This window comes from Macaca nemestrina, chromosome 1 (genome assembly GCF_043159975.1).
Source record: "Macaca nemestrina isolate mMacNem1 chromosome 1, mMacNem.hap1, whole genome shotgun sequence".
Classification (NCBI taxonomy): domain Eukaryota; kingdom Metazoa; phylum Chordata; class Mammalia; order Primates; family Cercopithecidae; genus Macaca; species Macaca nemestrina.
The window spans coordinates 200,763,269-200,826,982 of record NC_092125.1 but is presented as its reverse complement, the minus strand read 5'-3'; the positions used below and the strand labels follow the sequence as shown (position 1 = coordinate 200,826,982).

Below are 63,714 nucleotides of genomic sequence, written 5' to 3'. Positions count from 1 at the left end.
GCAGACTCAAGGTTGGTCAAAGAAAACAGCCACTGTGGTCTGGGGAAGAAATAATGCAGAAAAATGGAATCAAGGAAGAGCTGGAGGGAATGCTTTTTCCTTAGTTTGATTTACTTGTCAAAGTGTATGGTATGCCATTCTCCTCTTCATCTAGCCATTCTCTCCACAAATATTTACTAAGTGCTTTCTCTGTGCTAGGCACTGGGGACACACAAGTAAACACACAAGTCCCTGCCTTCATAGTGTTCCTAACTTGGTTGCAGAGAAACAGTAAGATTGAGGCTAGGACATTTTAGCCACTCCTGCAGGGCTCTGAGGGTCTAAATCTGTGCTGTCTGTTATAGCCACCGGCCTTCTGTGGCTATGAGACACTTGAAATGTGGCTGGTCCAAATTGAATGTGCTGTAAGTGTAAAATACACCCTAGCTTTCAAATATGTAGTTCAAAAGAAAAGATTGTAAATGATTTCAATAATTTTTAAATATTGAGTATTGATTTTAGTATTATCACTGGATAACATTTTGTATGTTTAAAATAAATAAAATAATTAAAATATATTATTTAAATTAATTTCACGTTTCTTTTTAAATTAGTGAAATTAATTTAAATAATATATTTTACTTATTTTGGCTATTAGAAAATTTAATAGCCAAAATACGGCTATTAGAAAATTCAAAATTAAAATTATATATTAAATATATCTCACATTATATTTATGTTGGACCTCACTGACTAAACCTGTATTCCCTACCAGCTTTATCTCTCAGTGACTTTAAGTTTAGTTAATGAAAGGTTTTTTTTGGTTTTTGTTTTTTTTCGTTGAAAGTAACAGAAACTTTGAGGGGGAATGAAAATTAAAAGTTAGGGGAATTGATTGCAAGTGTCTTCTGAATCAAAGGGATGGTTGATTGAGCAGTCTGGGCAAGGAGCGGGCTTGAGGGGCCTCCGCAGCAGAGCTTCACAGGCGTTAATGTGACCGAACTCCATTTTTGAATTTGACATCCCACATTCCAATTTCTGAGAAGACAGACTCTGACCAGCTCAGTTTAAATCAGGTGTATCCACTCCAGATCCAGCTGCTATGGCTACGGGAAGAATGCACTGTGAGCTGCCTACTGCTTTTTTCCCACCCTTACCCTCCAGCCACTATGTTCCCTAAAAGGCAGCATGAGCTCTCAAATCTCTAGGGGTCAGCAAACCTTTTCTGTCAAGGGCCAGATAGTCAATACTTCTTTCGTTTTGTAATTCATAGGGTTTCTTTTGCAACCACTTCATTTTGCCCTGCAGCGCAAAAGCTGCCAGAGACAATACATAAGTGATTGGACATGGCTGTGTTTCAGTGAAACTTCATTCCCAAAACCAAGAGGTGGGCCATAGTTTTTCAACCCCTAAACTGTACTTCCTGTTCCCTCTGCCTGGACTGTCCTTTCACTCCTTCCTTCCAGAAAGTGCCTAGTCATCCTTCCGGTCACAGTTCAGATGCCACTTCTTGGAGGTTTCCGCAAACCTTCCTCTCCTGACTGGTTAGTTGCTCCTTCTCTATGCTCCCACAGACCCCTGTATCCTATGCATGCACTTCTCGTATTCTGTTGTCATTGTTCTTTTCTAACCACTAGCTTACTAGTTCTGGGTCTCATTTGTTGTAAATGTACCACCTGGCATTCCTGGCACATGGCACACACTTGAGTGTCATTGGATGAGTGGAAGAAACCACGAACCTTGTGGTTGACACATAGTCAGACTAGATGTCCTGAGATCTTGGGTAGTGGTGAGAATTCTGGGCTTTTAAAATTAGCGGCATGAGAGGCACCTCCTGTAACTCCAATACTTTAGAAAAGCATGGGTGAATGTTTTAAGACAGGAGAAGTGGAAAATTCTAAGGGCTGCAAGCCCTGGATAATGTGATAAGCCACACGTCAGCTGGGGTGAAACCAGGAGTGCACCCCTTGGAGGAGGCTTTGTGCTCCTTGGTAAGGTTCCCTGTGGAGGCCCCATCAGGCCCAGTGGGTCATTAGAGAGACAGTGTTGGGTCGAGGACAGCCTTGGCCCACAGTCACTTACAGTCACAGTTACAGGGCAGCAGAATGGACCTTCCTTGACCCAAGGGCTTGGTGAGTAACATCCAACAGATCCTGGACAAGGGCAAGAGAGGCTGTGAGGCCAAAGACAGTGCTCATGGCCTCTGCAAGGCTTTATCCAGCTAAGCACATTGTCCCTGTTGCCTCAAGAGAGGAAGGAGAGTTTCTCCTTTTAATGTCACACTTAAGTGAGACACCTTTGGGCAATACAGACCTGATAGGGCCTTTCCTGGGTGTTTTGCAAAAGAAAACCAAGAGTAAAAGAGCAATGGATCTTCTATGTCATTGTGGACCTTGAATGGCTTCCCTGGGCCCCTTATGGGGATGGTGGGCTGGGGCAGGTGACCCGGGACCACTGGCGGCATGTTTTCCATATGATAGAGCTGATGACCAGCAGAGTGGATGAGGAGAGCAGGGCCGGGATGGTGATCATTGCAGCTTGCAAGCCACCCATACCTGGCCAAAGGGATGGGGCATCAGGGCACCGCAGCTTGTAAGCCACCCACGACTGGACAAAGAGATGGGGTGTCAGGGCAGGGGCAGTGGACTTCTCCCCCAGGGCAGGCTGTGCTCCTAGTCAGCAGCCTTGGCCCACACAACATTGGGCTCCCACGACATGGAGGAGGCATGGTGCAGAGCAAACGCAGGCTGGGAGGCAAAGATTGAGTGACCTTGAGCAAGTGGCCAATTGTTCTTCCCCTAGTGTTTGGCACTTAGAAAGTGCTGGGGACCTGCTTATGGACCCAAAGGGAGAGATGTGATCCTAATACCACCAGATGCTTTACATGCCTTATCTTACTCAACCTGGCAAGCTACCTCTACTGCTACCGCTTACCAGCTGGTGAAACTGTGATGCAGAGGCTGGCTTCTCTGAGGCTAAAATGTTTATAAGGGGCAGAGGCAGGATTTGAACCCAGGTCTGCATGTTGCCAGGCCTTCATGCTATCCATGTGCTTCCCCACAAGCATGCTGTGAACACTTACCACGAGCCATGCTGTTCCTCCTTCCTGGACCACTTTGCCCAGCGCTTACTTGGTGTGCACGTCTCAGCTTCAGCAGAACCTCCTCCAGGATGAACCTCTTCTCTGAGTTCCTGAGAGCCCCTCTTATTCTCCTGAGTCCTCAGCCTATGTGCTATGTTTGCCTGGTCACCATCAGTTCTTCGAGATAGACCTGGGATGCGGCTGTTGTTGCCTATCTTAGTGCCTAGCAAGCTGTAGGAATTGCTGGGTAAGCGACTGAACGAAGGAGTGAAGAGCACAGTGAGGCTCCCCAGGCCCAGCCCTTCCTCCCCACCCTGCAGGTAATGTGTTTCTTTCTTTGGGACTTGCCCAAAACCAATACTTGTCTGGACTGAGCTGGGGAAGGTGGACCTGAGCTAGGCTGAACAAACACAGCCCTCTCTTTCTGGCTGCCCCCATCCCTGTTCAGTTCTGGGCATTTGACTCCAGCCCAGGGGCCAATCCCTTCCTCCCTCCCTCCCTTCCTTCCTTTCTTTTTCGAGACAGTGCCTCGCTGTGTCACCCAGGCTGGAGTGCAGTGACACGATCTTGGCTCACTGCAATCTCTGCCTCCCAGGCTCAAGCAATTCTCATGCCTCAGCCTACCGAGTAGCTGGGACTACAGGTGCACGCCACCACACCCAGCTAATTTTTTGTATTTTTAGTAGAGACAGGGTTTCACTGTGTTGGGCAGGTTGGTCTTGAACTCCTGGCCTCAAGTGATCTGCCTGCTTCGGCCTCCCAAAGTGCTGGGATTACAGGCCAGAGCCACTGTGCCTGGCCCCAGGGGCTGTTTCTGGTTCCCCAACATCTGCCTATGAAAATCAGCCAGGCCGGGCACAGTGGCTCACGCCTGTAATCCCAACACTTTGGGAGGCCGAGGCAGGTGGATCACAAGGTCAGGAGTTCGAGACCAGCCTGGCCAATATGGTGAAACCCTGTCTTTACTACAAATACAAAAATTAGCTGGGCATGGTGGTGCACACTTGTAGTCCCAGTTGCTTAGGAGGCTGAGGCAGGATAATTGCTTGAACCCAGGAGACAGAGGTTGCAGTGAGCTGAGATCATGTCACTACACTCCAGCCTGGGCAACAGAGCAAGACTCGGTCTCAAAAAAAAAAAAAAAAAGAAATCAGCCAGTGCTTGTGCTTGGTTTGGTGGGAGTGGGGGAGTGACGGTTGGCCGGGAGGCACAGAGCCAGGCTTCACAGAGCTGTGCCATGAACTTGCTGTGTGACCCTGAGGAAAACATCTCCTCTCTCTGGCCTCAGTTTCCTCAACTGTAGCAAGGGAAGAATGATCCCTACACCCATCTCAGGGTAGTATGGGGACTAGAGGATAATAAGGAGCACGGGTTTGGGAGTCACACAGCCCTGGGTTCAAATCTGAGCTCTGCCACATAAGTGGAAAGTCATCCTAACTCTCTGGACCTTGTGTTCTCATCAGTAAAAAGGGGATAAAAATGGCATCTCCTCTTAGGCTTGTCGTGAGGATTAAATGAGACGACAGCCCATAATAATTATTATGTTAATGATATTTCAAACCAGACCTGGTCTATAATTGGATTCATCTAATCATAAGGTGTACAGGGACTTTGAGAGAAAAAACAGAGCATTTGAAAACATGGATTCCAATTGGGTTTTAGAGTTTCAGAGCTGGGAAGGTGCCTTAGAAACCACCTGGCTATATTTCCCCTTTTATAATTGGTAAGAAGACTGAGATCCCCAGAGTGGGGATCTTGCCCAACACCACACTTAACCACACTATTTGGCTAGTAAATTCCTTGGGCAGAGTATGGGCTTGGGCTGGGAAGCTGGGTATTTGCTTTGGGAACCAGAAAACTTTCAAGTGGCTCAGCAGCCTCCTTGGCCCACCTCTGGTATCTTACCTGCCCCTGTCCCTTCCTCAGTCCCATCATTCTGAGGGAAAGCTGGCCACGGAACAAGGGCAAGTGGCACTGTCCCTTGCCCAGCTTGAGTCCAGAGGCCTTCCCTTGCCTCACAGTCAGGACCACCCAGGCCCCCACCTCCATCCTCCCCACTCTGGGTCTTGGGTTGGCAGCAGAGCTGAGGAGCCCAGGGTCCAGGGAGGTGGCGGGGGAAAGGGGCGGGCTTCTACTTACTGCACCGATGGGCGGTGCTGGAGAAGTTGCAGGGGGACTGCATAACCATCAGTGGGGTGTGGGGTGCTGGGATTTCAGCTCAGGGGAGGTGGAGGAGGCAGGTGCTCAAAGACTTCTCAGGGCATTTTATTCCTGAAAGGGAGCCAGCAGGTTACACCCTGGAGCAAGAGCATTCTGGTCATCTGCTATGGTGGGTTCCCTACTCAGAATGGGGGTCAGGAAAAGTGGGCTTCTAAGGGACCCTGAGTTCACACAGCATACTAAACTGATGCTGTAGACTAATATGGAATAACAATCTTTTATTAAGTGGAAAAAAACAGGTTATGGAACAATAGGTAAAGTGTTTTGATTTATATAGAATATGCTCACATAGAAAAAAGGCTGGGCTAAGTGCAGTGGTTCATGCCTGTAATCCCAACACTTTGAGAAGCCAAGTGGGGAGGTCGCTTGAGACCAGGAGTTCAAGATGAGCCCAGGCAACATAGCGAGACCCTGTCTGTGCAAAATTTGTTTTAAAATTAGCATGCCCAATTATAGTCCTAGCTACTTGGGAGGCTGAGGCACTGTGATCGTGCCATTGCACTCTAATCTGGGTGACAGAGTGAGATCCTGTCTCAATTAAAAAAAAAAAAAGTAAACCTTATCAAAATGCTAGCAGCAGTTATCTCTGGACAGTGGCTGATGGATGATTTTTTTTACTTTGTGTCTTGACTGTATTTTCCAACTTTTCTATAATGAGCATGTTACAAGAAAATAAAACGACCCAGGAAAGCAACACATTTTAAATGAGAAAATCTTTTGACCAACAATTTCATTTGTAGGAGCCTGAGGAGCCTGGGGTCCAGGGAGGTAGCAGGGGAAAGGGATGGGTTTCTACTTAACACCACAGAATACATAGAAAGATGAACAGTATGTGAAGGATGATCATATTTTTTGTAAAAGAAAATGACATTTGTTTATATGTAAGCAAAAATGCCTGCAGGACTGGCACTGACTGTTAATAACTGCTGACTTCTGGGACTGGGGAAGGAGAATGAGGAGAATTTCTACTTTCTACTCTGTTTATTTTAAATTTTTAAAATGAGCACAAGTTATATTATGATTTGTTTAAAAAGCAAACACATAACTTTCCTAGTCTCTGCCTCTTTTCCCTGGCTCTCCCTGCACAAAATCTAGGTGTAGGGGGTGGTCAGTGAGGGTCGCTCTGGGGGCTCAGCATCATCAGGGAGGGGTTATCTCTGGTCTGTAAGTTCCCTCCCATCTTGGAGATGGGGTCGTTTCACAATTACAGCTTGACATTAGGCAGTGTCAACCAGAAAACATTTTCTGGCATTCTCTCTGCACTCAGCATGCAGAACCATAGGACAGGATCCCCACTTTGAGATGCTCATGCCTGGTGGCGGTGGGAGACCCAGAGTCCTTCTTGGAAAGCCCAGGATCAGTGAATCTCCTGGACCTGAATGACTCACACAGCCTGCCTTGAGTGGGACATGAAGGATGAGTAAGATTTCAACAGTAAGGAAAAGGAGGGCATTAGGCAGGGGGAAGAGGATTCCAAAAGCAGATTCATTAAGGCCAAAAATATGCTTATCTAACATTATATGCATAGGTTGTTTTCCTCCTGCAGAGGAAGCCCCTGCAAACAGAAAGGCTGTAGTGCATGGCCATTAGCCTGTATTGGGCTGCTGGTGGGGAGGGCTGAGTGCTGAGGACTGGGGCAGGAGTGGGACAGATCAGCTGGAAAGACAGGAGCCACCAGCAGCTGCCGTAGTGCTGCCATATGGTGTCATAGGAAGTCCCCTGTCTCTTTCTGTCCTCCCCATAATCTTTCCCCTGCTGCTTGTCAGGGTGTCTGAGATCCCACCATCAGCTACTCTTCTGCTGGGAGGGTTCCTATTATAAATGTGCATAGGTCGTATCAGGGAGACATCTTAAACATAAGCCAGTTATGCTGAGGAACACAGGAGGGTAAATTCTGATGGAGGAATGAAAGAAGTGGGGAAGGACTTTCCAGAGTGTGGCAGAGGGGGGTCCCTAAGAGGAAAGGGGGGTAAGAGGGGTACCACTGGACAAACTCCAGGAAGCTGCCTCAGGCTAGAACTTTTGCCTTGTCCCTCTTGTTGAGCCAATGAGGAACAGGGATGCTTAAGGTGGCGATGAAGGAGCTGTCCAGGGTCATCAGTGAGTCAGAGACAGAGCTGGGGTTTACCCAGGTCTCAACCCACAGCCCCACCCTGGTGAGAGGCACACACCTCCAGCCTGTCTGCTTTTATTGGTGACCTCTTGGGTCTGCTTCTCCCTTCTCCCAATGACAAGAACAGAGCTGCTGGGCCCCAGGACCTCGCTTCCGGTTGGCAGATCTGGCAGCTTGGTCAGGGAGGGCCTTGGCCTGGGGTATGCGGTGAGCAGAGGAAGCAGGCACACGGGCTCAGCCTGCAGGGAGTGAGGGGACAAGAGCCCCTTTTCTGGGGAAAAAGATGTAAAAACATTCAAACCACTTGATATATCCCAGGGCTTTCTCTAGTGCCATGAAATTAGTGAACCCCCTTGGACCATCAGTCCCAATGCTCTCACTTACCTGGGACTCCCTGCAGCTCCAGCAGCTGCCTGGGCTGGGCTTTGTCCTTGCTGTGGCTGGTGCTAGCTCTGAACTCTGTTGCCAGCAAGGGAGGACCAGGTGTGGGCAGGTATGAAGTGGCTCTGCCCTGGAGGTCCACGCCAGCTGTCTCTTCTCCTTGGAGAGGATGACAGAGGAAGGCACCCAGCTCCTGGTGCCTGGGGTTGTTGGAACCCTCCTCTCTCCTTCTCCTTCTGCTCAGGTTCCAGGTTCCCAGGGGGTAGGAAGAGGCACCAGAATCCACAAGAGGGAGACTGAAGTTTGCATGAAAAGAGCTGATGGCTGGGAGTCAGGAGACCTGGATCTGGCCCTGACTGTGCCCTGCAGGCTTTGCATGTATGTCCCAGTTTTCTTCTCTGTACATGGCAGGGTTGAGATCAGGGGTCTCTCCTCAGCCATGCTGGGGCCCGTGATACTGACTGGCATGCTCACCCCAGGGAGGACTTCCTGATTCGATCACCCTTTTGCTCCCTCCTTCTCCTCTTGGAGGAGCTGCAGTCCCCAATTCTGATAGGCACTTTTGTACCTCCACAGACCTTCTTAGATGTGGGACCCTTCATCTCTGAGCACCTCCCTCCTAAGCCCTGGCCCTGCCCCTTCCAGCCTGGCCTGTGTTCCTTTTCTTTGCCTGGGCTCGGGCCCTCTCAGCTGGTTAATCTCCCTCCCCTGTGTGCTGACTGGGAACCAGGACACCTGAGTTCTGATCTCAGCTCTGCTGTATGCTGTGTGATATGGAGCTAGAAACTAACCTTCTCTGGGCTTCAGGTTGGACTGGAGGATCACTCAGACCCTTCCAGCATTCAGATTTGATCACAGTTTTGGGAAGCTCACCAGGACCTGAGGTTTTGTGCCTCTGATGCCAGCTTCCTGAAAGCCCTTCCCCAGTCCTTGTCATGACATCAGGGTAGGAAGTCCCTGGGTCTCTGGTCCACAGTGTCAGCCCTTCCCCCACTTCATCTAATTTCAAGGAGGGGGGAGCATTTTGTAATAGAAATATGATAGAACTGTGGAAATTTTGGAAGCAGATAGAAAACTGTTTGTTCTGATAGGCTGATAGGTGCAGCAAACCACCATAGCACACATTTACCTATGTAACGAATCTGCACGTCCTGCACATGTATCCTGGAACTTAAAAAAAGAGAAAACTGTGCTATTTTGAATTTAGCGTTAAAAATACATTCTTTTCATTAAGATATCAAATAAAAACAAAGGAAAATGAACACATTTCAAAATAAAAGTACTTCCCCCTCCTCCCCTCTCCTACTTTTTTTTGGAGGCTGTGCTTCCCTTTTGTGGTTCAGGATTACAGGAAGATTGTGTAGAATCTTCGGTGTCCCAGAGTAAGGGGAAATAACCGTGTCCTGATGGGCAGTGATAATTCAGCACCTTGGTTAGTACTCTCCCTTCCTCTCCCACCTCCCACCTCCTTCCTAGCCCTCTGTAGTTAAGCCTGTGATACGGGACCTTTGCAATTGACCTTGTGATGCTGTGCTTGGGGGTGGTGAAACAGAGCTGAGACCCAGGCAGGAGGGGAGGAGACAGAGAGTGCTGCCCAGGTGTCAGCAGTCAGCCTCTCGAGATGGCCTCCCTGGCAGGAGGGAAGGCCCCATCCCCAGAGCCCCTGAGCCGAGTTCTGTGCTGCCAAGAGGAGTTATCTCTGTTGTTTTCTGTTCCTGCTGCCACCCCAGAGAGAAGGAGCCAGAGCTAATGGCCTTGTTAGATGCTGAGCAGTGCAAGCCGTGGGACCTCACATGAGACTTACAGAATCCTGGACCATCAGAGCTCAGGCCCTGGCAATTAATCAACTAGAATAGATACCTAACCCTTCCCCAATACAGATGGGGAAACTGAGGTCTAGGGAAGGAGAGAGACTTGCTCAGGGTCCCATGGGGCCTTTCTAACTCCACTCCTGACCCTGGGAGACACATGAAGCTTGGCTCACAATTGAGACTTGACTTACAATTGCACAATTCCACGGTGGCGTGGAGCCTGGTTTAACCTCCCACTTTAAATCCCAGGGGGATCACAGTCCTGGTGGCTGCTGCCCGTCACTGAAGCCATCGTCAGAGTTGAGAAACATTTCCAGAGAGGTCCAGTAAAGGGACTTCTGGCTTTAGCTTTGGATGGACCTGGTCTGATTTCCAGCTCTGCTGAGTACTGGCCGTGGGTCCTCTGGGAAGTGATGTTTCCCTGCTCAAACACTGAGATGATGATACCAGCCTCAGGGGCATGTCTCGATGGTTAGATAAGGTGTGAAAGGTACCAGTACTTTGCTTGCTGACTACAAATGGGGACTCTGAATGGGGTTACTGCCATTCTACCGTTTTTATCTGTCCTGGATAAGGCCTTTGTTGATCCCTCCTTCCTTCCCAAGCCTGGCCTTGGTCCCCTCTCTTAATGTGTTAAATGTGGGGTTCATGATATCAGCCTGACAACCCCAGATTCTTTCATTCAGGAATTCTCTGGATGTGTATCAAATATATCTCTTGGAGACACCCTCATTTCCAGGAGTCCCCAGCTGATGTAAATTAGGCCTCTAGAGTTACTTCCAGACACTTGGAAACTGTGAGTAAAGCCTGGGAAGTGGCCAGCATTTCTTGGAGCTGCTGCTGAGGCTGAGTGGGGGGAAGGTGGAATGCGCCATGGAGCGGGTGCTCCGACCCCAGAGGGAGAAGGCTGAGCAAAGACAGATCCACTGAACCAAAATGAGAGGGCATGGTTTGAGGGCAGTCACAGGGATCTGAGAGGATGGGGGAGGGCTTGGGATACTCTAGTTTCAGAATCACCCCAGTCACTTCCCTGTCAACTGGGCTGCTCTCCATCAGCCAGTCAGAGACCCCTCCACCCACCCGTGCCAACAGCCCCTCCCCCATCCTTGTTCTCATCCCTCTTCCTAGAAACCCAGGCAAGTCAATGACTGAGGTGGTTCCCTCTCCCCTCACCCCAGCTCCAGGCTGTAGATGAAGATCCACCTGTGGTCTGCAGTCTAACCTCCCTCATTCTGCAGGTGAGGAAGCCGAGGATGTCTTAGGGTGTAAATAACAGAAAGCCAACACCAGTCCAGGGCTCCCAGGGGTGCTGGGCTCCCTGCACACTGCAGAGAGCGCCCAGTGGCCTGGGAGACACAGTAGCAAATGGAAGAAGCTGCTTCCCTCATTTCTGCTTGCCAGCATAATTTCACAAGCCTCTGACTCTGTGACCATGTGCAGCTCTCTGGAGGGATGCTTTGGAGACAAGACAGAGTAGTGGGCATGGCCCCCTACGTCTCTTGCCTGAGTCACTATATTCCTTAAAAGATAATTGAACCTAGTCCTTGCCTTTTCCTGTACAGAAGATAGCGTCTGATGGTTTTCATGATTATGCCTCTGTAATCTATAGCCCAGACACACTCTTACATGCAAACGTTGATGTGACTCTGCTTTAATGTTACTTCTGAGCAAATGAGATGTGGTTTTGCATGTACTAAACCTCCACCACCTGTATATAAGCAGTGGGCTAAAATACTGTCCTGAGGCTGACTGATAGAACCGCTCTAAAGGGCCGCTGCTGGGCTCTAGGCCTATCTATAGTACTCAGTAAGACTTCTAAGTAAAGTGAACCTGAATTCTTTAAAAGCTTGATATTTCTTCTTTAGTCGACAGTCTTTTCCACTTAAGTGTGCACAGCCCATGTGTCCACAGGCAGAGCCTGTCCTACCTCCCAGCCAGGATGCTTCCCCATCAGTCACAGGTGGGATAGACCTCAGGACTGTCCTGGCCTAGGCGGTCCCTTACCCGTCATAGACCATAAGGAGAAAGACTACTTAGGTCAGAGCCAGTCCAGAGGTTCAGGAAACCCACACAGCTCCAGCCACTGACTCTGGGAGGCAGCTGGGGGCATAGGGTAGGGCCTCCTTAAGTGCACTGCACTTTATAGCTTACCAATAAATCATGTGAAATCGGTGTTATTATCCTCATCTTCCATGTGGGAAAACAGTCCCAGAGAGGGTGGTCCTTTTTCTAAAGTCACACAGTGATGGAGCCTGGACTTGAGCTGAGGTCTGTGTGGTTCCCGAGACCAGGCTCTTGCCACTGCCCCATGCGCTGCCCACTGCCTGCTCCCAAGACTACCACCACCTGTCCTCCAGGTAAGGACTGACAGCCCTCCCTGGCTGGTAAGTTTTTGGACAGGTTTGCGGTGTGGCGCTTGCCAGCATGGGATATGGGACTCCAGGTAAGTCATGGCTTCTCTCTGAACCCCATTTTTCCTCCTCTGTAAAATGAGCATAATACCATTTACCCAGCCGGGCTGCTTTGTGGATTAGCTCTGCTCGTGTGTGTGCACTGCCTGGGACAGAGCTGGGTGGGCCTGTGTGTTTGTCAGAATGAGTGGAACTGGCTACTGACATCTGTAACTTTAATACAAATTGATCATAACTCATAAAACGGGCAACATTTTAAATAAAAATACTTCTGGGGTGGCCCAGATTCTGGTAGTTGAAGGGGTGGGGTAGGGCTGACAATTCCTCTTGCCCAAGGGAGGCCCCGGCAGGTGGGGGGCTGCCACTGTAAGAACCCCCTATGTTTAGCTCTTCTGGCTACCTTGGGATGGTGTGTTCAGAGACCCCAAGTGCAGAATCGAGGCCCCAGAACTAGAAAGAAAAGTCAAGGCCGGGGAGTTTTAGGCTGAGTCTTGCAGCCCACTCCTCCAGTTCCCACCTCTGGGCAGGGACAGAACCAAGGGGCAGGACAACCCTAGATGTGGACTCCACCCTCTCCCGAGTTCTTCACAATTGGATGCTGTGGCAAAAAAACACAGGTGGGGCTTGCTCAGCCCACCTGAACTTCCTTCTAGTGAGCCTTTTTGTATGACTGAAGTTGGAAAGAGGAAAACAACATTTCCCAGACTCCCTTGCAGCCAAGGTTCTGGATCTGACTTAAGTTCCCCCAAACAGAATCTCTTGTAAAAATTTAGATTTGGGAACTGAGTGAAGTGGGAGAGGGGCAGGCCTCAGGACATCCATTGGCTGGCACGGACCGTGGCAGAGGGAGCCTAGTTCTGCAGTCAGCAGCTTTCTGGCGCAGTGGCTTCCTGCGGATGGGGTCAGCTTTCCTGGTCACAACAGACATGATGAATCTGGCGCTGGGAGTCGTTCCTGGAAATTCAGCAGAGTCTGCTTCTCCAGCTCTTCCAACAATGTTGCAAGCCACCAGGGGCCAGGTAATAAATCCTTGCCTAATTAAACCAGCTACAAGTGGCTCTTGTTTTCTGCAGCAGGATCCTAACTGAGATAGATGCCAAGTCTGACGAGAGGTCCCAGCCAACAGCCCCTCCCAGTGCTTGGGTCCTAATTACAACAACAGCTTCTGGAAGCCTCCTGCACCCTAGCAGGTCACAGAGGCTTGGCTGAAGAGGGTTGGCTGGACTCTTGTTCAGAGCTGCTGGGGACCTCGATCATCCAGGGAGGCTTGTCCTGCAGTTGCTTTTAGGCTAATGGGCTCTGCATCAGCTTTGGGTATACTCTCACCCTGACCTTGGGCCTGTGCGCAGGAAGGTGGTGGCACATGACTGTAATGTGTGGACTTAACTACCAGGTGCCTTCCACAGGCCACAGCAGCATCATTGACCAGCAGATCGGTGGGAAAAGTAGGAACCATATAGTTCTTGGTGTGGGGGTGGCAGGAGAGGTTGGTTCTCAGGCAACCCTAGGACACTACCTGTGTCCACTGTGGACTGGGGTCAAGGGTAAATGGCCCATCACTAGCTTGGTCAGGGGCAAGTCTTAGGCCATGGGACATAAGAGGGTGCTGTGTGTCTTTCGGGCTGCCAACTACTGGCCATGCTCTGACACTTCCTGAGGCCAGGGCTGGGCAGGAGGGAGACACTGGAAGGTAGTCCCCTGCCCCTGAGAGGATGGGGCTGAGGGTTGGGCAGGGGTTGCCCTGAGGAGAAGCCATGTCACATCCTTGGATCAAAGCTGTATCCCCATCAAGGTCAGAGCTACAGAACATCGATGCTGGAAGAGAGTTTAGGAAGTAGGGAATGCAACCTCCATTTTACAGACAGGGACATGGAGACTGGAGGGTAAACAACTGGCCTGAGGTCTCCAGTGGCCACTGTGGGCCGTAGTCCAGGTCTTCCATCTCCTGGGCAGGGCTCTTGCAGGTGGCAGTGGCCCTAGGAGGCTGTGGTCTGCTTCGGCCTGGACTAGATGCGGACGGTGTTGATCCGCAGCGGCTGAACGTTCTTGCCATTGGCGTGGCTCTGGCCAGGGCTGAAGTAAGAGCAGAGCTTGCCAGGGAACTTCTCGCGGAAGGTGTAGAGCCAGGACATGTCATCAGCATTGTAGAAGATGAGCAAGCCTTGATCGTAGTCCAGGAAGACGCCCACCTTGTCAAGCTTGTCCCGGACGTTGAGCCGCGTCCAGGGCTCTGTGCAGGCGCTGTACTGGTTGCCATCGTGCATCACGATGCAGTAGAAGCCGCGGCTGGGCTGGATCTGGATGCTGCCCTTGCGGCTTGCAGCTTCGTGCGCCAGCCCGATCACCCACTGGGTCTTCTCTGCCACCACCACCTCCCAGTAGTGGACGCCACTACTGAAGGCTTCAGAACCCAGCACCGACACCTCCACATCGAAGCGCTTTGGTGAGTCCTGCAGCGGCTGTGGGTGCAGGTTGCCGTAAGCCACAATGGTGCAGTCGTCCGACAGGATCAGGCGCTGGTGGGCTGTGCCTGGGTCCAGGGTTAGGGCGGCTGGCACTGTGGGGGGTGGAGGAGGGAGAGAAGATGAGTGGGGAGAAGGCTGTGGACCTACCATGCAGTGCCTTCCTGAGGGCAGAGTTCTGGTTGGTACGTAGGAGGCCTCTGACCTGCTGTGTGACCTCAAATACAAGGGTGCCCTCTCTGGGCCTCATCTTCCTCCTCTGTAAAATGGAAGGGTGGTGGTTAAGGTCCTTCCAGATATTATCTGCAGGGGAGCAGGGGCTACAGCTGCTTGTTCACTGCCGGATGCCCAGGGCGAAGCACATAGTGGGCACTGGCAAATGTTTGTTGAATTAACCAGAATGAGGCCTAGAATTGGGGAATTTTAGAGCTGGGAGGGAGCTTCCAGATGATCCAGTTGCTACTGCTCCCCTAGGGGGAATGGGGAAATTTGTGAGTGTGTTCAGGTCGTCTTAACGACAGCTGGGATCCAGGGATGCTAAAGACCACGAAATGGACAGGACAGTTCTGCAAAGGGAATTTCTGCCCCACACCTTCCCTGACTCCCAGTGATTTCCACATGTCCCAGCAGACATTCATGTGGATGAAAAATCTTTTTTATAAGGATCAGAAACTATAACCTAGTTCCATTTCATGTATAAACATGAAATAATTTTTTGCAGTTTTAATATACCCTGAATATTTCAGAATGCAACCACCGTGTAAATGAAGGGAAGGCTGCATCTGTTTTGTTTGGAACTTCCCTAAGAAATGTTTGTTTTGTTGGAAAATACATCCCTAAGGACAGCACCACTGACCGAGACAACCTACCTGTATAGGCATTTGAGGCAGGATGGTGTTTTACCTATGACGAGAGGACCTGGCTACTTTGCTATGTTTTCTAGTGTGATTGTGGGTGAGCATCTACATGTTGACATACAAAATATTTGATTATTAATAATTTCCTTCTATTTTCCTTTATATTAATAGTCAGAGTATGTATATATGTACATATACACACACAACACTTGAAACTGTGAAAAGGTTACACTTGAAATTGTAAAAAGGTTATATTATCTTTGAGATATTACAAATGATTTGTTAGGAAAAGTAGACAATGGGTCTGAAAAGATTGAAAACCATGAATTCTAGGCCACCTCTTCCATTTGACAGATGAGGAAACGGAGACCCAGAGGGGAGACATGACAAACTTAGATCATCCTGCAAATATTGGCAGAGCCAGGACTAACCAAGGCCGTCTGCAGTCTAGCTCCAGTCCTTTCTCCCAGCCAGCCTCTCACTTCTGCCCCTACCCGACTCAGGTCCGAAGCTTCTGCTCACATGGTTCCCTCCACCTCCTCCTCTCTGCTTGTTGTAACCATCCCCAGAGGCTCAATTCAAAAGGCCCACCCTGTGGGAAGCCTTCCTGGTCGCCCAGCAGATGTGCTCATTCTGTCCTCTGAAATTCCTTTTTCTTCTTCTTTGTGTTATTTATTTATTTATTTATTTATTTTGGAGACAGAGTCTTGCTGTATCCCCCAGGCTGGAATGCAGTGGCGTGATCTTGGCTCACTGCAACCTTCACCTCCCAGGTTCAAGTGATTCTCCTGCCTCAGTCTCCTGAGTAGCTAGGATTATAGGCACCCGCCACCACGCCCGGCTAATTTTTTGTATTTTTAGTAGAGATAGGGTTTCGCCATGTTGGCCAGGCTGGTCTTGAACTCCTGACCTCAGGTGATCTGCCCACTTCGGCCTCCCAAAGTGCTGGGATTACAGGTATGAGCCACCGTGCTGGCTTCTTCTTTTTTAAAAAAATAGAAGACAGGGTCTCACTCTGTCACCCATGCTGGAGTGCAGTAGTATCATCATAGCTCATTGGAGCCTCCAACTCCTAGGCTTAAGTGATCCTCCTGCCTCAGCCTCTTGAGTAGCTGAGACTATAGGCATGCATCACTATGCAGAGCTAATTTTTAAATTTTTCATAGAGATGAGGTTTCGCTACGTTGGCCAGGCTGGTCTCGAACTCCTGGCCTCAAGTGATCCTGCTGCCTCAGCCTCTCACAGTGCTGGGATTATAGGTGTGAGCCACCGTACCTGGCCTGAAATTCTTTAGCTTTATTTGTGCCCTGCTACTGGCATGCGGTATTATCTTCTGTGATCACATTTTGCCCTATTTCCCCAATTGCACCAAAGGACTGTGTACTATCTAACTGGGCTCTCCCTTGTATGTCCAGAGCCCAGCCCAGGGCCTGGCATGTGGCAGGTTTCCGGAAAGACTCACCAAATTAAACCGGCTGTGTTTGTGTTGGGCAGGTGGCATGGGCTGCATCACCTGGTTCTGGGCTGGCCACACCGGCTTAGCAGGTCTGACTCTAAAAATTTCATGAACTCTTGTTAAGACCTCTGTTTACTCTCTGCTCCCTGAGGGAGCTGATAACCAGCCAGAGGAGAAGGAGGAACCTGGGATTGGCTTTCCTTAGCCTGAGTGACTGTTTCCAGGCAAGAGCAAGACAGAGGTGAGGAAAAGTGGGAAGAAGGAATGTTGCCTCCGTTCCTTGGGGGTCTTGGACATCCAGCTCTCTGGCTCTTTTCTTATCTGGCAAAGTGGGGACGTGGTTATGCTTGGCGGGAGCATTCCCCCTACTTCAGTTGCCTCTGTTGGCTGCATTCACGCACAGAAATAAGATGCCTCAATGATGGGGACTGTCTCCAACAGGGAGCCACATCCAGTCCCTGAACTGTGCCTCTGTTCATATACCCACTGGACCGCTGACCTGTATCAAGTTCCTTCCATGGTCTTTGCCAGGAGTAAGTTTAGTTTTGCATTTTACCCTCTTTGTTTCTGTCCTTTGGACTTAGAGGGCTGTATGGAAGTAATTAGCCCTGTGAATAGAGGGGTCAATGGAAACACAATCCTCTGTCCAGGGACATAGAAGACGGGGAGCCAAGAGAAGACGGACACTGATGTTTCATCCTGTGGTCTGACTGGCCACAGGCAGCTTGTCAAAACCAGGGGGCCCCTGCCCGGTGGAATGTGGGGAATTCCCACAGTGGGGTTGGGAAGTGGGAGTGGGAAGGAGCTGTAGGAGGAGTGTGTGGTAGGGGGAAGAGCTAGGGCGAGAAGAGGAATGTAATCAGACGTAGGTGGGCCATCCCTATGACAGTGGTGTGGATTTCACTCAGGTGTGGCGGCGGAGGGGCAGAAGAGCGATGCACCGTGCCCAGGCATGAAGAGCAGCAGTTCAGAGTGCTGGGGGAATCCAGGCATAATATCTAAGGCGCCCGGGTGATTTGAGACCAGCTACAGGCAGCAACCAAGGCTCAGGGCAGAAGGACTGGTGAGGAGCAGGCATGAGGGCTCAGCCTCAGACTTGTAGCTTATGTAGGGCAAGGTGGGCCACTTGTGGTGCCACTGATGAGTGGGAGGGTATCCTAGGAGGGAGATAAGGGAGCTCTCAGTGGGTCTGAGACCAGCAGACAAAGATGAGCCTGCAGATTGGAGGAAATCCTGACCCACCGAATGCCAGCCCTGGCGAGTGGACCTGCCCTGCTTGAAGCCCAGGGGACAGGATGGGTACAGGGCCTGCCACTCACTGGGCTGGCCTAGGGGCAGGGCATACCACTCTGTTAGGCAGGGGGTGTGGCCTGACTCTTAGGAGGCTTCTATACCCCAAGGCTGGGCAGGGCCTGGCACCCTGCCTGGAGCCACCTCCAAGGCCTTGCATGCATCATTAACACAGGGTCTTGGCTCCTGGGGCTCCCTCCCTGAGGCTAGGGCTAACAGGAATAACAACCTTCAGACCAGAGAGGGACCTGGAAGGGGCATGGCAATACCTCTTCCCCCTCTGAGAAGTCAGTCCCTCCATCTGTCCCTCATCCCCAGGAGGTGACAGGCCCTGCGAAACAAGTGTAGTCCCCGGGGGCTCACTATTCTACAGGTCAGAGCTCATTTCTAAGTCCTGGGACACCAAGATTTATAAAAACAAAAAGCCAGACACTGAGGCAGCCCATCTGGTCTCCAGGTGTGTTCTCCATTTATTTAAGCCTCTCTGAGACCTTGAGGTCAAAGGCATTCAGGAAGGATCATGAACTGTGGAGGTCCCAGGAGATGTTTCCCGGCCACCACCGAGCAATCACATTCTGCCCAAGCAGCGGAGAAAGCCCTCCCGGGGCACAGCCCAGCACAGCTGCTTGGCAGTGAGTGGATTGTGTTTCTTTGTTCTCAAGAACAGAGGCTCCGAGCATGCAGAGGCCTGACAGAACATGAAAGGCTGGCTGTCAGCGTTTTCCTCTGGCCAGGCCTTTAAAAAACCTGGTTTCTTAGTCCCTCAGATGTACAGGGAAGGCATGTGCAAAAACATTCTCACACTTACTAGCTCATTGGAGCACCACGACAGTCCCAGGGGCACAAATTGTTCTAGCCATTTTTCAGAGGAGGAGACTGAGGCTCCAAGGAGACGACTCTGAGGTAAGTGGCTTGCTCGAGCTGCCACTTGGGGAGGAAGCAGAGTTGGAACTTGAGCTGAGGTCTTTTCGCATCATGCTCTTTCCAGCATGTGGCCCCAGAAAGCCTGTTCAGCAAGATGGGAAGCCGGGTGCGGCGGCTCATGCCTGTAATCCCAGCACTTTGGGAGGCCGAGGCAGGTGGATCACCTGAGGTTGGGAGTTCGAGATCAGGCTGACCAACATGTAGAAACCCTGTCTCTACTAAAAATACAAAAAATTAGCTGGGCATGGTGGAACATGCTTGTAATCCCAGCTACTTGGGAGGCTGAGGCCAGAGAATTGCTAGAACCCAGGAGGCGGAGGTTGTGGTGAGCCGAGATCGCACCACTGTACTTCCAGCCTGGGCAACAAGAGCGAAAAGAAAAAGAAAAAAAAAAGACTGGGGAACCATCTGTCGATTCGTGACAATAATAATAAACAGACAGGAATCAAGTACTTACTAAGTGTTACAGGATCATTATTACAAACAAATACTTTAATCTGCACAGCTACCCTGGGAGAGAAATGCAACTACCCTTGTTTTACAGATGAGGAAACTGGGGCTCAGAGAGGGGAGAGAATTGCCCTGGGTCACACAGCTAGGCAGGGAATGCGCTGCGACTCAAAATGACTGGATTCAGATTAGCAAGGGAAGGGGAGCGAGCAGCCCAGGAAGGGGAGGAGGCAGGAGCAAGGCAGGCTGCTCCTGGTGTCCTTGGGACAATGGGCTGCCTGGCTTGGCTGGGGAGGCAGTTTGTGCCTGGGAGTTGGGAGATTTAGACCAGGTAGGTAGGAAGGTCACAGTTGGAGGAGAGCTTCCTAATGTTAGGCTGGGGGTGGGACAGGGGGGTGGGAGGTGGGGGAGAGTGGAAGTGCCAGAGCAGGGGAGTGACAGGTGCTGGATGGGGTTCGCAGGTGACCCAATAGGAAGCCTGAGCCGGAGGGGAGGGGCAGGCAGGAAGCTGCTAGAATCCATGGGCTAGGTCCCTGGAGGCACCCCTCCCATCTGGACATAAAGAGCTTTGGTGCTGGCAGAGGAGCCAGAGTGACTTCACAGGCCCCACAGACAAAGGAAGGGGCCCAGCCAACCAGGCAGCTGCTCTTTGAACTCCGCAGGGGCCTCTGCTCTGGGCAGGATGTTGGAGCACAGGCTGTTCCTCCCTCAGCCCCTCTCTGGCAGGCAGCTTTCTGTGGGGCAGTGGTTCTCAGCTGGGCCAATTTTGCTTCCCAGGGACATTTGGCAAAGTCCGGAGACATTTTTGGTTGTTACAACTGAGTGGGGTGGCTACTGGCATCTAGTGGGTAGAGGCCAGGGATGCCACTAAACATCCTGCAGTGCACAAGGCGGGGCCCTGCAACAAGGAATGGTCCAGCCTCCGGTATCAATGGGGCTGAGGTTGAGAAACCCTGCACTGGGGTGACGGCAAGTTCCACATCCCTTTGCTCACTTGTGAGGGAGTTGAGAAGGGAACGCTAGCATCCCTGTTTCACAGAGGAAGAAGCTAAAGCTCAGAGGAGGCAGTGATTTGTCCCAGGCTGTGCAGCAGGTTTCTTCAGTCAACAAATATTTACTAAGCACCTACTTTATGCGAGGCACTATTCTAGAAACAGAACTGGGACTAGGACCCATTCATTTTTTAGGCATTCATTGACAAACATTTGCTGTGCTGGCTGCTGGGAGTGAATCAGACCTGGCCCCTGACCCTCAGAGTTCACAGTCTAGAGAGTGAGACAGCCACACAGACAATGACAAGACAGTGAGACTAGGTAAGACCAGGTTGCCTTTGAGAAATCTGGGAAGGCTTCTCAGAGGAAGTGTTTATAAACTAAGATGCCAAGGAGAGTAAGAGTTGGCCACCAAAGGCTAAGGATTGTGTGGAGGGCTTTAGCCAAAGGGAACGGCATGTGCAAACGTGTAGATGAGGGAGAGTATGGCTCATTTAAGATCTGAAGATGGGCAGGGTGTGGTGGCTCACGCCTGTAATACCAGCACTTTGGGAGGCTGAGACTAAGTTCTAGGAGGCAAAAGCACATCCAAGGCTCCGATTCCCTCCCCAGTCACTGACCCAGGAGAGCTCTGGAGCGCCTGGGGAGCCTTCTAGCCTCAGCTGCCACCTGCTCCACGTCTGTCACAGCTTGGAGAGGCAGTCCAGGTACCTCAGCCTGGCATTCAAGGCTGTATAGGATCTGGGGCCTGCCAGCTTCTCATTCTCTCTTCCATTATCTTGCTCAGCTATAGGAACCATCTTTAGATCTTTTTTTTTTTAATTAAACTAAAAAAAAATTTTTTTTTTGAGGCCAGGTGCAGTGGCTCACGCCTGTAATCCCAACACTTTGGGAGGCCAAGGTGGGCAGATCACAAGGTCAGGAGTTCAAGACCACCCTGGCCAACATGGTGAAACCCCGTCTCTACAAAAAATACAAAAATTAACTGGGCGTGGTGGTAGGTGCCTGTAGTCCCAGCTACAGTGGGGCTTTGGTGCCCACTTATTCTACTTTCTCTGGGCTCTTGGAGATGAACTGTCTGGGTTCCCAGCAGAAGCTGGCTCTCAGCCATGCAGCAGATCGCAGTCAAGGCTGGGTAGCAGTCAAGGCTGTCACTCCTGCAACTCCCTCTCCTACATCCTTAATTCTGTCCCCTCTACTGGATCTTTCTAATAATCTCACCGATATGCTGTATTTCTTCTATCATAAAAAACAGCACTACTGCATTCTCTCTCTTTCGCTTGAGTAAAACTCCTTTAAAGCATTGCCTCCACCTCTCTTGGACCAGCTCCAACCAGGCTTTGGCCCCTATTGCTCCACCCAGCCAGCTCTCATCAAGGCCACCAATGACTTCCTTGTTGCTAAACCTGGAGAATAGTCTGTTCTGAGTTCTCCCACGCTTGGCTCAGCAGCCTTTGTCACCATTAGCCACTCTCTCCTGGAAACGCTTCCTCCAGGCTTTGAGGACATACCTGGGTTGCCCTCCTATCCCTCCGACTACTCCTTCTAGGTCTCCTTGGCTGGGTGCCCCTCCTGTCCCTGACTTCTAGGAGTGTCCCGGGGCTCCTGACGTTAGGGCAGCACTCTGTCTTTTCTATCTACCCCCACTTCCTAGGTGATCTTGTCCAGGCTCATTAAATGCTGTCCATATGCTAATGATGCCAGTGCTGACCTTCCTCTTGTATTGCTGGCTTGTCATCCCTACTGCATTTTCAACATCAGCACTGAGATATCTAATTGGCATCACCAACCTTACAGGCTTACAACTTCATCCTTTTAGTCACTTTGGCTGAAATAATTGCTATCTCCCTTGTCTTCTTTCTTTCACGCCTGGATTTGCTAATCCACTAGCAAATCCTGTTGGTTGTCCCTACAAAATATGTCCTAAATCCTACCCCTTACCACCTCCTCCACTACAATCACCCTGCTTCACACCCACATCACCTCTTGCCTGGATTACCCAGTGGTCTCCTAACCCATTTCCCAGCCCCCATCCTTCACCCGCTTCAGTCTATTCTCAACCCACTAGCCAGAGGGATCCTTAAAAAACTTAAAGCAGCTCACGTCACTTCACTGCTCCAAGCCCTCCACTGGCTCTCATCTCACTCAGCATAAAATCCAAAGTTCTCACAATGACCTACAGACCCTCGTGGTCTGGCCACTGCTACCTTCTCAATCTCTTCACCTCCACCCTCCTTCTCACTCTTCTCCCTCCAGCCACATTAGCCTCCTTGCTCTTCCTGCCTTGGAAACAGAGTGAGACTGGTGAGAGTGAGATGTGCTCCTGCCTCAGGGCCTTTGCACTTGCTGTTCCCAGGCCAGAAACACTCTTCCTCCAGATACCTACGTGGCTCACTCTCCTTCAGCCCTTGACTCTAATGCCGCCTTCTCGGTGCACGCTGGTTCCTGGACCACCTGTCTAAAATCTGCATCCTGTCTCACCTTTCCCAGCCCCCTTCCTTATTTATTTGTCAGTATCTAATTGCTCTGTATTTTCCTGAATTACTTTTGTCTACTTTCTCTCTCACACCCTAGGATGTAAGATGTGTGAGGGCAGGGATTTTTACCTGTTTTGCTCACTGTGGTGTCTCCAGCACCTAGAACAGTTCCTGGTGTGAACTGTTATATACCCCACTGTATAGAAGAGCCTATGAAGTGTCCAGGCCTCAGTCATTTCATCTGGAGAATGGGTTTGCTAATGGAACCTACCTCATGGTTTGTTTTTTTTTTTTCCCTTTTTTTTCCGAGATGGAGTCTTGCTCTGTTGCCCAGGCTGGAGTGCAGTGGCTCAATCTCAGCTCACTGCACCCTCTGCCTCCTGGATTCAAGCAATTCTCCTGCCTCAGCCTCTCGAGTAGCTGGGATTACAGGTGTGTGCCACCACACCCAGCTAATTTTTATATTTTTAGTAGAGACAGGGTTTCACCATGTTGACCAGGCTGGTCTCAAACTCCTGACCTCATGATCCACCTACCTCAGCCTCCCAAAGTGCTGGGATTACAGGCGTGAGCCACCACGCCCGGCCATCTCATGGAGTTTTACGAAGGTTCACTGAGCTGAGTGATTGTGCAGGTGCCCAGGACAGGTCCCAGAACACACTAGGTGCTCCGCAAGGCACTCTGCTCATGGACAAGATCAGGGAGGTAAACACAACTGCCCCATGCTGTGTTTAGGACAGAGGGCTGGGCTGCGCTGGGACCATGATAACCCACGCCTTACCTGGGTGGATGTCCTGGAACAAGGACTTCCAGATGGTGTACTGCAGGGGGCCTGTGTACTTGGAAGTCGGGAAGTCTTCATACGTGAGGTTGGTCTCATGGATTTTTCCCTTGAGCCTGGAAGGAGAGCAGGAAAGGAGGCTGCACCAGGGACTAGATTCCTGCCCCAATGCCAGGGGCCCTGCAGCCACCTTCAGGGCAGCTGGCATAGGACGTGATCATGAGTGAGAAGTCTGTGGGACTCAGATTCAAGTGCCTGCTTGTGCTGCTTCTGGCCTCTCTAACCATTCCCTCAGTCTTCTCATCTTTAAAATGGGTGCTATGCTAGCATCAGCCTTCTAGGCTTTTTGTGAGAATTACGTGGCATAACATATACAGATGCTCAGCACAGTGCTTGGCTCATGATCAACGCCAAATTCATGATCTTAGCAATCAGCGTTGATCACCGACAAACCAATGACTAAGTGTTACTACTACTAAGGGAAGCTTTAGGGTCACAGAGACCTAGGCTTGAATCCTGGGTTCAAGAAATTCTCCTGCCTCAGCCTCCTGAGTAGCTGGGACTACAGGCGCCCACCACCACACCCGGCTAATTTTTGTATTTTTTTTTAGTAGAGACGGGGTTTCACCATGTTGGTCAGGCTGGTCCTGAACTCCTGATCCACCCACCTCGGCCTCCCAAAGTGCTGGGATTACAGGCATGAGCCACCGCACCCAGCAGGAGCCTCAGTTTCTACATGCATGAAATGATGATGACAGTTGTAACTACTTTCAAAGGGACTGAGAGGGTTACAGTATATAAAGCCTTTATATAATATCATGTAATGCCAACATTATCATAAATAAAATAATATCTAATATATTTATATTATATGATTGTAAACACTATTAAATGTTACCTACTATCTATAATGTATACAGAATATATTACATATATAATAATGTAAACACATGAAGTCTTTATTCCCAGATCCTTTCTCTCCTGCACCCCTAGAGCCAACACAGCAGGGTCAAAGTGGCTGCCCTCTAGATGGTTTTCAAACTGTGTCCCTCACCATTGCTGCTGCTCCTCTAGTTCAAGCCTCATTGGCTTCATACTCAAGGCTTCATGCTCCTACCCATAGCAGACGTCCCATAAATGTTTGATGAAGATTTGAATGAAAGAATTCTCTGCTAAGGATCCCACCTGCCTCCACTCCCATTGCCCAGCATGGGTTGAGGAGGGGACGGTCAGCCGGGGAGGGCCCCTGGCAGGTGGCACTTACCGCTCGGACAGTGAGGCCACCCCGGCCAGGAAGGTGTGCCGGTCGGTTTCGGCCAGCCGCTCCTGCAGGATCTGGGCTCCCTCCTGCACCTTGCGCAGCTGCTGGCTGTAGCGCTGGACTTTCTGCTCGATGTCAGTCAGCGTGCGGGCCGTGTCTGCCTCCAGCTCCTCCAGCATGGCCTTCTGGCGCTCGCGCAGCAGCCGGTGCAGCCGCTCGAAGGCCTCGCCGATAGTGGTCCGCAGGCTCTTGGTGGAAGACTGTGGGGGACAGTCGTCAGGGGTTATGGCTGGGGGAGCAGATGGAGTGATCTCTGGGTGAGAGGAGGAAATTGAGAGCCTTGACACGTAGAGAGGAAAGGGTGGGAAAGGGCACACGTAGTGGGGGGAATGTCACATGCAAAGGCATAGTGGTAGGAAAGGATGGGCATGTTCTATGTGGTCCATTAAATAGCTAATGAAATGGCCCAGGTGAGAAAATGAGGCTTGAACTAGAGGAGCAGCAGCAATGGTGAGGAACACGGTTTGAGAAACATCTAGAGGGCAGCCTCTTTGACTCTGCTGTGTTGGCTAGAGGGGTACAGAAGAGAAAGGAGCTGGGGATAATGCCCAGGTTTCTGGCTTGGGGGTAGGAGGGATGAGGGAGCTGGAGTGAGGGCTAGGGGGCAGGGTGAAGATATTCTCTCAGGGACATAGTGAAGTCTTTATTATTTTTTTTTTACTTTTATTATTATTATTTTTTTGAGATGGAGTTTTGCTCTTGTCACCCAGGCTGGAGTGCAATGGTGTGATCTCGGCTCACTGCAACCTCTGCCTCCTGTTCAGGCGATTCTCCAGCCTCAGCCTCCCTAGTAGCTGGGATTACAGGAGTCTGCCACTATGCCTGGATAATTTTTGTATTTTTAGTAGAGATGGGGTTTCACCATGTTGGCCAGGCTGGTCTCAAACGCCTGACCTTAGGTGATGTGCCCATCTTGGCCTCCCAAAGTGCTGGGATTACGGGCGTGAGCCATTGCGCCCAGCTGAAGTCTTTATTTTAAAAAAATCATTCATGGGGCTCATTCAGAGGGCTCAAGGAAAGATGACAAGGAGATCACATACATCAAAGAGCTTTGTAAATTGCAACGTGCTGAGAAAACCTTGGTGGTTACTTGCTGTGTCCCGTTACCTCTAGGACCCTCTGGCAAAGGAACAAGAACTGGTGTCTGTGGACAGGATCAGGGAGGTAAGCATGAACTTTCAGTTTTCTCTGCCCCCACGGGCACTGTGAGGCTCAGGAAGGGTGAAGAAGTGAAGGGCACAGGTTTGGTGCCCGACAGCCCGCATAAGGATTCTAGCTCTGGGTCTCTAGCTGTGGCAACGTCAGTTGCCTAAGAGCTATGAACCTTAGTTTTCTTATCTGTGAAAGGGGTAACAAAACCTGCATTGTAGGATTGTGGTGAAGATGAAATGAGGAGGTGGTATGTGACACACCCCATGGCGCAGAGAAAGAGCCTGGTTATTGAAGAGTGCAATTCTAATAAGCGTTTCCTGGAAGTCTTCATTGAGAGCCAGCTTCTGAGCTGGGCCCTGAGGGATGGGCAGGATGTCAGTTGTGGGTGGGGGGAACAGGCAGAGGGAGCCGCCTGAGGAAGGGCTTAGCGTCAGGACGACACGGGCTACAGAAGTGCGGCCAGGCTGCAGCAGCATGTGGGGCCTGCCTCTGCAATTTTACTTTGTGGGATTCTGGCTGTGAGTTCATGGAGTCAGAAACCCCACTGTGTTCAGTGCCCAGGGCTCTGTGGGAGGCTCCACAAAGGCTCAATTAGGGCCTGTTCCCTCCCCGATGCGCGGCTGCTGGCCTGCAGGAAGAACTGCTGGCGGCGGGCCAGCCTCGCTGCGCATGCCCACCCAGAATGTCAGGCAGACAAAGGGGGGCGGAGGAGAGGCTGGGGATGCACAGCCAGGCTGCTGTGGCCTTCCTGAGCCCCCTCACCCGGGGAGGGTGGAGGCCTCTGCAGCGGCATGTTGCCGATGGGGAAGATGGGGTCCGGCATCCCTGCCCCGCCTGGAGCTGCCCTCCACAGGCGCCCAGACTCCACAGCTGCTCCTCTGGCTCCTCCTAGACCACTCTGCAGCAGCACTTAGCCCACTGGCCACCGTCTCCTAGTTGAAAGTTCTGCTTTGCCTCCCATCTCTGTGACTGCTGCCTCTCTGCCTCCCATGTTCCTCGGGGCTCATCCAGGTCAGCGCCTTCCATCCTCACCCTCTACACCTGCCCTCATTTTCTTTTTCTTTTTTTTTTTTTTTGAGACGGAGTCTCGCTCTGTCGCCCAGGCTGGAGTGCAGTGGCCGGATCTCAGCTCACTGCAAGCTCTGCCTCCCGGGTTCACGCCATTCTCCTGCCTCAGCCTCCCGAGTAGCTGAGACTACAGGCGCCCACCACCTCGCCCGGCTAGATTTTTATATTTTTTTAGTAGAGACGGGGTTTCACTGTGTTAGCCAGGATGGTCTCGATCTCCTGACCTCGTGATCCGCCCGTCTTGGCCTCCCAAAGTGCTGGGATTACAGGCTTGAGCCACCGCACCCAGCCTACCTGCCCTCATTTTCAACTCGAACTGCTTTAAGGATGGTTCCCAAGTCCGTATGGATGGCCTTGCCTGTCTCCTGAGTGCCACACTCATTTTTCCAATGGTCTCCCCAACACATCCCCCTGGGGTCCCACAGGTCTTTCCAACTCACTTGGTCTACAAGTCAACTCTTGTCTTTGCCAGCAAACTCACTGTCAGAGTAATCCTTCTAAAGTGCCAACTGGATCACAGATGATCCTGAGTTTAGAAGCCTTCCTTAGCTCCTTGACGTGCAGTAAAATGCCAAACTCTTTAGTCTGGCATTCAAGGACCTTCTCAATTTAACCCTAGCTTACCTCCCTAGTGCCACTGCATTGCAACTGCACCTGCCTAGAATGACCCTACCCAAACCCTGTATTCAACTGGCAAACTCTTACTCATCCTGCAAGACCTAGCTTGAAAGTGACCTCCTCAGAGATAACTTTCCTCTCTTTCAGGCACTTGGATGTTCCCAGAGCCTTCTGTCAACAGTCTTAATACATTGTCCCACATTTTCTGTCTTCCTGGCTAGTGAGTAAGCTCCCGCTGGGTAGGACTGACATCTACTTCGGCTCTGCACCCCTGTGCCCATCCCAGGGCCTGGTACAAGGCTGGCAATCAGGAACTGCTTGAGGGGTGAAGGAGGGAAGCAGGGAAGAGTCTTGTCCAAGATTGCTCCACAGAGCTGGGTGCAGGCTCCATCTTTTTTCCAGGCTGGAGTTTCAATGTCTCAAGGACGAGAGAGGATGGGAGGGAAAGGGAGGAAGGCAGGGACAGGGCAGCCAGCAGTGGAACATCAGAGTGACAGCCACCCCTGGAGCCCCAAGTACATTCCCGATGAGTCCTACTGACCCACCCAGCTTGCTGACCACAAAGCCATAGCTCTTCCAGGATACCCCAGGAGACATCCCAGCTGGAATATGCACTGGACTCTGACAGGACTGGATGGTAAACTCCCAAGTTGCCATTTACTGGCTGTGGGACTTCAGGTTGGTCACTCAACCTCTCTGTGCCTCAGTTTCCTCACTGATAAAATTGAGATAACAACAGTTCCTACCTGGGACGATTTTTTTTCTTTCCTGTTTGTTTATTTGTTTGTTTTGAGATGGAGTCTCGCTCTTGTCGCCCAGGCTGGAGTGCAGTGGCTCGATATTGGCTCACTGCAACCTCCACCTCCTGGATTCAAGCGATTCTCCTGCCTCAGCCTCTACAGTAGCTGGGATTACAGGCACCCACCACCACGCTCAGCTAATTTTTGTATTTTTAGTAGAGACGGGATTTCACCGTGTTGGCCAGGCTGGTCTTGAACTTCTGAACTCAGGTGATCTGCCCGCCTTGGCCTCCCAAAGTGCTGGGATTACAGGCATGAGCCACCACACCCAGCCGATTTTTTTTTCTTTTCACTCACGTTTTTTTTATAACTACTTATTGTGTGCCAGACACTGTGCTAGGTTTTGGGGAATCCTGCTCTCATGGAGGTGACATTCTGTGGGTTGGCAGGATAATGAAGGGGAACACGATTCTCAGCAAAGAGAAAAGTTCTGCTCAACTGGTGTACCCCATTTATTCTAGTTCTTTCTAGGGCAGAGTCACCCTTTCCCCAACCCCCTCCTTTCAGCTCCGTGGCTGAGGAAACAGCCCCCACCCCAACCCACAACATCCCTTGGAGCACCCTGGGGCCTGGAGGCACTGGGGCCCTTTCAGAAAAACACCCTGCCAAGAATGCATCACCCTGCCAGGGCGCCACCAAGGAAAACACAGGGTCTGAGGAGGGAAATCAGATAGGCCCTCAGGCCAGGCCATTGGAGGGGCAGGCACAGCAGGAAAGCCGAGTCAGGCACCAGGTGAAATATGACCTCCAAAGCATCCATAGGCATTTCTTGTATAAACACCCCAGTCCAGACAGGAAGTGGGGCTGAGGGAACTGGAGGGGGACGTGGCCCCACAGGACCCCCCAGAGGCAGACAGATGGACAGGAAAGCGGGGGAGGAAGAGGTCAGTGGAGAAAAACAAAGAGGGGATGGGGCATGGAGAGAAGAGAAGAAAGTGCTGCTGGGGAGAAGGAACAGACCATAATACTCCCCTCTCGTCCAGAGAGAGGCTTCCATTTGCTTCTCATCATCCGAGAGGTACAGAATCACCAGACAGATGGGGAAACTGAGGCTGTGAGAAGCAATGAGGCCAGCATCCTGTGACTGTTTATTGCCTGTTGCCCACTGAAGGTCCTGCCCAGAGGCACTCTGGAATGTTCTGTGAAGAACTGTTTGTCATGACCTTCTTGAGACCCCACAGTGGGTTGGTGGCCAAGCTGGGGCACAAATCTGGGTTTCCAACAGTGTCTCCAGGCCCCAGGATGACCTCCAGAGGCCCGGCGCATTCCTAAGGCTCTGCTGCAGCTTCTGCTGACAGAGCAGGGTCAGCCTGAAATCACCCCAGGCCTCATGACACAGAGTCACTGTACAGTGGGGACTCCACCCGGCCCTTCCAGTCCCAGAGTGCTGGACTGACCCTGGCAGTCCCCACTGGACAGATGGGAAGGCTGGGGGTCCAGAAAAGCATGCAATTTACCCAAAGTCACACAGTGAGTTAGTGGTGGGATCAGAACCCATGTCCTTCTCAGGTCAGTGGAAAGATTTGTTTGTTTGTTTGTTTGTTTCCCAAACCATGGTAGCCAGAGACTGCAGAGTTTGGCCCTACCTTTCAGAGTCCATATCCCATAGCCTGAGCTTAAGGGGAGATGATACCAGGGCTGGGCCACCTCTGGAGGGCTTCGAGGGGACATGCTCAGGATTGACTCCTAGGCAATAGGCTTATTCATCCATTCATTCATTGTAGAGACAGGGTATCACTCTGTCATCCAGGCTGGAGTGCAGTGGCATGATCATGGCCTACTGCAACCTCAAACTCCTGGACTCAGGCGATCCTCCCATCTGTCTGAGTCTCCAGAGTAGCTGGGACTACAGGCATGTGCCACCACACCTAGCTATATTCAATTATTATTATTATTATTTTATTTTATTTTTGTAGAGAAGACATCTTTCTGTATTGACCAGGCTGGTCTCAAACTCCTGGGCTCAAGCCATCATCTCGTCTTGGCCTCTGAAGAGGCTGGGACTACAAGTGCGTGTCACCACACCAGGGTTGGGCGTTTTTAATAAGGGGAGAGGAAAAAGAGACTGAGCACATTCCCCAGCCCTTCAGGACGCCGGGGCCGCGAAGCGGGTGAGGTTTCCGGGGATCCCTGAACCCGCCTCAACTTCCACCCAAAGTGGCAAGGGAGAAATGGCCCCATCCTTAACCCAGGGACCAGCCCAAATCCTTACCGCCAGTCACGATGGGGTGGGTCCCACCCCATTTAACTTCACGGACGCCCGACCATCTTCCCCACCCTGACCCTTCTCACTCCAGGTTTGGCTCCTTGAAGCCCTGTTTCCGGGCACACCCGAGGCCCCGCCCCTCTTCCCCAGCTAGCCCCACCCCTCGAATCCCTGCCCTCATCTCTGTCGGTCCCGCCCCTGCGCCCGGGCCAGGCTCACCTTGGTCTCCGCCAGTTGTCGCTTGAGCAGCTGCAGCGCCTCAGTGTGCTCCCGCTCGCTGTCTTGAAGGGCCTGAAGTTGTTCCTTCAGCTCCCTCTGAAACACACACACGGCTGGGATGGGGGCGGGGGCCGCGCCTGGCCCAGGCTTTCATCCCTGACCACTGCCAGGCGCTGAGGGTTAGCCTGGCCTCTATCCCCACCTCCAACCCTTGCCTCCCGTCACAGTTCAACCACCAGCAAGTCCTGTAGAGTCTGTCTCCTAAATACCTCCAGAATCCGTCCCTATCTTTCACCCGCATCTTTGCAACAGCCTCCTCCTCTCTGGCTAACCTAGAGGCTTCTGTGACAATCAACCTCCACATACACACTCTCCGGCTCCCCACACTTGGCCCTGGATCCCCGCTTAGAATTAAGGCAGGGGTCTCCAACCCCCAGACCACAGATGGGTATCGGTCGGCAGCTTGTTAGGAACCTGGCCGCACAGCAGGAGCTGGGCGGTGGTGGGGAGGGGCAAACCTTCATCTGTATTTACAGCCGCTCCCCATCGCTGGCATTACCACCTGACTCCACCTGCTGTCGGATCAGTGGTAGCATTAGGTTCTCATAGGAGTGTGAACTGCACATGGGAGGGATCTAGGTTGCCTGCTCCTTATGAGAATCTAATGCCTGATGATCACTCACTGTCTCCTGTCACCCCCAGATGGGACTGTCTAGCTGCGGAAAAACAAGCTCAGGGCTCCCACTGATTCTACATCATGGTGAGTTGTGTAATTATTTCATTATATATTACAATGAAATAATAGTAGAAATAAAGTGCACAATAAATGTAATGTGCTTGAATCATCCCAAAACCATCACCCTACCCCCACCACCCACGGTTTGTGGAAAAATTGTCTTCCATGAAGCTGGTCCCTGGTGCTAAAAAGGTTGAGGACTGCTGCTCTAAGGAACCAAAGCTGCACCAGTCCAATGCTACAGACTAGCTGCCAACATTCTCTGAGGGCTACAGTGGGCTGGGCGCTGTTCTTAGCTCTTTGCTTGTATTAATTCACTTGGGCCTCTCAGTAACCCTAAGGGAGGCACGATTATTATCTCCATCTTCTGATGGAGAAAAAGATATAGAGAGGTCAAGAAATTGGCCCCACAGCCTACAGATAAGCATGTAACGGTAAAGAAGGAATGGGAACCCGGGCAGCCTGGTTGTGGAGACCATGATCTTGATGCCTGGTGACACGTTTTCTACCATGATGACTCCTGCGATGACTAACAACAAATCCACGACACACAAGATATCAGAATTTTAAATAAAAGCATGATCAGCATCACTGATTTTTCCTTTGTTGCAGGTTCCAGTGTGGCTCAGCAGAGCACTGTTAGTGATCCTGGCCTTGTTTGAAATGTTGAATTTTGTTCATCATGGGTTTTTTGCATTTATTTTGATTTAAGAAACACTGCATTAAATACTATTCATCTCGATTGCTGAGTTTGGGGCACCTTCTGATCCCACCTCTGTCTCCAACACCTTCCCCCGTTACTCCCAACCAGCCAGTGGCCTTCCTCCTGTGCCTCTACCATCTTGAGCTCATTCCAACCTTCAACCTATGCCCTAGGACTATTCCCTCTGGCTGGTGGCCTCCACTCTCAAGAGTTTCTCATGGTGACTCCTTTGTACCATTAACTTAACTCAGCTTCCACCTCCTTGAAGAGTCTTGCCTGACGACCCCACGTACACTGGCACCTCCTCATACCCTGTCACGCATCTGGATTCACGGTCTTCCTTGCACCTTCTGCTGTCTGAATGTATTTGACTGTGTCTTTACTGCCTGTCTCCTCACTAGAATGTGAGTTTCATGAGAGTAGTAGGAATCTTGTCTGGCTTGTTCCCTGCCTTATGCCCAGGGACTCAGTGATTATTCGTCAAGTGATAAAAGGGGTGTGGAGGTGAGTGCTGCCCAGCACAGGGTCCAGCTGTCTGCAGGCATTGAGAATCTCGCCCATTGTATTATCGCCAGTTGTTTTCCTGTCTGTCTCTCCTCCGTCCCGTATTGGCCCATGAGTCCTCCAGGTCGGCTCCTATTGCTCCCTCTCCATATACCTCGCACCCAGCAGCAGCCTGGCACTGAGATGGGACTCAAGGATGCTTGCTGCATGAATAGAATTCCTGGAAATGGCCTCTGAGTTCCCCAGGCAGCCTGGGCTGTGAGCAGTGCCAGGAAGGCTGACTTACCTGTTCACATCCACCTCCCTCCCACTCATTCAGCTTGTCAGACCAGGGAGGGCCTCGGTAAATGTCTAGTTCAATTAATTTTACAGACTAGGCAGCAACGTGGGAAAATGTTCATGATGACATGCTGATGGAAGAATGCAGAAAACAAAATTATCTTTGAATACTATCGATCATTCACTTAACAAATATTTCTTGGGCAACTATTATGTACCAGGCACTGTTGAGGCACTGGGATATGGCAAAGGACAAGACAGACACAGTCCTTGACCATAGAGACTAGTCTAGTGGGGACGACAGACAACAAACAAGGAAAATAATAACGGAGCGAGGTTACCAATATGGTGTGTCCTCCAGAGAAAATAAAGCAGTGTGAGATGAAGGGGACTTTAGGTAGGGTGGCCAGGGAAGGCTTCTCTGAGGAGGTGACAGCAGAAGGATGAGGAAGAGCCAGCCATGGAAATGGGGGTAAGATAGAAAAAAATAAGCTGCTCTTTTTGAGAGCCCATGCAGATGCAATGGTTGGAACTCTGGCAGCCATCTTAGGCCATGAGGCAACTGTAAAGACTGAAGTCACAAGCTGAAACCAGAAGAGTAGAAGGAAGAAGGAGCCTGAGTCCCTGATGACTACGGGGCTGCCACACCATTGGTTTACCCAGTGACATGCTAGGAAGCTGGCTGTCTCAGAAACACTTTTTTATTTTTAAGCCCCAACAGTGCCAATTTCCATGATGCGAATGCTCCCACTCAAGTGGATTTCAAGTTATCAGTGTGAAGTAGTAGTTGGACTCGGCATTGGGATGAGATGCACACAATCAGCTCTCAGGAGCCAGTGCAACCCGCTGCAGCACACCCTACCTGGAGTCCTTTCCTAGAGACTTGTCTTACATGAGAGAGAAATGCACCCCATCTGACTGCAGCTACTTCAGCCAGGGCTCTGTTACTAACAGCTGAAAGTCATTCCTAACATTCATATGCAGCTTGAGCAGATGCATTCCTTGGAGCAGAGGAATCTTGCTTGACTAAGAGAGTAGAAAGACTGCTCCTCAGGTGCCCCTGACAGCCTTGGGCTGTCCAGCCTGGGACACAGTGTGGCTGACAGGCAGATGTGGAGGACATGGGCCGAGTGCTACAATTCTTCCCCTGGAGGTCCCCGTGGGTCCACAGAAGACCCAGCCACCCAGGCAGCTCTTCAGGATTTCTAAGAAACTGCCTTGGAGTCTAGTTCCTCACATTGCTCAGGGCACTCGAGAAACCTGGACGAATTCCTCCCTGATTTCGGAGTCAGGGAATGAGGACAGCGGGCTTCCTCCTTCCTTCTGGATCCTGGGAGAATCGGAACACTCATTTGCCCATTCCACAAACATGTGGCGAGACCTTGGGCCCCGCATGGTGCTGTGTCAGGGATGGGGACAGGGATAAGGGAGGAGTCCCAAACCTGATGCCACGAGGTGTGCATGTGTTGGGGTGACAGTCAGGGACACAGACACTTACATCACGGGGAATGCTGCGATCGTGTTAGGAGATCCCAAACTTGCTCCTCTCCCTATATTCCCCATCTCAGTGAAGGGCACCCCTCCCCCAACTCCATCCCAGCCAGAAACCTCGGAGTGAGAGTCATCCTGAGTCCTACCGCCTCCAGGCCAATCCAGTGACCAGGTTTGCTCTGGAATTTGTTCTCTCCTCTCTCTGTGTGCTGCCTCTGGTTCAGTTTTCACCACTTCTTTTCTGGGCTGTGGCCCCAGGCTCCTCCCTGCCTCTAGCTCTCCTGCTGCTCCAAGTGCCCTGCATAGCAGCTGCAGTGATTGTTCTAAAGGGCAGATCTATAAATGCTTTCCCCTCTCACTCTCCCCATTGTTCCAGTCCGCAGATTTCCACATTGTCTGAGAAGAAAGGCACAAAGCCTTAGGGTGACATTCAAGGCTCTTCACTGCTGGCCCCAACCTTTTCTTCTCCAGTCCTAGCTCTTGGTCCAGATGTGTGCTGTCCAATACGACACTTGTGGCTATTTAAATTGCAATTAATTAAAATGAAATAAAATGGAAAATTCAGTTCCTCGGTTGCACTGGTCACATTTCAAGTGCTTGCCAGCCACATGGGCTGCTGTATCAGACAGTGCAGACACAGAACTGCCCATTCTCCCAGAGAGTTCTAGCGGACGGTACTGTTCCAGACACACTAAGCAGCTCACACGGCTCTCCAGGCCTTTACACATCTCTCAAGACCCAGAGCAAATGTCACCTCCCCTGGGAGTCCATATCTCAAACTCTGTGTGCACAGTGTCCCACACTTGTATCCTGATGGCACATACTGCATTTTAATTGCAAGATGACCTGTCAATCTCCCCTACTAGGCTGGGCACAGTGGCTCACACCTGTAATCCCAACACTTCGGGAGGCTGAGGCAGGTGGATCACCTGAGGTCAGAAGTTCAAAACCAGCCTGACCAACATGGCAAAACCCCGTCTCTACTAAAAATACAAAAATTAGCTGGGCATGGTGGTGGGTGCCTGTAATCCTGGCTACTTGGGAGGCTGAGGTGAGAAAATCGCTTTAACTGAGGTGGAAGTTGCAGTGAGCCAAGATCATGCCACTGCACTCCAGCCTGGGTGACAGAGCCCAGTCTCTAAAAAAAAAAAAAAAAAAAAAAAATCCCCTACTAGATTGTACACTCCAGCCTGGGTGACAGAGCAAGACTCCATCTTTAAAAACAGAAACAAAAAATTATCCCCTACTAGACTGTGGGCTCTTGAGGGCAGGGACTGTGGAAAGGGGAGATTTTCACAATCTCAGTACCTAGGACAGGGCCACACACCGCTGGCCTCGCTGAGTCTTCAGGATGTTCCTGCCCAGGGATGAGGCTAGGCTGGGTCAGAGCTCACCTCTGAAAGGGTGGGAGGGGAGAGAAGGCCCCCAGCAGGCAGAGTTCCCTGGGTGGGCTAGGTGCAGAGCCTGAGGGAACATCTAACCTAGGAAAACTAAACCCTAGAGTCCAGACGGCAGGACTTAGAAGGCTGCCTGAGCTGTGTCACCCCTCCCCCTCCAACATGTCTCCTTCCTCGGTTAGAAAAATGGCTCTACCACCCATTAGGCTGTGTGAACCTGGGATGTCACCTAACCTCTCTGTGCCCCAGTGCCTTGTCTGAAAAATGGGGATAATCATATCTCCTAGGGTTGGGAGGGTAAAATGAGACAATGGTAAGAAGTGTTCAGCCTCACAGGGCACAGAGCCTGGCACACCCTGGGTGCTCGGGAGACAGAGCGGTCACTGTGTCCCGTATGCGGCTTCCTAGTCGCTTCTTTGTGTTTTCATCCCTCACTGTGTCCAGGTGGCCCCTCCTTCCCTTCTCAGATGGCCAGAGCAGGAAGAGGCTGCAGGGACCATCTGGTCCAACCCCTTGGATTGCCAGGACAGGAAACACAGGCCCAAGGGAAGGGACCGACTGGCCCACGGCCACACACAGCTTGACAGAGGAGAACAAACTGGAAATTTTACTCCAGCAGAGAGGTCACACAGGAAACTGGAGCCTGATAAACTCCCAAGTGATAGAGCTTAACCCTGAGGAAGGACACCCGGTAACCGCAAAGATGCAGGACCAGAGGGGCTGGAGGCGGGTGTGGTTTGGGTTTTAATTTCACAGGCATCTTGTCGACCTAATTCTCACAACAATTCATAAGGTTAGTAGTGTCCTTATTGCACCCATCTCACAGAGGGGGAAATTGAGGGTCAGTGAGGTTAGGCAGTTGCCTAAGTTCACACAGCTAGTAAGGGCAGAGGGGAGGCTCTCAGTGGCTCCAAAAATCCATGTTCAAAATCTCTTGGCCTCCCTACCTCCCATGCAAGTCAATGCAGCAAAAATTTCTGAGTACCCAGTGAGTGTCAGGCTTTGTGCTGGCCGCTCCAGGGGAGGGTCTATACATGGTCCTTGAAGAATTTGCAGTTAGTTGAGGAGGAAGGAGGAAGAAACTTGAATAGGTAAAATACAAAGAAGAACAGGATAAACATGGAGGGCCTGCTAGGATCCAGTACAGCTGACAACACCTGGCTGTGCTCACGGCGCCCTCCCTCCACCTTGGTTTCCAAATCTGTAAAGTAAGGTTTTTTTTTTTTTTTTTTTTTAAGACAGAATCTTGCTCTGTCACCCAGGCTGGAGTGTAGTGGTGCGATCTTGGCTCACTGCAACCTCTGCCTCCCAGGTTCAAGTGATTCTCCTGCTTCAGCCTCCTGAGTAGCTGGGATTATAGGTGCCCGCCACAATGCCCGGCTAATTTTTGTAGGTTTGTATTTCTAGTAGAGATAGGGTTTCGCCATGTTGGCCAGGCTGGTCTTGAACTGACCTCAAGTGATCCGCCTACCTTGGCCTCCCAAAGTGCTGGGATTACAGGCATCAGCCATGGCGCCGGGCCTCAAATCTGTTAAGTAAGGCCTAACAGTACCTGCTCCATAGGCTTACTCTGTGAATGAAATGACTGACATGACTTACAGGGTGAGCTCAATCAATACTAGTTGTCATTATCATCATAGTAACTATATGTAAAGTTGAGACTCAGAACTAGGGGAGCTTCAAGGAAGGAGTTTATTTCTGATGGAAGGACAAAGGAAGATGGATGGCCAGGGTTCCTTCAAGTCTCCAGGATGGGCCAGGGCATTGCAGGTGGGGAGAACAGGTTGGGTAGGGGCCCACCCTTACATGTGCAGGAAGTGGGGGTGGTTGGGGATGGCTGCAGCCAGGCATGTGACAGGTGGGTGGAGTCACAAGCTGGAAAGGCCAGTTGGGGCTAGCTAGGGTAGGGGTGGATACTGGAGGAGGCCTTGAATGTCAGCCTGGGAGAGTTGGATTCCACAGGGCCCCATCAGAGCGGGGGCGGGCAGGGCAGGATGAGGTGACTGTGGAGGACACACCTCAGAGGGTGGGGCTGTGGAGTCTGCGCAGCCCTGAGCACACAGTTATGCAAATATGCCAGTTTGAAGCTCTGGGGCTCTTAATTGGTATGAAGAAGCCAGGACTGGGGCAACAGAGGAGTTGGGGGGCACAGAGAGGCAGGGCTCAAATGTTCCCAAGGCCAGATCTCTCCTGCTGTGAGGCCATCCCTCCCTCTGGCCCGGGGGACAAAGCAGCTGTGGAAAGCCATCTCGGCTCTGGCTTCAGGGCCTCTTCATCAGAAAAGCCCGTGTTCAAATCCTGACTGCGTGACTTTTGCTCAGGGCTCACCTCCACAAGCTTTCACAGTGTTGTGATGAAGGCTAAGTGAGATGGCTCCTATGACACGGTCCAGCATGGTGCTGCACACAGTAGGTGCTCAAGCCTCTCCTCTTCTCCATGCCTGGGTACTGCTCTCTTTCCCTCTCTGACCCAAGGATGCCAGAAACCTGACCGTGACAAACTTGAACTTGCCTCTCTCTTTCCTACCCCAGCCCCAGTCTTTCATCTATACCTAGAACCGGATGCTCCTGGTCCTCCCAACAGACTGGAATTCTTCTATATCTTCAAGCCCCAACCCTCCCTGTGCAATTCTGAGCCACACAATCTCTGGCAACATCTGGCCACTCCCTGCTTCTAGGGTCTCCCACCAGCTCCCCTGGCACACTGCCCCAGAGTGCTTGGTCCATAATACAGACCTGGCCGGGCTGCACTTGCCTGCTCACATCTGTTTCTGGCTTCCTAGCATGTTAAAGATCAAGCTTAGCGGGTGCATGCATATGCGTGTGTGAGCTTGTGTGCGCATGCATGTGTATATGCGTACTTGTGTGTGTGCATGTGTGTGCATGTGTGTGTACATTCAAGCATTCAAAGCCCTTCCTGTGCTGGTCAAGCCTCACTTTTCCATTCTTACCTCCTCCTGCCACACCCTCCCCTCCAGCTACAACGAACTACCTGAATGTGTGCTCACCTCCATGCCTGTCCCTGGTCACACTCAGATAACCTGAGTTCAAGTTCCAGCTTCAGGGACACTTAGTGGTTTTCTGACCTTAGGCACAGTTTCTTTCTTTTTTTTTTTTTTCCCTAATTAAAAAAAAAATTTTTTTAGAGATAAGGGCTCACTCTGTCACCTAGGCTGAAGTGCAGTGGTGCAATCATAGCTCACTATAGCCTCAAACTCCTGGGGCTCAAGTAATCCTCCTGCCTCAGCCCCCCAAGTACCTAGCACTACAGGCATGCACCATGCCTGGATAATGTTTAAAAATTTATTGTAGAGATGGGGTCTCTCTGTGTTGCCCAGGATGGTCTCGAACTCCCAGCTCCTGGCTTCAAGTGTTCCTCGCACCTTGGCCTCCCAAGAGCTGGGATTAGAAGCATAAGCCACTGTGCTTGGCCTCTTTTTAAAAAAAAAAAAAATTTATTGAGGTAAAATATACATATATAACTTATCATTTAACCATTTTTAAGTATACAATTCAGAGGCAGTAAATACATTTATATTCTTTACCCTCCTTTCTTCCTCCCACTTCTTCTCCCTTCTCTCTTTCCAGGCCCTTAGGCACAGTTTCTGTTTTTCCTTTTTTTTTTTTTTTTGAGACAGGGTCTCACTCTGTCACCCAGGCTGGCTGGAGTGCAGTGGCATGATCACAGCTCACTGCAGCTTCAACCTCCTGGGCTCAGGCGATCCTCCCACCTCAGCCTCCAGAACAGCTGGGACTACAGGTGCATGAAACCATGCCCGGCTAATTTTTTTGCATTTTTTGTAGAGATAGGGTTTTGCCTTGTTGCCCAGGTTGGTCTCGAACTTCTGGACTCAAGCAATCCTCCTGCCTTGACCTCTCAAAGTATTGGAATTACAGGTGTGAGCTACTGTGCCCAGCCAGGCACTGTTTCTGAGCCTCAGTTTCTCCATTTGTAAAATGGGGCATGAGATCCATCTCATAGGGTTACTGTTAGAATTAAATGAGAGGTAGGCTGGGGGAGAGAGAGAGAGAAGGGGCGTGGGCCTGCTTGTCAAAGCCTTGAATCCGATCCCTGGAATGCTCTGCACCAGGCTGTGCATGTTTTTATTCCCTCTGTCCATAACATCTTTCTTTCTGCTCCCTGGCCTGAAGCACTCAGCACATCTTTTAGGATTCAGCTCAACAGAGCAAGCCTCAGTTACAGCAACCTACCAGTTCATGGGCCTATCTCTCGGGGCCACACAGGGCCAGGTCTTGTGTAGCTCTCTCCTGGGCCCAACACAGGGCTGGCCCGCTGTAGCCATGGCATATATACTGGCTAAAGAAATTATGTGTATGTGTGTGTGTGTATATATATACATGTATATATGTGTGTATATATACATATATGTATATATATACACGTGTATATATATACACACACATATATATGCACACACATATGTATATGTATTTTTTTTTGAGATGGAGTCTTGCTCTGTCACCCAGGCTGGAGTGTAGTGGCACGATCTCGGCTCACGGCAACCCCTGCCTCCCGGGTTCAAGTGATTCTCGTGCCTCAGCCTCCCAAGTAGCTGGGAATACAGGCATATGCCACCATGCCCAGCTAATTTTTTTTTTTTTGTATTTTTAGTAGAGATGGGGGTTTCATCATGTTGGCCAGGCTGATCTTAAACTCAGGTGATCCACCTGCCTTGGCCTCCCAAAGTGCTGGGATTACAGGCGTGGGCCACTGCGCCCAGCCCAGAAATTATTAAGTGAATCCCTGAATCCAAGACAGAACTCACCTCCAAATCTTCCTCATCCACTCTGAGTGTTCAAGCAAAGATGGAGGTTAGGAAGGTAAATGGTACTGAGAAAACAACACTGGACTGACAGTCAGGAGAGCTGAGCTCTGGTCTAACCCTGGGCAAGCCAGTTTCCCCATCTGCAAAATGGGGAGAGTGTCAACTCTTTGATGGTTTCTCAGGTTCCTCCCCATTTGGGTGCTCCCTGGGACAGTTGGCATGTTGGGAAGGAGGGTGAATTCTGAGTCAGAAAGACCAGTTTGAATCTCAGCTCTTCCTCCTACTTGCAGTGTGATCTTGGGAAAGTTACTGAATCTCTCAGCCTCAGTTTCTTCATCTGTGAGATGGTACTGATCTCAGTCCCACTCAGGGAGTAGGGAAAGAAAAAAATCCTTGTGAGGATCAAATGCCCATAAGAAAGCCCCTGGCCCACAGTAAGTGCCCCATAACTTACTTTGTGCTGAGTAGCCGGGAATACAGGCATATGCCACCATGCCCAGCCAGCTTTGCCCTCACAGAGGCTGCTGTTGGCAGAGAAATCCTGCCCTCTCCTTGGAAAAGTAACAGCAGAGCCACTTCCCCAGAACACAGACAACCCAGCTGCCTTCCTTTCTATGCTACAAAATAAAGTACCTCTGAATCTGTCATTTCTTTGGATATTTAGCAACTCTTTCTCTCTCTTTCCACATAAAGCAGGAGGGCTAGTTCTTACTTCCATTTCTCAGATTGGGTAAAAGAGTGTCACCCCCTCTCCTGGAAGAAACCAGAGCCGGGATTTGAACCTAGCCCCCAGCCCCGCTCCCTCCTTGGGTGGCTGTCTTGGTGTCACTGGATCACCATACCCTGCCTGCCAGGGCTTGCGCCCAAGGCTGATCCACTGCTGTCTTCTCTGGCATGAAGGAAGCCTTGGGAAGGGCTCCAATGGTCACATGAGGCTTGGAGGGGGCGGCTGAGACTGAATCGGATGCCCTCTCTGGGGGTTAGGAACCTGAGATGGCCAGAGAGCCGGATGCCACGCCTGGTCTGACCAAGATGACGTCCCAACCACCTGCCCTCGGGGCGTCAGCTGGGAGAGATGGCCTGGCCCTGTCAATACAGGACAAGCAGGGTGGCTGGGAGACAATTACCCAACCCTCAGAGGCAGCTCAGGGATGATATGTGGCCTAGTCAGACTGGCTTCAAATCCTGGCCCTGCCATTTACCAGCTGGGTGACCAAATGAGTCACTTAATTCCTCTGAGTTTGTTACTTCATCGGTAAAAGAAATAGATAACAGTACCCATCCCACAGGGTGCTATGAAGATTAAATGAGGTAATGCAAGAAAAGCTCTTAGTGCAGTCCCAGGCATTCAGACTGGGCTCAATGAATATTGGCTGAGAAGCCCTGAACTCTTTGGAAATGGGCTCCCTCCCTCCACTTTGCTCAGTGGTCCAGGTACTCAGCAGTGGAGGTGGGGAGGAAGACACCAACACACACACACACACGCACACACACGCATATGCACACACACGTGCACACATGTACACACATGCATACACACATGCATGCATGCATACACACACACAGGTTACACAAAAATCCTTAGAACTATATAATAATTCCTGCCATGTTTCATGGGGTATGATTATGGGGGGGACTTTTACATTATATAGCTCTGCTTCTTATGTTAATTTTATAATGAACAAAGATATTTAAAAATAGTTTCGGGGTACCTACTGTGCCAGGCACCGTACTAGGCACTTCTGATAAAGGATTCCTAACCCTTACAACATCCTTCCCAGGAATGTCATATCCTTATGTTATAGATGAACCTTAGGGAAGGAGCCTTAGAGAAGCAAAGTAACGTGACCAAGGACACACAGCATGTCAGGTCTGACCCCTGTGATGGAATCTGGAGTACAAAGCAATTGTGCTTAGTAGGTCAGGGAAGGCTTCACAGAGGAGGTGATATTTGACCTGAAGTTTTAAAGTTGAGTAGGACTTCTCTAGGTCAGGTTTCTCAACTAGAGGTGATTTTGACTCTAGGAGACATTTGTCAATGCTTGGAGATGGTTTTGATTGTCACAACTTGGGAGGTGGGTGGAATTTGCTACTGGCATCTAGTGGGTAGAGACCAGGGATGCTGCCAGACTTCCTATAACACACAAGATGGCCCTGCACAACAGTTATCTAGCCCCAAATGTCAACAGTGCCGAGGACGATGTAACCTACTATAGCTGTCATTTATTGAGTGCTGTTAGGTACTAAGCTTTTATAAACATCATCTTGTTTAATCCTAATATAATTACTTCCATGCTATCCATGAAGGACCCAAGGCTCAGAGATGGTAAATAATCTTACCAAAGTCACACAGTAAATGGTGGAGCCAGGATTGAGATTACCTGAGTACAAAGCAGGGCTCTTAATTTCTCTGCTCTGATGCCTCAAGGATTTACAATAAATGTAAAAGCTCCAGGCCAACTGCTAGGTAGGGTGTTAGGAGACTCTGGCTGAGTACAGGCCCAGCCTCCTCTGGCTTCGAGGCCTTGGGCAAGTCCCCTTCCTCCCTCTCCCTCTCTTGTTTCCCCATCTGTCAAGTGGGCGTGGCACCAGATGATCTGCATGACCCTGCCGGCTCTGAGTCTGTAATTCTGCAGGAGAAGGGCCCCAGCTCCATCAGCTGCTGGGAGAGAAGGGGATGTGAGGGTGGGTTCAGCCTTATTTCTGCTGCATAAATAGCTAATAAGCCTTCCCCATATGGAGGGAGAGGCAGGTGGGGGTGGAGGGTGCCTTGAATCTCACCCAGCAGCACATCCTCTCCAGAGGGGAGGCAGATTTCTCTGCCACCCAATTGCCAAGCCCGGAGGACACACCAAAGCAAGGCCTCCTTCTCGGGCCAGAGAGGAGAGTCTGGGCATTCACTCCGCTGGGCACATGAGCTCTCACAGGTAGAAAGAGAAAAGGTGGGCTGTATGTTATTCCAGCCCGTACTGTGTGCCTTTGAACCTCAAATAGCAGGGTAATCCCAGGTCAGCCTCACAAAAGTCCTGGTAGGAAGGAGGCATCTGGACCCCATTGTACAGACAGAGCATCAGCGTTTACATGGAGTGACTCATCAAGGGGCACACAGTGCCCACGGCAGGTTTGGAACTCAAGTGTGTCCAACCCCAGGACAGTGTGCTAGAGAGTAAGCAAGCGGCACTCCTGTTTTACTTTTCACCCAATAATGAAGCATTTCAATAGTATTTGTAGGTGATACATGTTCAGTTTCTCCTGTGTCCCCCAGGTCATGGGATAGAGTACAGAAGCCCAACATACAGTAATCTGGATTCCCTGGTTTGCAGACAGGAGAACCAAGCCTCTGAAGCAGAGGCTAGAAAGTCAGACAGGGAGGGGAGAGATCAGAGAAGAGGGATCTGGGTCAGGCTGTGCCCTCTAGCCCTGGCTCTCTCACTGTCTGGAAGTGTAGCCTTGGGCAAGTCACATCACTTTTACAGGCCTCACTTTCCACTCCTACATGATGAAGAGGTTGGACAGATGGTTTCAGACAGAGTCCCTTCAAACTCTTCCTGCTTATGTGACTCCGCAGACAAGGAGATGGACAGCAGCAGCGCCTAGCATGATGGCTCTGGGGGTGGAGGGCCAAGCCTTGTGCAGGCTCCCAGAGGCCCAGGCTCTTGCTCACCCTCTGATGGGGTCTTCATCCTCAGACAGCTAGACTGGAAGGGAGTCAGTTGTAGTTTCGAGATAAAAGGGACAGGGAGGGGGCGATGGTGAACATGGGCCATTTCTCCTGAGGCCCATGGGCATCTGCTGGGTGCAGGCCTACTCAAAGACTGGTGTGTGAAGGGATTGGGAGCCCATACAATACAGGGGAAAGTAGTTATTTAGTTTCTGTTTGAGTATCTCGAGGCCAGAGAGCTCATTACCTCCCAAGTTAGCCCGCTCCATTTTCATAAAATGTTTGAGCCAAAAACTTTCTGCTTCCAAATGCTCCATAGTCTGGTCCAGCTTACGCCAGCGTTGGTCATTCTTTCATTCATTCATTTGGTCTTTTTTGGTGTGTACTGTGGACCAGGTCTTGCACCAGGCTTTGTGGCCATGGATAGGAGAAACAAGATACTGTCTCTGGCCTTGGAGAACTATGTGCTCCACTAGTATCCCAAAGCCAGGAACTTGGGACTGCCGGATTTCAGTGATTTAGCTTGAAAAAAGAATTCCAGGCCCAAATAAGCTTGGGAACCATTTTATTAAACACAGTAAAATAGATTTATTTGCAACAAGACTTCTCTAAGCTTTGAATATGCAAATGCATACTGAAAATTCTCCAAGGGGGTGGGTATAAAAAATATACTACATTTCCCATACTTATTAATAGAGAGCATTTGGGGAAATGCAGTTCTAATGCTTTTTATTTTTTATTTTTTATTTTTTTAACCAGTGGAGCTTGGAGAAGCCTTCACAGAGAGGACATTGGAAGAAACCAGGGTTCTTCCCTTAAAAGTTGAGTAGGAGTTTGTCAGTGAAGACAGGAAGTCTTAAGGGGGACCGATTAGAGTTCTTTGCCAACTATGCTCAGGTCCCTCTGCATGTACCATTTCGCTTAGTCTTCAAAGGTCCTGATGTGGGGGACAGAGCCAAAGAGGTCATCAAAAACCCATAGAGACTCCTAGAGTCTAGGGTCTAGACCCTCCCTTCTTGAATCACCGTACATCTGGGCCTTATTCTCCAAATCTTTACTTTTCAAGTCCTGGCCCCACTCAATCTGGCCTCTACTCTGGCTTAAATCTAAACTTGTTGTAGAGTATCTGGAGCTGATCTCAGTTTTAACCCCTCATACGTCTTGGTCTAACCCTCGGCACTCAAACCTGCCCTCTCAAGCAGTTTGGCACCCTATCTTATACCCCTCTATTGGGTTTCACCCTCACCTGTCCAGCACATTCTAGCCCCTGTACTCCCCTTAGTCCTGATGCACATCTGATGCAGTCTCCGGCCCCACAGAACCCCCAGCCTGCCAGAGCTCAGCTACCCGATTTAGTACAGACCCATCTTCGCGGCCTCGCCCTCAGTCTGACAGCGGCCCTGCCTTTCCCCAGCTCTGATTCCACTTCGTTCACAACCCTGCCCCAGCCCAGTATCTGGTCCAGTTCTGATGTCACTCATTTCCGCCGTCCCATCCGCGTCCTCGACTTCCTAACCACGGACCAGCCCCTACTCCAGGTCTGTCTCAGATCCCGCCGGGTACGGACTGCCCAAGGCCCCGCCCCCACGGCCCCGCCCCGCGGCGGCCCCGCCCCTCCCTGCTCCGTGTTACTCCTGATAGGGCCCTGACCCTGCCGGCGGCCCCGCCCCGGGGCCATTCTGACTGAGTCTGGCCCGCAGTCCAGCCCTGACCCCACCCCCGGCCCGACCCCACCTCCAGCCCGGCCCCGCCCCTGCCCCAGGCCGGCCGAGCAGCGCACCTGCAGCTCCTCGAAGGCGTCGTCGATGCCGGTGACCTGGTGCTGCTCGTGCAGCGCGGGTTCGTCGCAGAAGAAGCAGAGCAGCGCGCGGTCCGTGAGGCAGAAGAGCTTGACCTTGTCGTGCGCCTGGCAGGGTCGCGCGGCGCGGCGCGCGTTGAGGATGGCGTCCAGCGGGAAGGCGCTGTAGCGCTCCACGATGTTGGCCAGCTTGAGGCTGGGCGCCAGCGCGGGCTCGGCGAACGTGCGGCGGCACTCGGGGCAGTCGCGGGCGCCCTGCGCCTCCTGCCGCACCCAGTGCTCGGTGATGCAGCGGCGACAGAAGTAGTGCTCGCAGCCCAGGCTCACCGGGTCCTGGTAGATGCTCAGGCAGATGGAGCACAGCAGCTCGTCCTTGAGGCTGCACGCCATGGCGCCGGGGGCGGCAGAGAGGGGGGCCCGAGGGGCAGGGGGGCGGCTGAGAGAGTGCGGCGCTGTTGGAGGCAGCACCGAGGGCTGGGCGCGGGGACGAGGCCCGCACAGGCAGGGGTAGGAGCTACTGGAGAAGGGAGGGGGTGCTGTCCGGAAGGAGGGTAACGCGAGGAAGGGGTGCGCGGCTGAGACTCCCTGGGACGCCAGCCCGGGAGTGCGGTCTAGAGGTAGTGGGGAGCTCAAGTCAATGGGCGCTGGGAGGAGGCCGTGAGCGGCTGAGGGACGGAGATCTTGGCGGGGAGGTTCTAGGGGGCGGGGCAGTCCTAAGGGATAGGAGCTGGGAGAAGGGGATCCCGGAGAGGGGTGGATCCCTTGAAGGGGTCGAAATCCCGGGGTGGGGGCTTTGGGGGGAGGGCAAGAAGCTAGGGATGGGGAATCCTGGGGGAGGGGGCAGCCAGGCCGAGCCGTACATTGGCTGTGACCGGCAGAGAAGAGGAGGGGTGCCGGCCCGCTCAGCTGCCGGATCCCGGCCCCAAACCCTGGCCCAGCGCGGACCCTTACCCCCGCGGGCTTAGCAGCCACCGCTTCGGTCCAGCGCAGCCTCTCAACCCGGAACCAGCCGAATCTGAGCTGCCGGTGGCCGCGGCTACCTCCCCGCCCCCGTAGGCGGGACCCAAGCAACTCCGCCCCCGCAGCGGGCGGGGGAGGGGAGGGGCCGCCAGCCAGTTGACCTCCGCCCCGCCCCCACCATCCTCCAGCTCCCCAGCTGTTCCTTGGGGTGTGTACTTGGAACTGCATCCAGGTCTCGCTTAGGGTCCCCGCGGCGAGGCGGAGCAGGGACAGCAGCTAATTTGAGAGCACGACAAATAAACAAGGAGCATCTTTCTGGATCATTGATTTGAAGATGTAGAAAAAAATCATATTTTGTATTAAAATGAACAAGAATATGTTTGGAATACAATTTCTGCATAAAATATAAAGATAAAACTCTTGAAATGCCCCGCTTGCTTAGAGCAAGTTCAAGGACCTCACACTCCTAAGCCCTGGGGTTCCATTTCCTCTTCACTTTTTTTTTTTTTTTTTTTTTTTGAGACGGAGTCTCGCTCTGTCTCCCCGGCTGGAGTGCAGTGGCCGGATCTCAGCTCACTGCAAGCTCTGCCTCCCGGGTTCACGCCATTCTCCTGCCTCAGCCTCCCGAGTAGCTGGGACTACAGGCGCCGCCACCTCGCCCGGCTAGTTTTTTGTATTTTTTAGTAGAGACGGGGTTTCACCATGTTTGCCAGGATGGTCTCGATCTCCTGACCTCGTGATTCACCCGTCTCGGCCTCCCAAAGTGCTGGGATTACAGGCTTGAGCCACCACGCCCGGCCCTCTTCACTTTCTTAAGGAGTGCTTGGGGAGAAGTTTGGAAAGCCCTGGCTAACATCTGGCCCCGGAGGCTGCTCCATTGGCAAACAATTCTGGAGTGCTGTGTGTGTGTGTGTGTGTGTGTGTGTAAGGGGTGAGGGGTGGTGCAGGAGAGAGGGAGGAAAAGTAATAGGAAAATTTGTCTTGTGTGCCAGATGGAGAGGGGATAAGGGATTTCTAGGCAGAGGAGACAGCCTGTGCAAAAGCATAGAGGCGTGAAAGGGGAGAGCGAAGTGAAGGAAGTGCAAGTAATTCTGTACCGCCGGGGGTGGGGTGGAGAAGGGGCCTGGGTGGGCTGGAGGGCATTTTGGGTCATGGTAAAGCATTTCTTGAAGGCATCGGGCTTTCAGGCAAGGGAATGACCTGGTCCGATTGGGTTTCAGGAAGTCTCGGAGATATTCATGATACCATCTGCAAGGTGAAGAAGACAGGGAGCTTTTCCGATGTGTCTGTGCATGCACAGCACTCAGCACACAGTAAAGGTGTGTAGCTGAATAACCGCATCAACACCACGGGTTGCAGGAGAAGGAAAGACTGGGCACCCCTGAGGTGCTGTTGTCATCGTGCCTGCAGGAGGCAAGACCCGAACTGGGGCCCCAACAGTGGGTAAGGAGAGAAGGCTAGGGTATTGCAGGTACACACACGGTGACATTTGGTGATGGCTGGATACGGGGGTGAGGGAAATGAGGCATTGAGAGTGGCTACCAGTTTCTGCCTCCTCCAGAAATATCTTCATTGGTGTTAAACTTTATTGAGGTACAGTTGATGAAAAAGCTCTCAGTTTAGTTCTCTAGACACTTTCTCCATCACACCCTCATCTGGCCCAGAATCTCCATCATTGCCAGAAAAATAGTTGGTTCATGCAACAGCAATTACTCGACTTTTTCTTATAGGCAGAGCCCTGATTTTGTTCAGGTGGCCCCTTCCCCATGTGACCAAAGGAAGGCTGACCCCAGCCCATTTCCAGGAGTGAGTCTTGTTTGGTCCAAGTCCATTATGGTGGTCTCATTCCTCCTGCCAGTGATGGTTTGGGCAGGTCCAGCCTGAAAAACTAAAGGGGAAGCCTATGGCAGAGAGGGGAATTCAGGAAAGGGTCTCTTTACTTTTCAAAATCGTCTGCCCCCTTTGCTGGGATGTGTTTGGTGGCAATGCTTGGAATTGCTGTAGCCATCTTGCTCCCAGTCTGAGGATACAGCAGGTAGAGAATGGAGGGCAAGGCCAAGAGAGTCCTAGGGAAGAGAAACTTTTATTCTGATTCAGAGTCTGGACTTCAGGATATGTGAGATGGTCCATCTTATTGCATAAGCCAGTTTAACAGTAGTGCATTGTCACTTTGCAACCCAGAGAATCCCAACTGCTACACTGATGTGCACCCCTAATGAGTGGGTGGGGAAGGTGAACAGGGCAGAGTCTAAATTATTGAAGCATTTGAAATGAAATGGAAAAAAAAAAGACTTGATGATGGATGAAACAGTGACTTCATTATTCAACATGTCTTTACTGATGCTGACTCCGAGCAGGTCTTTGTGAGGGGATGGAATAAACTATGCTCCTTGTTCCCAAGGAACTGGTGGTCTAGAGGGCAAAATCAATGTGAAATTCTTATCTGGTACAGTATGGCTTGCTAAGCATTCTCACATTTATTATTGGATTTGAGTCCCAAAGCAGCCTTAACTAGTTTATATTATTATCTCTATTTTATAGAGGAAGATACCAAGCCTCAAATAAAGGAGATGTGATGGAAATTGCTAGCTGTCCACTAAAATGCATCCTCCTATTCTTCTATATAATAGAGTAGCAGTCAGAGGAATGGCTGGTCCACTAGAGACCATACATCCCAGCTCTTCTTGCAGCCGAGTGAGACTTGGTGACTAAGGTCTTTCTAATAGAACATAAATAAAAATAGACCGTAAGGCATGAGACTTTTGCTCTTCCATAGTCCATTTCCTCTTCTCTTGAGTTGGAACACAGATGTACCAGCTTCAATAATGCTTCAAAAGGGCTGATGGAGCAAAGATATGGGAGGATCCTGGGTTCCTGAATGACTGCATGAAGTACAGCCACCCTGACATGGACTAGAGTGTGAGAAGTAAACTTATTTTCCAAGAGCCATTGTATTTTGGGTCTTTTGTTGCAGCAGCCCAGCTTTCTCCATACTATTTTGCAGCTGCTTTTATTATTTATTTATTTGAGACGGAGTCTCGCTCTGTCACCCTGGCTGAAGCACAGTGGCGTGATCTCAGCTCACTGCAACCTCTGCCTCCCAGGTCCAAGTGATTCTCCTGTCTCAGCCTCCCTAGTAGCTGGGACTACAGGCGCACACCACCATGCCTGGCTAATTTTTGTATTTTTAGTAGAGACAGGATTTCACCATATTGGTCAGGCTGGTCTCAAACTCCTGACCTCAGGTCATCCCACTGCCTCTGCCTCCCAAAGTGCTGGGATTACAGGCATGAGCCACTGTGCCCAGCCAATTTTGCAGCTGTCTTTAGAAGAGGCTCTGGTACTATTTTACTCTATTGTCTAAATCCTTTCGGTACATAGTCTTAATATGTAGCTCTAATCTCCTCCAAAGGACATAGAATATGGCTTTCTCTGGCCGAAAGTCAGTCTCTTTTTTTTTCTTTTGAGATAGAGCTCTGAAGCCCAGGCTGGAGAGAAGTGGCGCAATCTTGGCTCACTGCAACCTCCACCTGCCAGGCTCAAGCGATTCTCGTGCTTCAGCCTCCCGAGTAGCTGGGATTACAGGTGCCTGCCACCATGCCCAGCTAATTTTTTTAATTTTAATTTTAATTTTAATTTAATTTAATTTTATTTTTTTTGAGGCGGAATCTCGCTCTGTCGCCCAGGCTGGAGTGCAGTGGCCGGATCTCAGCTCACTGCAAGCTCCGCCTCCTGGGTTCACGCCATTCTCCTGCCTCAGCCTCCCGAGTAGCTGGGACTACAGGCGCCCGCCACCTCGCCCGGCTAGTTTTTTGTATTTTTTAGTAGAGATGGGGTTTCACTGTGTTAGCCAGGATGGTCTTGATCTCCTGACCTCGTGATCCACCCGTCTTGGCCTCCCAAAGTGCTGGGATTACAGGCTTGAGCCACCGCGCCCGGCCTTAATTTTTGTTTTTTTAGTAAAGCTGGAGTTTCACCATGTTGGCCAGGCTGGTCTCAAACTCCTGACCTCAAGTGATCTGCCCGCCTTGGCCTCCCAGAGTGCTGGGATTATAGGTGTGAGCCATCGCACCCAGCCCAGTCTCTTTATCTTTCACTTTACTTTCCAGTGTTCCGTCCTTTTATTCTCTGAGCAGTTATTCTCTTGACCTTATTCCATCTCCATTAAGATGCAGAACACTAAAACTGTTGATTTTCTTTACATTTGGCAAGTCATTGATTGCTCTTCCCACATCTGATGTGGTTGAATGGTCTGAACTAAGACTTAGAGATCCTGACTGCAGTGTATGCCATCTGCTTCCATTCATACTCCAGAAATTAACATCAGGAATTTTTTTTCTGGAAAGCTGTCCCAGAGCTATTGTTGAGTGAAAAAAAGAAAAGAAAGACCCAAATACACATAGACACATAGACACCCACAGACTTGGACACAATCACAGGCATTATTTGCATAACAAAAATTCTATAGAGCTATATTCTAATTGTGTTCATCTGTGGGCTGGGATTATGGGGGGACTTTAACTTTTACATTAGATAGCTCTGTTTGTTATACATATTTTTGTAATCGGAAAAAATAAAGATCCTGTTGATCCTCATTATTTATGGATTCAATATTTGCAAAATCACCTACTTCTAAAATCTATTTGTAACCCTCAAATCAATACTTGAGGCACAATTGCTATTATTTGTGGACATACTCATGTGCAGAGGTGAAAATCTTGACTTACCCACACGTATGTTCGCAGCTGAAGTTGAACAAAGGGACACCCTGCCTTCTTGTCTCAGCTCTCATGGTGTAAACAAGTATTCTTTTTGTGTTTGTGACTTATTTGGTGCTAATTATTCTCTTTTTCGTGTGTGTGCTTTTTGTTGGTGATTTTGCTATTTAAAATGGCCCCAAGCATTGTGCTGAAGTGCTCTCTGGTGTTGTCAAGCACAAGAACGCTGTGACGCGCCTTAAGGAGAAAATACATGTGCTTGATAAGCTTTGTTCAGACATGAGTTACAGTAGTGCTGGCTGTGAGTTCAATGCTAATGAATCAACAATTCATATATTAAATAAGGTGTCTTTAAGGAGAAACACACATAAAACAAAGTTGTGGCTGGACCCGGTGGCTCACTCCTGTAATCCCAGCATTTTGGGAGACTGAAGCAGGAGGATCATCTGAGGTCAGGAGTTTGAGATGAGCCTGGCCAACATGGTGAAACCCCATCTCTACTAAAAAACAAAAATTAGCCAGGCACGGTGGCGGGTGCCTGTAATCCCAGCTACTTGGGAGGTTGAGGCAGGAGAATCACCTGAACCCAGGAGGTGGAGGTTGCAATGAGCTGAGATTGCACCACTGCACTGCAGCCTGGGTGATAGAGTGAAAATCCATCTCTAAATAAATAAATAAATAAATAAATAAATAAAAGTTGTATGTTGACTGGTTGCTGAAAATGTGGCCAGAGGCTCACAGGAGCCTGATGCTGTAGTTCCTTTAACGGCTACAGGGAGTAATGAGAGTCGGCTGTATTTAAAATTGTTGCATGTAATAGCATCCACCAATACAAGATACAACATTCACGTCCCTTCCTATCTAGGTTACATTTGCTCAAGCCCACTTGAAGGCAGAGGAGCAGGAGAAGGAACATTGAGCAACTTCTGAGTGCCAGGCACTGTGCTTCATGTGTGTTATTTGATTTGATCCTCACAATAGGATCAAATCTCCAGATTTGACTTGTTTCTCCCCATTGGCAGATGAGGAAACTGTGGCTTGGAGGGGAGAAGTGACTTACCTAGAGCCAGAGCAAGTAAGCCGCACAGGCTCCTCCTGCAATTCTTCCCCTGGGGCCCAAGCAGCTGGAGATGACTCCACATTGTGCAGCCTGGCTGGGCCACAGCAGAGCGGTCAGCTCCACCCAGCAGACTTTATAAATGGGCAAGCTGGGCTCTGTCTCTCGGTGCCTCCCCCCTATTCCAAACATTTGCCTGGCTCCTGTAACCCCACAGTGACACCCTTGCTTCCTCTCAGTGGGGGACCTTGCCTTGTGCTCCATGGAGGAAGTGGAGCCCCCTCCTTGGGGATGTCTCAACTTCCAGTCCCTCCAACCTATCAACTTATCTGTAGAAACACCTCAAGTCCTCTGTGAAATGAGGCAGAGAGTAGAACAAAAAAATTGACGGAAATAAATGCATTAATGCATTTCTAACGTTATTCATCTTCACTCCCTTTCCCTGGTCCTGGAGGATGAAGCTTACCTTCATTGAGAACGGATTCCTCCCCTAGGACCCCTCGAATTCCCTCAGGCCTCTTCTGGGACCTGACTCCTTCAATGAGCCCACGTTTGACTCTGTATTTTTGTCTCCTTCCTTGTCATTGGCTGCTTTTCCTCAGCCTAGAAACAGGCTCAAGTTCCTCTTAAAATGATACTCTTTACAGTTGCTCCACCTTTAGCTACCACCTCATTTCTTGCCTGTCTCTAGCCCAGCACCTTGAGACAATTGTCTGTACATCCTCCTGTGCCACCGTCAGCCCATTGCAGCCTGCGCATCCTCCTGGGCCAGCACCAGCCGACTGCAGCCTGAGCATCCTCCTGGGCCAGCAGCAGCCCACTGCAGCCTACACATCCTCCTGGGTCAGTACCAGCTCATTGCTGCCTGCACATCCTCCTGGGCCAGGACCAGCCCACTGCAGCCTGCACATCCTCCTGGACCAGCATCAGTCCACTGCAGCCTACACATCCTCTTGTGCCAGCATCAGCCCACCATGGCCTGTGCATTCTCTTGGGCCAGCATCAGCTCACTGCAGCCTGGCTCTGCTCCCCACCACTCCATTCATCATCTCCTAATTGCCAATTAAAAATACTTTCAGAGACACAGTTGCTGCTGTAGAAAAACAAAAGAGAGGAAAACTAAGAAGTCACCATTCAGAAAGAACTATTGTTAATATTTGGATCATATCCTTACAGATCTTTTTCACATATTCTATATATGTGTGCACATGTGTGCACACACACACTCGGGTGTAGGGGAAAGGAGAAGGGGAGTTGTGGGAGAGAGAGAGAAAGAGACATTTTTAAAAAATAGAAATGAGTTTACTCTCTAAATTAGTGCTTCTCAATGCATAGTTCTTGAGCCACATGTGTCTTAGAATGGGTTCTTCCAAGAGCTGACCTTAAGGTAAAGACTAAAGTGAAAATAGTTTATTTGGGGAGCACACGTAACACTAATAGGGAAGTGGGAAGGTGATACAGGGAAGGGAAGGCAGCCCCATAAGGGTGCACTATTGTCACAAAGGGGAACTAAAGATTTATCCTGCAGGGAAACTCTGGGAAACGGTACAAAACTTCAGAATGATTGATGCCTCAGAAGCATCACACCCAAAGGGTGAGGGAGCTGGGGTATTTATACACCATGTTTGAGTGTTGAGGCTGCTCCCCAGTGGTGTTTAATTCCTTGGCACTTGTGAACTGTGATGTGTACAGTCAGCTCTCTGTAGTTCTGGGAAAATGATCCCTCAGCTACCATGTGGATGCTGGCAGTCGGAAGTCTTGTGAATACATTGACAGGTTTGAGAGAAATTGGCAGGGCATTGACATTATGTGTCACAGTTCACCCTTGCACCTGCTCAGATAAACTTGCATTCACATTAAGTTTCATGTTCTGTCACTGCTTCTTTGGGTGGTGGAAAGTCACGATTTTTTACAAGAAGAGAGGAGAAGAAGGAGGAGGAAGAGGTGGAAAGGATAACAGATAAGAGGAGGGACAAGCTCCAGACCCCACTGCTGTAGCTGGTCCTGAAGTGTAACTGATGCTCAGCTTCCGACTCTACCACCCTTTCTAGACACCCTTAACCTGGTCCGGCAGGGGTCTTCTGCCAGTTCAGAAACTCCTTTCTTAGCTTGCTGGTCTGCTGTCATGAGGATCCCAAAATTACCAGAGGCAGATACAATTTTAGGTTTAGTAAAATCATAATTATGTCCTTTGATAGAAGTGATCTTTCCCTACCCTCTGAGAACTAGGATCTCTGGTTCAACAGAGCCTAAAGCTTTGGCGATAGAAAGCATAAATTTGCCAAGTGGGTCATTGGGAATAAAGGTAAGAGAGGCCACTCATTTCGTGGCTTCCAGACCTATGTATTCTGCCTGTCGGGGATGTAGCACCCTTACAATAGCTATTGTCTCAAGTGTAGAAATACATGTAAGGGAGGCAGGGCACCGTGGCTCACGCCTGTAATCCCAGCACTTTGGGAGGCTGAGATGGGAAGATCACGAGGTCAGGAGTTTGAGACCAGCATGACCAACATGGTGAAACCCGTCTCTACTAAAAACACAAAAATTAGCCGGGCGTGGTGGCGGGCATCTGTAATCCCAACTGCTTGGGAGGCTGAGGCAGGAGAATCGCTTGAACCCAGGAAGCAGAGGTCGAAGTAAGATTGCGTCACTGCACTCCAGCCTGGACGACAGAATGAGACTTCATCTCAAAACAAACAAACAAAGAAAACAAAAAGAAAAACATGTAAGGACAGGTTCTCAATCCCATCTTCAAGCTGATGACTTAGCTATGCCTTCAAGTGGTTATTCCAACATTTTCTCAGGATGCAGCTCTGGTTGATACGGTAAATAGCAGGACCAGTGAATAACATGGTCATGTGCTCACTTTCTCCATGGCCATGTTATGGGGGAATCCCATGATGATAAATTGCACACCCAGGGAACTCTGAGAGAGTGCTGCTGATGAAGACATTGTGGACAGAGAAGGCAAATCTGTGTCAGTCTCATGAAGTCATAGAAGAGTCACAGCACCTCCAGGGTGGTTGAGTCCAGTGTAATCAACTGGCACCACGTGCCAGAGTGCCCTCCTTGAGGCCCTCCATGAGCCCTGCTTGTGCTTTGACAGATTGGACACTTAGTAGTAGTAATACCTAGGTCAGCCTCGGCCAGAGGAAGTCCATGCTGTTGGGCCATGCATGGCTTCCGTCCCTCTTACCATGCTTTCTCAGTTCATGGGTCTGTTGTGCATGCTCTGGGGCAGCTGAGGAGAGAGGTAAGCTCATTTCCACTGGATGAATCATCCTATCTAACTGATTGTTTGGCACTTTCTCTGCAATGGGCACCCTCTGGTAGACAATGAAATGAGACAGAGACCCACACACTTTTGTGTCTTCTCTCAAAGATCAATCCGCATGCTTCTTCCCCAGACTTCCTTAACTGCAATTTTGCAGTATTGCTCTTCACAAGTCCCTGAGCAATCAGCTGAACTGTTCACTACTGCCTAGGAGTCCTGACCTCAGGCCACCACTCTTTCTGCACCAAGTTGAAGACTCAATGCACCGCCTAAAGATCTGCCCCTGGGAAAAATTCTCCTTATGACTGTTCTTCAGGAGCCCTTGAGTGGGACTGTAGTGTAGCAAGAGTGCATTTTTGTTTTCCACTAACCTATTGTGCCAACCTGTCCATACACCAGGCCCAAGCTTTTTCCTCTGTCACCTAGTCATCAGGAATCTCTCATGAGTTCATAGGTGTGAGCTGAGGGAAGAGGTTCCAATGCAGGGGTCACAAAAGGGGATTCTGGGCCTGCTTCTGTAATTTATTTGTAACCTCTGGTCCTGCTCAGGCCTAGTCCATGACAATGTTCCATGTCTACCCTTCAATGGATTACTGTTGCACATACCCGACTATATAGTTTGGTGGATATGACAGTACACAACTTACAGTGGGAAACTCTGGCTATATAATCAGTTGATCCCCCATATATACACATATTCCACATAGTTTATTGTAACTCTTGTCAGTTTTTAAGCTGTTGCCTCTTAGCACCACAACCACCCTTCTGCATCAACTTGTGTAGTGCTGGGGCTGGGGTTCAGAAATTCGCATATTATATATATATGAGCAACTTCTGAGTGCCAGGTACTGTGCTAGGTGCTTCATGTGTGTTATGACAGTTGTCACCTCTGCATTGGGTGACCCTCGCCAGTTTCTTTACAGATTAAGAAACCGATGTGAGGTTTCTAATGCCTGCTGAGTTTACTAATCCCAATTAAGTATTCAGGGATGGGGAAAATGGTCGCAGGAGGGTGTGAAGACCCAATGGATTCACTGTAAAATGGGCTTTGACAAAGACTCCATTTATCATCTTGCCTCCATATCTCCTTACTTTAACAGGAGGGCTATAGTGGCAATTTGGATCCCTTGGAATCAGTGTCAGTCTGGACCCTGAATCCTCAAACTATAGAAATATCTGGATATTTTTGTTCTCCTGTGTACAGTTACTGTGGTACTGGGTCTGAGGACTAGTTTGAGCACGAAAAATGGGTGAGAGATAGTGATTTTCCACTGTGATGGCTCACATCAGTCTTCACATTACATGCTCTTGATCTGTTTTTATTATATTGGGCAGCAGTACCCTTGTTAGTCACCCATTGATCTCGCCCTTAGGAACTCCAGGGTCTGTTAGTAATCCCACAGATCTCTGTGGGTAAGGGCCCCTTGGTTGACTTTCTGACTTTGCTGCCCGTTATGGTAATTCCATACACTATGTGTCTGATGGTTAAGTGCTGCTACCTGGCCTCTGCTGTTCTGGAATCCTATTGTCACTATTAACAAACAGTAGGAACTCCAGTTCCCTAGCAGCTACAACATAACCTAGAAGGGACAGCCATCACTGAGTTGCTCAAGGATGTCAGTGCCCCTTCAGAAGCTCATGCTTTATTGCTCCAGTGAAGGTGTACTGGAAACATACTAAGCTGGTGGTCTTTTGGTTTTAGGCAATACATTTCTTCTCTGAACTTTTGACTGCTTTCTCCAGTTATGTCAGTTCATGCATTTCTACATCGTTTATTGTAACTCTTGTCAGTTGTTAAGCTGTTGTCTCTTAGCACCACAACCACTCTTCTGTATCAACTTGTGTAGTGCTGGGGCTGTTGTTCAGAAATTCACATTCCAGCATTGCCAGTTGCTCCTGCTAATGAAGAGGGCAGGAGGGAATTGATGCTGCAGCAGCAGGAAGGAGGGACTTGCTTCCTCCTATTGACTTCCTGTCAGCTTCCTGTTCCTGTGAGCATCACCCTAGCAACGCTTCTTCACCCTGGCATCAGCAGCATCTTTCCTTAACAGCAGCTGAATCCAGTTTGCAGTTTCCCAACACTTCCTCGCACCAGTTTCCAACACTTTGGTGTTCCTCCTCAGAGATCTGAGTTTGGGTTTCTTGGAACTTCTCTTGTAAGCTTCTAAGTTTTGATAATTCCACTTCTTATTTTGTTTCACCAGCCCTGCACATGGTATCTGCTTTTGTCATTGCTACCTTTGTGACAACTTAGCATTCTCTTTTTACCTTTGCAGTTACCTACTTAATAACTTTATACCTGCTTAACAATACACTACATTTAGATCTCTATTTAAATTATTGGTGTGGTTTCTACCTCCTGATGGGACGCTGATCCTTTTGTCCTCTGAACCATCCCAGCTCCAAGTGTTCTTGCCAGGAGGGTAAATGCAGAGGCCCAGGAGACTTCCTCCATATCTACAACTCTTCTCTTATCCATCCCTATGTTCCATTCCCCTTCTCGACTCAGCAGCCTCAATATCCATTCCCAGGCACATCTTCCAGCTTTTTATTGGTACCTATTAAGCAGGTCCTGCAGTTCTTTTAGTAAAAATCCTGTTTTTTGGTTTTTTGTTTGTTTTTTGAGACGGAGTCTCACTCTGCCACACAGGCAGGCTGGAGTGCATTGGCACAATCTTGGTTCACTGCAACCGCTGCCTCCCAGGTTCAAGTGATTCTCCTGTCTCAGCCTCCCAAGTAGCTGGGACTACAGGTGTGTGCCACCATACCTGGCTAATTTTTGTAATTTTAGAAGAGACAGGGTTTTGCCATATTGGCCAGGCTGGTACCAAACTCCTGACCTCAGGTGATTCACCTGCCTCAACCTCCCAAAGTGCTGGGATTACAGGCATAAGCCACTGTGCCTGGCCAAAATCCTGTTTCTTTAAGCAGAGATAGTACTTCCTCAATGGTTGAGTGCTGAGATTTAACCCTAGTGATTGACCTAGAAGATGCAAGAGAATGTAGAAGCAGATCTTGAAGAGGGTAAGTATCATCTTGCAAGGCATCTGCCTTAGGGGAGGCCCCTGCATAGTTTCCAGGCAAGAGAAGGAAGCCTATTATCCTCTAGCAAATGGGAGTGAGACACTTCTACTACTCTCATCATTAGGTTCTGGACATGGTTTTCAGACCTATCTGCCCTCCAGCTGTAGGAAATTAGGGGATTTTAAAATGCTGTCATAGTGGTTTTCTAGGTTTCATACCATCCCCTAGGCTGGTGGTTGACTAATTTGACCCTATCATTTTCCTCCTTTAGCACTTCAGTGGTACTTAACAACAACCAACAAACTCCACCAGTTCTTTAACTACCATTGCCTCCACATCTCTCAGATGCTAGAAAGACTTCATAAATGGTTGTATCCCCTTGTATCTGTATCTTGTCCCCCAATTCATCCTAGGCCTCTACAACATGTTAAATGCCATCAATAATTGGATCTTATTGCCATTGGCTGACAAATTTTACAATCCTAGAATCCATCCTTGGGATCTAAGACCACTTCTAGTCTGAGCTTAGAAGACCAGATTCAGACCACCACACAAATATTTGAGTTAAATTAGCTTATTTGGAAAGTGACTATTTGGGTAGAGAAGTGGGAAGTGATAAAGAAAAGGAAGGCAGACAATAAGAGTGCTACCACAGTGGGTTATTAAAGGTTAATTTAGCAGGGAGACTCTGGGAAATGGTGCAAAACATGCCTCAGAAATAACTCATATGAAGGGTAAGGGAACCAGGGTATTTATATACCAATGCTGAGAGTCATTGGTTAAGAGTGGATGCTGGCTGGGCGCGGTGGCTCAAGCCTGTAATCCCAGCACTTTGGGAGGCCGAGACGGGCGGATCACGAGGTCAGGAGATCGAAATCATCCTGGCTAACACGGTGAAACCCCGTCTCTACTAAAAACGAAAAACTAGCCGGACAAGGTGGCGGGTGCCTGTAGTCCCAGCTACTCGGGAGGCTGAGGCAGGAGAATGGCGTAAACCTGGGAGGCGGAGCTTGCAGTGAGCACGAGATCGCGCCACTGCACTCCAGGCTGGGTGACAGAGCAAGACTCCATCTCAAAAAAAAAAAAAAAAAAAAAAAAAAAATGTCTGTTCATATCCTTTGCCCGCTTTGGAAACCGTCATTCTCAGCAAACTATCGCAAGAACAGAAAACCAAACACCGCATGTTCTCACTCATAGATGGGAACTGAACAATGAGATCACTTGGACTCGGGAAGGGGAACATCACACACCGGGGCCTATCACGGGGACGGGGGAGGGGGGAGGGATTGCAATGGGAGTTATACCTGATGTAAATGACGAGTTGATGGGTGCTGACGAGTTGATGGGTGCAGCACACCAACATGGCACAAGTATACATATGTAACAAACCTGCACGTATGCACATGTACCCTAGAACTTAAAGTATAATAATAAAAAAAAGAAAAAAAAAAAGAGTGGATGCTAACAGTTGGTAGGAAAAGTCCACGGGATATGGATGGGGAACTGACAGCATCTGCAACCACCTGCACCTACAACTGAGTCCTCTGATTACCTGCTAAAATGCAGATTCCTGAGTACATTCCCTGAATGAAGGAAACTGAGTGAAGTGTACTCGGGAGTCTTCTGCAACTTCCTATGAAAGTATAATTATTGGCCGGGCGCGGTGGCTCAAGCCTGTAATCCCAGCACTTTGGGAGGCCGAGACGGGCGGATCACAAGGTCAGGAGATCGAGACCACAGTGAAACCCCGTCTCTACTAAAAATACAAAAAATTAGCCGGGCGCGGTGGCGGGCGCCTGTAGTCCTAGCTACTCAGGAGGCTGAGGCAGGAGAAAGGCGTGAACCCGGGAGGCGGAGCTTGCAGTGAGCCGAGATCGCACCACTGCACTCCAGCCTGGGCAACAGCGTGAGACTCCGTCTCAAAAAAAAAAAAAAAAAAAGAAAGTATAATTATTTCAAAATAAAAAGTTAAAAAATAGTATGACCAAGAATATAAATTATATAGAAATACATATGTATACATGTATATATATATGTGTGTGTATATGTATATGTATATATACACATATACACACACACACACATATATATATACACATGCAGGTTCCAGAGTTTACTTTCATTGACTATGGGGTACTGTAGAAAGAAGTCCCTTTTATCTCTTACTCTAAATAAATAGAAATGCTAGGTAAAATATAACAAATACATTAAAAAATATAGAGCTGCGCTCAAAAGCTCAGGTGGAGCTAGAAAACGTAGAAAAGAGCTAGGAAAGAGTCACCTGGAAGCAGTTGTAATCACACTCTGCATTAGTATGGGTGTGAGAATTAAGTTCACAAGTTTGCATTAACCGTGTGATGGTGGCAGTGGTGTTTGGGGGAACCCTAGCCAAGAAATTGACATAAAGTTTGTCTTGGAACTGGCTAAACTAATGGATCTTCCTGTGAAACTACCTGTGGTTCTCCTCCACAATGCAGGGCATACAGGACTTCTATAGAAAACAACTCCCACTGAAGATAATCTCATGGCAAAAAAATTACAAAGTATGAGAGGAAAAGGATTGCTAGGACAGAGTCAGAAGATGAAATAATCTGGATAATTCACATGCTGTTTTAGTTGGGTCCTCCAGAAAGTAAATGCAGAGACGGGATTAGGAGTTGCAAGGGGTTTATTGAGGGGTAATGCCTGGAAAAGACAAAATGGGGAGAATCAAGATTGGGCAGAGAGAACCTTAGATGGGACGCAAATATGATAAAGTCTCGGCTAACCCAAAGGGGGACTACACAACAAATACTGCCTGTTAGAGAAAGTCCCTTGTTGAGCAGAAATAGCAAGACGCCTGCCATGTTCATAAAGTTATTGCTTAGGGACTGCCAAAGAAGAGCCTTAAGTAAAAAACGGAGGCAGATCTTGAAGGCACCAATGATACTAACAGCTTGAGGTAGCCAGCCAAGTGCACTTGTGTGGCTGAAGAGCAAGTTCTTCCTCAAAGGGAGATCTTAGTGGTGCATATGCCAAAAATTAGGATTATAGAACAACCTGAGAGACTTTAATGTAAGTATGTTTAAATGAGATAAAATTAGGAATCGAAGACATAAGGCAAGAAGAGCTTATGAAAAAAGAAGCAAATAGAAATAGCAAAAATGAGCTATTAAAAATGCAATAGATATTTTGAAGAGTAGACTAGACACAGATGGAGAGAGAGAATTAGTACATTCAAATTGATCTGAAGAAATTACCCAGAAGGCAGCACAGAAAGCAGCACAAAGAGATGAAATTATAATAGTGTAGAATATTAGTGCAGTGGGCTGGGCACGGTGGCTCACACCTGTAATCCCAGCACTTTGGGAGGCTGAGGCAGGTGGATTGCTTGAGCCCAGGAGTTGGAGACCAGCCTGGGCAAAATGGCAAAACCCTATCTCTACTAAAAATACAAAAAATTAGCCGGGCATGGTGGCACATACCTGTAGTTCCAGCTACTTGGGAGGCTGAGGTGGGAGGATTATCTGAGCTTGGGAAGTCGAGGCTGCAAAGAGATTGCACCACTGCACTCCAGCCTGGGCAATGAGTGTGTGACCCTGTCTCAAGAAAAAAAAAAAAAAAATACATGGGCTCTGAAGCCACACACACATGGTATTAAATCTCTGGTACTTACTATTAATAGCAATAGAGATTCAGGTATGTTTTTAAACCTCTTTGTGTATCAATTTTCTCATCTATAAAGTGGAGATACATTATAATGTTATAGTACCTACCTCATGGTGTTGCTATGAGGATTAAATGAGTTTATCGTTCTTGGCACATAGTGAGTGCTCAGTATTATAGAGTAATGGAAAATACGAAAGATAAAAATCATAGAGGAGAAAATGAGAAGTTCCAAAATTTATATTAGATTAGTAGTTCTACAAGGAGAAAATAGGGGAGAAGCACCATTTGAAGAAATAATGATGAAGGATTTTCTACAAGCAAAGAAAAATGAGCTTCTAGAATGAAAAGGCACAGTGAGTTCTGAGTAGAATAAAAAATTTCATTTCTAGACATACTGAAGAGACTGAAAAACAATAAAAATAAAGAAAAAAATCTGAAAAGCCGTCAGAAATGAAACATCCACAAATGAATGGTGTTCTGCCTGAAGCCAATTTCTCCTTGGCAACAATAGCTGCCAATGGACTAATACCTTCGAAGTGATCAGAAAAACAATTAAATTCGACATTCAATTAACCAGCATTGAAGGATGAATGTAAAATAAAGACATT

At 49.7% G+C, this 63,714-nt stretch overlaps 1 protein-coding gene across 1 annotated transcript; it reads right to left on the bottom strand.

Annotated features, from left to right (window-relative positions):
- Positions 1–12,195: 12,195 nt before the first annotated feature.
- Positions 12,196–47,460, bottom strand: LOC105494666 (tripartite motif containing 62). Its single transcript, XM_011763314.3, has 5 exons — positions 46,408–47,460; positions 31,071–31,166; positions 24,951–25,207; positions 23,687–23,802; positions 12,196–14,554 (listed from the first exon to the last, which is right to left on the bottom strand). The coding sequence occupies exons 1-5, from the start codon at positions 46,813–46,815 to the stop codon at positions 14,004–14,006; spliced, it is 1,428 nt and encodes a 475-aa protein (XP_011761616.3). The 5' UTR covers positions 46,816–47,460; the 3' UTR covers positions 12,196–14,003.
- Between the last annotated feature and the right edge of the window lie 16,254 nt (positions 47,461–63,714).

Bases quoted from the DNA above. Each gene is read 5' to 3' on its own strand.
- LOC105494666 (XM_011763314.3), bottom strand. From the start codon at position 46,815: ATGGCGTGCAGCCTCAAGGACGAGCTGCTGTGCTCCATCTGCCTGAGC. The intron at 31,167-46,407 runs GTGCGCTGCTCG...TGTGTGTTTCAG, and splicing joins ACGCCTTCGAGGAGCTGCAG to AGGGAGCTGAAGGAACAACT. The intron at 23,803-24,950 runs GTAAGTGCCACC...CTCTCCTTCCAG, and splicing joins GTGGCCTCACTGTCCGAGCG to GCTCAAGGGAAAAATCCATG.